Source organism: Mytilus trossulus, chromosome 5 (genome assembly GCF_036588685.1).
Source record: "Mytilus trossulus isolate FHL-02 chromosome 5, PNRI_Mtr1.1.1.hap1, whole genome shotgun sequence".
Lineage (NCBI taxonomy): Eukaryota > Metazoa > Mollusca > Bivalvia > Mytilida > Mytilidae > Mytilus > Mytilus trossulus.
Window position 1 is genome coordinate 22,318,978 of NC_086377.1, and position 70,032 is coordinate 22,389,009.

The 70,032-nt window shown below is 31.9% G+C and overlaps 4 protein-coding genes across 5 annotated transcripts in view; all 4 read right to left on the minus strand.

Annotated features, from left to right (window-relative positions):
• The window catches only part of LOC134717745 (L-sorbose 1-dehydrogenase-like), an 11,982-nt gene extending 7,656 nt beyond the window's left edge, over window positions 1–4,326 (minus strand). Inside the window, exons 1-3 of the mRNA XM_063580239.1 lie at window positions 4,305–4,326; window positions 2,068–2,273; window positions 1,378–1,567 (exon numbers count right to left, since the gene is read on the minus strand). Coding sequence (XP_063436309.1) covers window positions 1,378–1,567; window positions 2,068–2,273; window positions 4,305–4,326 — 418 coding nt within the window. The remainder of the gene's footprint in view (window positions 1–1,377; window positions 1,568–2,067; window positions 2,274–4,304) is intronic.
• Window positions 4,327–14,811: 10,485 nt separating this feature from the next.
• LOC134719515 (fibropellin-1-like) lies at window positions 14,812–36,272 on the minus strand. 2 transcript variants are annotated; one of them, XM_063582508.1, is made up of 21 exons: window positions 36,156–36,272; window positions 35,729–35,803; window positions 33,075–33,116; window positions 30,718–30,837; window positions 29,387–29,500; window positions 28,225–28,338; window positions 27,425–27,538; window positions 26,631–26,744; window positions 25,415–25,528; window positions 24,299–24,412; window positions 23,780–23,893; window positions 22,426–22,539; window positions 21,582–21,695; window positions 20,939–21,052; window positions 20,093–20,226; window positions 19,426–19,567; window positions 18,610–18,746; window positions 16,976–17,120; window positions 16,626–16,744; window positions 15,637–15,793; window positions 14,812–14,932 (listed from the first exon to the last, which is right to left on the minus strand). In XM_063582508.1, the coding sequence occupies exons 2-21, from the start codon at window positions 35,745–35,747 to the stop codon at window positions 14,913–14,915; spliced, it is 2,175 nt and encodes a 724-aa protein (XP_063438578.1). In that variant the 5' UTR covers window positions 35,748–35,803; window positions 36,156–36,272; the 3' UTR covers window positions 14,812–14,912. The 2 variants fall into 2 exon arrangements, with proteins under 2 accessions (XP_063438578.1, XP_063438579.1); XM_063582509.1 differs by lacking the exon at window positions 24,299–24,412.
• A 1,416-nt stretch (window positions 36,273–37,688) lies between these two features.
• LOC134718662 (acanthoscurrin-1-like) lies at window positions 37,689–44,068 on the minus strand. Its single transcript, XM_063581317.1, has 2 exons — window positions 44,032–44,068; window positions 37,689–38,123 (listed from the first exon to the last, which is right to left on the minus strand). Exon 2 carries the CDS (start codon window positions 38,114–38,116, stop codon window positions 37,772–37,774), a length of 345 nt encoding a protein of 114 aa, XP_063437387.1. The 5' UTR covers window positions 38,117–38,123; window positions 44,032–44,068; the 3' UTR covers window positions 37,689–37,771.
• Window positions 44,069–49,598: 5,530 nt separating this feature from the next.
• On the minus strand, window positions 49,599–56,474 carry LOC134717746 (L-proline trans-4-hydroxylase-like). Its single transcript, XM_063580240.1, has 8 exons — window positions 56,397–56,474; window positions 55,329–55,419; window positions 54,676–54,786; window positions 54,116–54,207; window positions 53,348–53,438; window positions 52,016–52,145; window positions 50,588–50,739; window positions 49,599–49,712 (listed from the first exon to the last, which is right to left on the minus strand). Exons 3-8 carry the CDS (start codon window positions 54,715–54,717, stop codon window positions 49,599–49,601), a joined length of 621 nt encoding a protein of 206 aa, XP_063436310.1. The 5' UTR covers window positions 54,718–54,786; window positions 55,329–55,419; window positions 56,397–56,474.
• Window positions 56,475–70,032: the final 13,558 nt, after the last annotated feature.

Consider the following 70,032-nt stretch of genomic DNA (forward strand, 5'->3'; position numbering starts at 1 on the left):
TTCTGTAGTTGTTTTTTTCTATCTATGGTCGGGTTGTTGTCTCTTTGACGCATTCCCTAATTTCTATTCTCAATTTTATACAATAGCATATATGTATTAAACCAATTGGTAGGCTCTATATATCGTACAACTTATGGGTGTTTGGATAAAATTTTGCAACTTTTGTATGTTTCATTATATGATTTTGGAAAACATATTCCAATATAAAGAAGATTTGGTATGGTTGCCAGTGAGACAACTCTCCACAAGAGACCAACAATGACACAGACATTTACAATTATAAGTCACCGTTCGGTTTTCAACAATGATCAAATTTCATACAACATAGTCATCTATAAAAGGACCCGAAATGACAATTTAAAACAATTAAACGAGATAACTAATGGCCTAATTTATATACAACAAAGAACGCAATACAAGTATGTAAGACATAAATAAACGACAACCAATGAATTACAGTCACATACACACAATGTACAATGAACTCGTTTATTTTTAAATTGTTTAAACATGTTTCTTTATTCTTTTCACATTTTCACATTATCCTTTATTCCTTATGTGTTCACCACATTATTCATTTCTTCTTTTTTTTCTTTTTTTTTCTATTCTTATTTTGGTCTATTTTTATGTTTTATTGATTAAAGGGATGTGGTATGATAAGAAAAGACACAAGTATCAACGTAAGATTAAATGAAGGGGAGGTGAGCAGTTATAGGCAACTGTACAGCATTCAACAATCGAAAAACTCATTCCGTATACAAGGCTGCTACAGGTGTCATACCACCAATTAAAAGTCCCTATCTGTTCAACCAAATTTTACAATTTTCACAGCTTTCTAAATATTTTACCTTAAGTTTAACTTCATAGAAACCAGGTATATCCTGAATTGTACATGTATCAGCTTTCTACATGCACATTTTCAGCAGGTGTTCAAAATCATATAAAAAAGAAAAGGTATTCCGAATAGAGGTACCACTAAAAATAACCCCTGGTTTTCTGGAAATCTTAAATTAGTATACTATGGAGTGCATTAATCCTCAATTTTTAATGCAAACTCATAAACAAGTAAATTTTAGCTCAAAATGATCTTAATATATTTCTCTTTCACCAAAAGTTTCATTTCTGCCAATTCGTTGGTTAGTTTAAGTAAACAATGACATCAAATGCACTATTTTTTGTCCGAGTAGGCATACTTTCACTTTTAAATTTGAGGGAGTAATTGGTGGTATGACACCTAAATGACATGTGTGAAACGATTCAACTAAAAAAGCACTATTTTACAACAAAACTAATCACGAAAAACAAATATGACAGTTAAGGTATTCAGTTATCTCTATGCTATGTAACTCATCTTAAAAAAAACCTTGTAATACGTACGTGACTGTGTTAATGCTGGGATTTGCATATCCTCTGATTTCAGGAAATATGGTAGAACATCTCTATAACTCCAGCCTGTTGCTCCTTCAGCCGCCCATTCATTATAATCTATAACAGATCCTCTGTGATGAGTGGAATACCCTGTACTACTACAACCACCAAGTATTTTACCACGTGGCCAATATTCTCGCTTTAATTGTAAAAAAGTCAATTATACATGTAACAAACATAGGTTTTTTTTATCTTAGTGTTTTGAGTTTTGTTTACAAAAAACACAAAAAAAATGTTTCAGCATATGTTTGAAATCAGGAATTATTTAAGCACCAAACTGAAACATATCAATACTAACGTGCAATATGCTGCTAAACAATACATTAAACGAAGGAAAAGAAATACAGAGTATGTCTTGTATGGCATGTCCATTGCTTGTTATGCTTGTTTCTTGTGTGCTGTTTATGTACTTTCCGACTATTTTATGTACTAGATATTTAAACTTGAATCAGTTCGATTCATATACAGATTAGGCAGAGCCTAATAAACAGTTCAGATCTCAATAAAAACACTACTAGTTGTTATAATTAGTGCAAAGATTAGTGTATTGGTGAAAAAAAGGGGGGGGGGTAATTTCATGTGCTCCAGGGGAGGTGCACTCATTGAACATTATTTATTGTTTGATATTTTAATTATTACCCTGTCGTTCATGGCAAGCCCAGTTCTCTGCTGAGGGACGGAGTAATAGTTCCAGTCGTCTTGTGTCAGTTGAATGTTTGCGGCATACGCCGGGACAGGAACATTCTCGTTTTCTAAATCAGATCTTCCGGCTTCAACCAACAAAACAGAATCAGGACCTTCTGACAAACGGGAAGCTAAAACAGCCCCGGATGTCCCACCGCCAACTATTTAATGCAAAGAAAATCAGTGCAATGATGGTTAATCTTTCTGATTTGCTGGTATTTTATATCGAGGTATTTCCGAAAACATCAAAACATAAAATTATCTATTATTGCTTACATCCATTTATTTCCACTTTGTTGCTTATGTTTTAGTTGTGACATTGGCACTAATTCTAAATCATCTCCTTATTTTTATAAAGCTTCATTGTTTAACAAATATGTAATAATGGAAAGACACCATTGTTCCATCCTATTTCAACTAATTGTATACATGTATCTTGTTTGTGAAGTAATACATGTAACGAGGAAAGTTCAAACTTTAGTTATATAACAAGAACAGTTTGATCGCTTTGGATTAAAAGTTATGTTTTTACTGACTATGGTATATACATATAGGATGAAACAATTAAGGGTGTGTGTATGGGGTTTACAAAATACAGAATAGAACAGAAACAAGAGGCTCTCAAGAGCCTGAATCACTCACCTTAATTTTTTTGGTTAAATCTCTCATCAATGATTGTTTTGGCTTTTCAATTTATTTAAATGTTCTTTGAATCGTCCTATTTTCTTCAAAAGCAAAAAAAAAATCGTTTTCTCCTATGTTCTATTTAGCCATAGGAGCTATGTTTCTTGACACACAAGGAAATGAAATATAAAATTTATACTAGATACTCTGAAACTCATTTAGCCTAAGTTTGGCTGAAATTGATACAGCAGTTTCAAAGGAGATTTTTTTTAAAGTATGTTAACATGATGAACAAATTGTGAAAAAAGTCTTTAAAGGGCAATAACTCCTTAAGGGGTCAAATGACAATTTTGGTCAAATTGACTTATTTGTAGATCTTACTTTGCTTAACATTTTTGCTATAACAGTTTATCTGTATCTATAATAATATTCAAGATAATAACCAAAAACTGCAAAATTTCTTTAAAATCATCAATTCAGGGGCATTATAACTGAAAAACCAGTTACCCAATTCGGCTGAAAATTTCGGACAGGTAGACCTTGACCTAATAAATACTTTAACTTCTTGTCTTATTTGCTCTAAATGCTGGAGTTTTTGAGATATAAGCGAAAAACCGCATTTTACCCTGTGTTCTATTTTTAGCCAGGACGGCCATGTTTTTGACGAAATAAAATATAAAGCACAGATTTTATTTTATACACCCTACTGATCATTCAGTTGAAGTTTGGTTGAATTTGGTTTAGTAGTTTTAGAGGAGAAGATTTTTTAAAGTTAGCAAATTTGATGAACAAATTGTGAAAAGTTGTCAGTAAAGGACAATAACCCCTTAAGGGGTCAATTGACAATTTTGGTCATTTAACTTTTTTGGAGATCTTATTTTGCTGATCATTTTTGCTGTTTAAAGTTTATCTTTATCTATAATAATATTCAAGATAATGACCAAAAACTGCAAAATTTCCTTAAAATTACCAATTAAGTGGCAGCAACCCAACAATGGGTTGTTTGATTCATCTAACAATTTCAGGGCTGATAGATCTTGACCTAATGAACATATTTATCCCATCTCAGATTTTCTCTAAATGCTTTCGTTTTTGAGATATAAGCCAAAAACTGCATTTGACCCCTGTGTTCTATTTTAAGAAACGGCGGCCATGTTTTTTGACGGATCAAAAATCGAAGCGCACACTTTGTGCATGATAATCTAAGGAACAATCATGCTAAATTCATCCAAATCCATTCAGTAGTTTCAGAGGAGAAGATGTTTGAAAAATTGTTAACGACGACGGGCGCCAAGTGATGAGAAAAGCTCACATGGCCTTTTAGACCAGGTGAGCTAAAAATGGGAACATGATGCCGCATAAATGAAAAACAACATAAACAACAAAGAAAATATCGAGGTACATCAATATAGAATTATATGCAAAAAATTAAGAATACCATCAAATTACTTACAAAAATAAAGAATACAAAAAATGAAGGACTCCCTTTTTTTCACCTGGGAAATTGTAATGCTGCCGTAAGATCTCAAACATGCCGAAACTCAAGACTGACCAAGGCACCCACTTACAATGGAGCTCAGTTTTTGACATAGTTCAATACATGTTTTGACTTAAGCACAGTGTCGGTTAAAAAAAAATCATTAAATGGGAGGACTGGCTGCTTAAGAGAGGACCCGCATCAGTCATGTCTCGGTTATTCCCTAACTAATCAAAAGGATAGGGCCTGGCCCCCAAGAAAACCCCTCTAAATTCTTCCCTAGCTGACAAGGCATTATCAAAAAAGACATTTGACACACACATATATCAACTATTTTAGCTAAATGAGGTTAGCTCACGTAATTCTGATCAGATGCATACATGTAAAGGTAGAACTACATGTATTAAGGAAGGTTTTACAAATGTTGCTTTAATGCAAAAACGTAGCCCAAAAAAATAGTAGGAATAAAGAATTTAAAAAACAAATCAATTGTGTTACTGATGTAAATGTCTTAATAAGAACGCCGGAAACAAATCTTTTTATTGATTAACATTTGTGTCTGATTATTCTAGATTCCGCGAGCAAGGCCACCATTAAGAGATTCTTTGTTTGACATTGCATATATAGATCTGTGCCTTGTAGGGTTGAGAAGGAAAATTATGATTTCCTTGAAAAGGGGGTGGGCAAGAAAGAGACGATAAAAACTGCAGAGTCAGGCATTTTATAAGAATTGAACTATTACGGTCATTGCACTTTTTTTTAGTATAGGCTGCTCTTTTAGATGAGTGGATTGGCATCACTAAACAACTTAAATTTTGTGTTGGTCCTAAACGACTTTGATACAGTTTTACAAATAGATAATGTGGTAGACCTAATTATTAATGATTTACCTATTATATAATCGTACGACGGACGAAGTTGTCGTTGTAATGGACGATCATTGCCAAGCTGTGTTACATAATTTGTTAATACGGCTTGTAACGCCATGAAGAACATAGGCGGAATTCGGATCATCTACAAAAGAAATAATTATAACTGTTCAACTTTCTATATATTTCTATCCGTTATCATGAAGTAAATAGGTTAGATAGAAAGTGTACTCTTTGTAATTTGAATATCACTGAAGATGAATTCCATTTTGTTTTACAATCATGTGAAAGCTATAGAGACTTAAGGAGACAGTTTATTAAACCTTATTATTATAGACGTCCATCGCCGTTCAAATTAGTGCAACTTCTCAGCACTGAAAATGTAAAAGATTTGAGTAATTTGTGTAAATTCTTGTTTAATGCATATAATCATAGGACCAAACTGTTATTGGTCAATACTTGATATTTATTTGCTTCTCTGATGTATTATGTTATGTTGTGTTATAGAAATGTATTTGTATTTATTGCACTGATAAGCATAATGTGCTTAAAGTAATAAAGAATTGAATTGATATACAAATGTATACACAAGTATTAACATGTCTTATTCCAGGTATCCTTTGTCTTATCGTGGAATTTTTTTTTTTTTTGATTTCTATAGCCTCTCATTATTCTTTATAGAATGACACTTTTATTTTAATTCATGTATTACAAGTAGTGAGACTCTAGTGAAAGATTGGCTTTGAATCTGTCTTTCCATCATTGGGGCTTCAAGCACTTTGATTATACCTGTATGTCATTAAAAGCTTGGTAATTGAAGGGTATTTTATTTCCTTTAACGGTATTTAGCGTAAATAATAATATTGCATTCATAATGTTTTAACAATTTTAAAATTATTTTATATACTATTGTTTGCTCTGAAACAAAGTAATAACACTAAATGGTTTATGACACTAATTTAGCTTTTCCGCGTGTATTATTTACATTTTATGATCACATGTTAAAAAGTTAATCTGACAAATATAACCATGATAAACGATTGACATATTATAATTTGCATAAATAGTAAACTGCAATGTTTTTTGTTCATATATCATGTTTTACAAAAAGGCAAATTAAAGAGTTGGGGTGTGTAGATGGACACAAAAGCGTGATATTTAAGCAATTTTAAAGACTTTTCGAATCAAATTCACCACAGTTCAACGACGTTTTTGCTGATACGGACATACGTCACCAATTTCCTCGAATGTTGTATAAACCAATGACTGCGACACAAAGCAATACAAAAAACAAGACAGATCATAGTTGTACGTACAAAATACTTTTCATTTGATACAAGACCGGTTGTTGATTTATTATAGAATATTATGTATAGACTACCATCAAACATACACAAACATGTATCATTTGAACAAGTGCTGCAAGGTTGTTAAACTAGTATAGAGTATTATATATAGACTTTAAATTAAATTAATGCCCCAAATTTAGAGAAAGTAATATAGTTTTGTACACTCTCGATTTTTTTTTCGTCACTGCATAACAAAATTTATAAAATAAAACACATTTTGCACATGGATTATACAGTTTCATTATTTGCAGATACAACATGTTTTACAGTTGAACTTCAGAGTTAAAATTACATTGAATAAGAATGAATGAGGCTTAATCGTCAGTTAGACAGCAACTCAACGACACAAACACACACAAAAAGAACGAATAGAAAGCTCGAGATCGAGTACTATGAAGTGTCAATGAAAGTCTTTGTGAGCTCTTCAATTAGATTTTAACCATCATGCCCTTTTTACACACAACGTGTCAAGACTAAGAACTTGTTTGTTTTATTTCAGTAAGATTAATAGGATCTTTAAACTAGAGGCTCTAAAGAGCCTGTGTCGCTCACCTTGGTCTATGTGCATATTAAACAAAGGACACAAATGGATTCATGACAAAATTGTATTTTGGTGATGGTGATGTGTTTGAAGTTCTTACTTTACCGAACGTTCTTGCTTCTTACAATTATATCTATAATGAACCTTGCCCATTAGTAACAGAGAAAAATATTTGGTAAAAATTTACATAAATTTACCGAATTAATGAAAATTGTTAAAAATTGACTATAAAGGGCAATAACTCCTTAAGGGGTCAATTGACCATTTAGGTCATTTGACTAATTTGTAGATCTTACTTTGCTGAACATTATTGCTGTTTACAGTTTATCTCTATCTATAATAGTATTCAAGATAATAACCAAAAACAGCAAAATTTCTTTAAAAATTAACAATTGGAGGGCAGCAAGCCAACAACCGATTGTCCAATTCATCTGAAAATTTCAGGGCAGATAGATATTGACCTGATAAACATTTTTATTCCATGTCAAATTTCCTCAAAATGCTTTGGTTTTTGAGTTATAAGCCAAAAACTGCATTTTACCCCTATGTTCTATTTTTAGCCGTGGCGGCCATCTTGGTTGGTTGACCGGGTCACGCCACACATTTTTTAAACTAGATACCCCAAAGATGATTGTGGCCAAGTTTGGATTAATTTGGCTCAGTAGTTTCAGAGGAGAAGATTTTTGTAAAAGATTACTTAGATTTATGAAAAATGGTTAAAAATTGACTATAAAGGGCAATAACTCCTTAAGGGGTCAATTGACCATTTAGGTCATTTGACTTATTTGTAAATCTAACTTTGCTGAACATTATTACTGTTTACAGTTTATCTCTATCTATAATAATATTCAAGATAATAACCAAAAACAGCAAAATTTCCTCAAAATTACCAATTCAGGGGCAGCAACCCAACAACAGGTTAACAGATTCATCTGAAAATTTCAGGGCAGATAGATCTTGACCTGATAAACATTTTTACCCCATGTCAGATTTCCTCTAAATGCTTTGGTTTTTGAGTTATAAGCCAAAAACTGCATTTTACCCCTATGTTCTATTTTTAGCCGTGGCGGCCATCTTGGTTGGATGACCGGGTCACGCCACACATTTTTTAAACTAGATACCCCAATGATGATTGTGGCCAAGTTTGGTTTGATTTGGCCCAGTAGTTTCAGAGGAGAAGATTTTTGTAAAAGCTAACGCCGGACGACGACGGACGACGGACGACGGACGACGGACGCCGGACGCCAAGTGATGAGAAAAGCTCACTTGGCCCTTTGGGCCAGGTGAGCTAAAAAACAAATAAGAGCAACGAGATCAAACCTACATACATGTATAAGCCTCCCTTGCTGATATCTGCAGTCGACTTGTTATTGCCCTTAAATGATCATTTATGACGTCTGTTTGTCATTTTTTGCAAATTATATATTAAAAAAAACCTAGAATAGACAAATAGAAACTGTTAAAAGGAAAATTATCAGCTGGATACGATCTACAAGTATGTCAATATGAATAAAATTGTCATTTACATGTATTTCTTTATAATAAACATTTCCCTGGGTGAATGATGATTTTCACAAAAGATGCTGTTGTTGGAGATGCAATCTTCAATATTGGCGAGGGTCTATTGTTTTATAAGCACATATAACTAGTTTAGCGACACATAGATATAAGAACATATCTTATGAGTGCCAATGAAACAACTCTCCATCCAAGTAACAATGTATACAAGTACTACAATTATAGGTCAATTTACGGCCTTTAACATTTTTTTTATCATTGATAATTCATGTTATCATTATGTCAGAAGAAATCAAATTCAACACCGTATTTCCACCCGATCGTGTAGACAAATCGAACGAACGCCACTCTTATGATGGCTTTTATTGGTTAAATTATGACCTTATCATCAATAAGAAAATAATAATATAAATGCAACTGATTGTTGGTCGATTGACAGCCAGTGGCAAATATATCATACATTTTCAGGACGATTTATATATAATTTCAGCAAAACAATCTTAATTTATTTGATAAGTTTAAATAGAAAATTAAATACAATGACTAATACACATTCGATTACATTTTGAATTTATATGTTAGGAATAGTTTAATTTGATATTTCTATTTAAAAGTATAACAAGTTGAAATAAAAAAAACCCACTTACCTTTACACACCGCTCTCCCTTTTCTGGCAGTGTTTTCAATTAAAATACTGATGGATAATGCATATCGTAATCAAAGAAAAAAATGTTTTACGCCATCTTATTATGACTGATGTAAAACTTAATTACCATTATTCACAATGAATAATGCAGTTAGAATAAATAAAGGGTCACCTTACAATAGGACAAAAAAATATATATAGATTTTGAAGCAACCGTTTTGTCATAAAAATTACACTGGTTATATATCAGTTTGACAAACACCAATTTTGATCTTTGAGAAGCTTGATGTTCCCTTTACAACACAACGTAATTAAAACGTTTAGCTGACCATACAGAGTTATCTCCCTGGAGTGTTAGGTACCACCTTATTATACAACTTACATCCACTTAAGGTGGTACCCAACACTTTCACTAAAATTAATTTGGCTCGTTTAATTTTCATAAAATTTTGACAAAGTATTAAATTTGACCCTTTGACAAAAATATAAAAATTTAAAAAATTTGGAACCAACCATTTAGTCAGAAAAATTACACTGGTTATATAGCAATTTGACAAACACCAATTTTGATCATTGAGAAGCTTAATATTCCTTTTACAACACAACGTAATTAAAACGTTAAGCTGAATTTACAGAGTTATCTCCCTGTAGTGTTAGGTACCACCTTAATTGAAACTGGTGGATAGTTTTGAAACATTGACAGTCATACACCATCTCCTTATTTTCATATCGACTATTGTCATCATGGGTATTTTACTAGGCAAAGATTAGATTTTAAAATGCGAGACAGGAGTTTTGAGTACAACAAAAGCAGGATGACAATTTACGAGTATGTAAAAAAAGACAGAATAACATAATAAAAAGGCAGGATCGAATAGAGTGAAACACAAGGAGACATGACAGCCATTACAACTGGACAACATATCAGGACATTTTTTTGTTTCGAAAATTATAATCTTTAAAAAAATTATCCTTTTGTCTTTTTATTTAACCATAACGAGACCATTCGCATTGAATATACAACTCCTGAGTGACAAATTTTGAAAGAAATTTATATATTTTGACAAAATTGATTTATTAATTGTGTTGGTGTTAAAACGCAACTTTTAAGCGCCACTTTTGGAATATTTCGTGGCGGTAGGTTTTTATGGGTGGAGGAAACCGGGGATGCCCTGAGAAAACCACCAACTTTCAATAGGAAAACAAATATTCTTAGTCAATTAAGATTGGACTCCAGTGTACTCGTACGAGCGGGGTTCGAAAACTCAGCGTTGACTGCAATGATAACAGTTAAATGTTCTTGGCCACCGAGGCCCCAAATCAAAAAAAAAAATAGTGCTCACAAAACTTGTGTTGCTTAAAACAAAAACGCATAAGAAAATTCTAAATTTTTCAATTACACAAATAACTTAACTTGTCAAACATAATTTTTTGATTTATTGAATTCTTAAGACTAATAAACATGATGAAGTATATATAGAAAAAAATAAAAAAGTGTGTCAACACTATGGAAAAAAAAAGATAGATGCATGTTAACTTTGAACTTGTCACACTCTTTATATATTGTTATCTAACGTGTATACTGATAATTCTATGACAAGAGAAAACAACAATAAATAATGAAAAGTAAACACAATACAAATATTTTACTGTCAGTTAGTAAAAATGTATATTGTGGATTTTAATGTAAAAATATGTTTATATGTACAGTATATAATATATCTTAAAAGACTCTCATGCATCTTTTTAAGATTGGTGCATGCAATGCAACTGTTTTAAGGTTTAAATCTATGTATGTGAATCTCATGTTATACTTGTATGTGGTGAGACTATATTAAAATATTGTAACTGAATCAAATTAATTGTTAACACTTTGTTATAATTGCATGTCACCAATTAAGAACTTTTACTTGTAAAGACATTTTCCTAATTTTTAGTAGATTTATGCAACTCCCACATTTTGGCTGTTTATAGATTCTCCCGCTGCAAATTTGAAAAACTCAACTGTCTTAAATGCGTAATTGTACCACACGTAATGCAGTTGTGGGATCCATGTAAACATTTACATATATGAAGGACTTGTAATGGCATTTAGAACCGCGGAGGTCAAGTTGATGCTCGAGGTTTTGGCGATGAAGTGGGGTTTGATCACGTTAAAGTTGTTTTTTGATATAGCTGCAATGGGTTTTTGAGCACGCTGAAGTGTGATCTTGCTCAAGTTGAAGTGGAATTGTGATCAAGCTGCAGTAGGTATTTGATCTCGGTGAAGTGGATTTTTGATCACTCTGAAGTGGTTTTTGGTCACGCTGAAGTAGATTTTTGACATAGCTGTAGTGTGTTTTTGTTCACACTGAAGTGTGTTTTTGATCAAGCTATAGTGGGTTTTTGATCACGCTGAAGTGGATTTTTGATCACTCTGAAGTTGTTTTTGGTCACGCTGAAGTAGATTTATGACATAGCTGTAGTGTGTTTTTGTTCCCGCTGAAGTTTTTTTTTTATCAAGCTGCAGTGGGTATTTTATCACGCTGAAGTGGGTTTTTAAATAAAACTAGTGGGTTTTTGATCATGCTGAAGTGTGTTTTTGATCAAGGTGCAGTGGGTATTTTATCACGCTGAAGTGGGTTTACGAATAAAGCTGCAGTGGGTTTTCATTCACGCTGAAGTGTGATTTTGATCAAGCTTCAAAGGATAATTCATCACGCTGGAGTGTGTACTGTATTTATTTGGAAATAACAAAATCCATCGTTTAGAAAAAATCCACTGGAAAAATATGCACATAAAATATCAGCGATACATTCGTTTTATCATATTCTTATAGAAAAAAAAATGATATAATTTAACCCAATGATAAAACTAGCTTTCTACATATATTTAGTCATTTATTTGAAGAATTGCTGTAGCCGTGTGATATGACTTTTCTTGTTAACTGCTTCCGGTTTATATCAACTGCTTGCGTCTCATATCAATTACTTCCGGTTATTATCGCATGCTTTTCTGTAACTTTATCGCATGACATTTCGATTTCAATTTTCAAATTCTGGGAAAAACACCTCATTGATACCTTTTTATTTGTGGGTAAAACATTACAAAATATGGATAAAAAAATTAAGAATCAGGAAAATACATTATTTATAAATGCAAAACAAGTATTACAACACATGCAATTTTCTAAAGTTTTAAAAATAGTTTTCTGTAAATATTCTGCTATGAAGTATACGATGAAACGCAGCAAAAAAAGTACAGAAGATCTTCAATTTCTTAGAAATCGCTGATTAAAAATAAGCGGTTGGGGGAATTACACCAAAAAGAAGTGACATGTCAGGTCATAATTGTTACCAAATGTAACCATAGGATGCAATAAAATAGTAATTTGTGAGAATTAGGATGACATTAAACAATTATTGTGTTTGTCTGTTTGTCTTTTTCATTTTTAGCCATTAAGTTGTCAGTTTGTTTTAGATTTAAGAGTTTGACTGTCTCTTTGGTATCTTTCGTCCCTCTTTTAAATAAGATCGTTAAAAATTACCTTGTAGACGTAATGCATGAACGTTCTTTTGAATTGATAAAATTTCCAATGTTCAATGTCTTGAACTGTGTGTGAACGTTGTTAGTTTTAAGTTTGATTTTTTTAAATCTTTTATGGATGCAAGATTTCAAAGTATTTATGCATATGAAATTGTCACTGTTATGTACTTTTACGAAATAACCAATTTATTATGATATTTTAGCGTTAATGTATTTATAAGACTTTTTAAGCCTTTTGCAAGTATCTAATACCATTTTTACTACAATCATGTAATATTGTTTGTAAATACTATGATGTGCATTTTGATGACGCAGGAGTCAGTACCCCGCTGGGGCTTGCCCCCGTTGTAAAGGGGTAGTTTCACAATAAAATATATATATTACATGATTTGTTATTTCCGCATTGATCACACTATTTTTTGTATCGTAGGGCTTTCCTATTCGTCAAAAATGGAGAAGGCCTGTTGATATCGTATTGCTTTAACATTTACTACATTAAAACATGGCTGTACCAAGTCAAGAGTATGACAGTTGCTGTCTTTTCTTTATCCTCCTCAACATGTGTACAGAAAAAATAAAGAATAATTTTTTTAGAAGGCTACTTTGGAAAATGTTCGAGTTGTTGACAAAACGTAATTAACAAATACAGAAATCTTCTAATGGCATACTTTTTACAACAAATGATTTGATGTGGCCTCTAAAATAAATGCAGATTTTGCAAATCTAATGTTCATTAAAACTAATAAATAAACTCATCACCAGTACTAAATTAAATATATACGCCAGATGCGCGTTTCGTCCACAAAGGCTCATCAGTGACACTCGAATCCCGAAAAGTAAAAAAGGCCAAATATAGTACGAAGTTGAAGAGCATTGAGACCCAAAATTCCTAAAAGTTTTGACAAATACAGCTAAGATAATCTATGCCTGAGGTAGAAAAGCCTTAGTATTTCGAAAAATTCATACAACATTATTAATTTGAGAGATAATTTCAATCAACTTAAAAAGAATATACATCTTCCATTATCTTAACAGCACTATTTGTCAAGGGTATTTCAAGGTTTTTATTCTTACTGATATAGATTACTTCTTCAAAAAATAAATTAGAATGCATTAAACTCTGTAAATGCATTAAGGTAATTCACACAGATGTATGTGCTCCTGGCTAAATTGGACTTCATATATTGTGTTAGCAACTGTTTTATTGTTTTGTCTTGTTGTAAATATTGTATATAATTGTCGTATATGGTGTATTTAAAATAAAGATACATATACAATATATTCAATAGTAAACACAGCGGAATGTAATTTTATGCAGAACGTATAAGTAATAATCTTAAAAACATTGTAATTTGCAAGTGATCCTGGCTGATGTTTCACTAATAAACGAGAGATAACCCAACGTGAAAATAATCTGTGTTTGAATGATGTTTCGTTTATATACTAGTAAACAATATAAAGTTTAATTGTTCCAATTACAGAAGATTTTGTATGCCAGGAAAAAATAACCTGGGCTGTTTTTTTGGAAAAAAAACTTTTGTGAATTTGGTCACTTAATGCTCTTCAACTACGTTCTTTATTTGAAAAATGTTTCTATACGCACATCACTGATGATTCTATTATAATGCTCGTCTGCTGTACAAAACTATAAACCTGGTATCGTAAATAAAGAAAACGGAAGTAATTGTGGTTTTTTTAAATCCTATAAGTGATACTAGAAGCCAAGTTTTGGGAAGTTCCAAACACAAAGGAACAGAATTAATTAGCTATACATAAGGGAGATAAATCTTTAAATTTTCTTTCACATTGGATCTGTATTTTAATTATATTCAGATCGTATTGGTTCAGGGCTTTATTGACTTTACATATTGTCTATTAAAATTAAAAACATTTTCCAAGAAGATGTTTCAACTACAAAAATGTACCTTCGGCAAAGTTGATCTTAGATGAATTGGGATGTACGTAGGTTGTTTGGTCTTTTTGGTCTTTGTTTGTTATCTAGCTCTAGACTTATACATGTTTTTTAATACTCGGCTTCGGGCGTCATGATCAAAGCAAAAACATTTAAATATATGTATTGAATGCTTCTTTTTGTAATTTCATCGGGTGTAAAAGTGGTAAAGGTACCTTACAAAAAAAGTTTCATTTCAATCAAAGTAACGAGTTTTTCTAAAAAAAACATTTTACTGTTATTCTTTTCATATTGTATTTTTTTTAAATCCTTGAATTTTCTGTTTCTACTCAATGATTATCACCCAACTACTGCCGAGCCTGTAAGTAAAAACAAAAATCATCGTCATGACAAGCAGCTATGATATTCTCCTTATCAATAAAAGCTCACACTTACTTGTTAATTGATAATATAGTATATAAATATAGATTCATTAACTGCAACAGGTATGTTACGATATTTTTCTACTCGAAACTGTTGAATTTTATTATTTAAAGTGCGAGGCATGCCGATCTTTTGAAATAATTAAAATGTAAATGTTGAGATTTGAGGGGTTCGTGTTGTTTATTCCTTGGTTTTCCATGTTGTGTCATGTGTACTATTGTTTGTCTGTTTGTCTTTTTCATTTTTAGCCATGGCGTTGTCAGTTTGTTTAGAAATATCGTAATAGACGTGTAATAGTGGTGAAATCTGATGATTTGTATCCTTCTTTTTCAAACATTTATATATGACGTCATCAGAAATGATCGCCTTTTTAGATGACGTCACAAACAAGATAACTTAATGTCATAATTAAATTTCGACCAATCATTTGTTAGGAACAGATGTATCACTTGTGATGAGAAATATTTTTCTTCATACCGCTCAGAAAATGTTAAAATAGCACACACATAGAGAAACATTTTGAAATCTGCATTGACTTACCAAAAACAGTAAGGAATGGCATTAGTGTTTGGAAAATTTTATAAAACACATTGACCACATATACCATACTTTATATTCTACAATGGCGTCTTTTACTTACTATGATGAACAATAACTGTTGCTTTTGCAGTATCCATTCCAAATTCATTGGTGGCTGTACACGTGAGGACTCCAGACTCTTGCATATCAACCAACTCTATTACATTACTATTACTGTGTATCTTGTGTGGAGGCAGTGTGTCAATGTGATGAGAAAACTATAGGCAAAGGTAACGTTAATATATTAAAACAAAAATGATTTAATGACACAATTTTTGTAAATAAATTGAAAGAAAATATTGTTTACCCTTTGAAAGCAGCTTTATATTTTTTGTAATTTTCATGCCTTTGTCTCTATTTTATAATGTGTTCAGACCTTATCTCTATTCATTAAATATTTTTGTGCTGACCAATTGGAAAATGCGAAACTGCATTGTATGCAAAGTGGCCACTTTGCTGTGCGTATTTGATTAAAAAGACGTTGATTTTTGTATGTACACTATGTCATAGATCAAATTTGTTTTGTTCAATTCATGTTCACTTGTGGTAATAAGTCTTTTTAGTTCAGCAATTTTAATGTATATTTTAAATCAAGGTGAAGGTTATATATCATAACGTTGCAATTCGCAGCATTGTTTTGCACCCGTCCTAATAAAGTTAGGAATATGATATTCAGAAGTGTTTTGTGTGTTTTTTCGTGTTTCTCGTGTTTTAAAAAAAAAAATGTTATTACAGATCAGACCCGTTAGTTAATACATTTGAATGATTTCACACTTGTCATGTTTGGTGCCTATCATAGCTTGCTGTTCGGTTTGATCCAAGACTCCTTGTGGAAGAACATACTTTGAGACTTATAATGGTATACTTTTACATATTGTTACTTGCATTGAATTTTGTCTCGATGACACTCATATATCATCTTCTTATATTCATTTGATGATAAATTATGGACGCAGTCTTGCTTTTTTATAATTTAAAATGACAATGAAGTGTTAAAAGTTTCAGTACTGAATTTACCAATGTAAATATCAATTAACAATAGTGTCTTACTGATGAGAAAGTCCATGTGATTATTGGAACAGGATGGCCTGCCGCAGAACAGGTAAAGTTATGAGATATACCTGCATTTCCCGAATAAACTAATGGAGATGTAAGGAGCTTGGGAGAATCTGTAAAAAGGCAAATACCAAAAAGAATACAAATATACATTGTACAATACATAGATGAATAAAGCATACAAAAATTCGGTTCAATGCTACAAATTATAGATTAATATATCTCGTTTGGGTTTTTAATACATTAACAAACAGTTATAAATTTCATGTGCTCGCGTATAAAGAAATATATTGATGATGTTGTTGGGCGGGAAAAACTGTTCGTTCATTTTGAGCAATACCTACCATAAGTAGCTTCCAGCATTATATTTGCTCGACTTGATCCTATATCATTTGTAGCTATACAGACGTAAAGACCAGTAGCTTCACTAGTAACATTTGAAATGAGCATGACACCGCCTGACATTTTAACACCAGGAATATTTCTACCCTAGAGAAAATATACAAATACAATACAGATTGAATGTTTACAAGTGGTAGAGTCTTAATTTGTGAAAATAATTTGTATTTTTTAGAAAACAGTGTATGTGTCAATGATTTCGTATTTCCTATCATTTATTACTAGCGAATATGAATATAAGAAAACCAGTTAAATCAATTAAATTTGAAGAAAAAACATAAATCGGACACACGAAATAAACTTGAGAATGGAAATGGGGAATGTGTCAAAGCGACAACAACCCGACCTCAGAGCAGAAATAAGCCGATGCAACCAAAGGGTCTAAAGTAGTGAGAAACTCCCGCACCCGGAGGCGTCCTTCAGCTGGTCCTTAAACATACAATGTACATGAATATTAGTTCAGTGATAACGGACGTCATAATAAACTCCGACTTATACACACGAAACTAAAATTAAAAAAATCATACTAGACTAACAAAGAACGAACGCTCCTGGCTTGAAACAGGCGCAAAATTGAGTCGGGTTTGAAAATGTTTTTGAGATCTCAACCCTCCCCCTATCATTTAGCCAATATATAAAATAAAATTTCTTTTCTCTGGAATTAGACAATAAAAAGCAATGTGTAGAACTACTTGGCAAACGAAACTTTTTATGAAACATCAATCTGGAAGATCTCATTTAAGTGCTACATTCTATAATAGGTAAATTAACAAAACCTTCTATTGTAAAATTACTTTAAAATTAATGAAAATTCTCCCCTATTCTCTGCGTAATATCCCCTGATGTAGCAAGTACGAAGAAAATAATTAGTGTGTTTTATAGAAAATACAGCCATATATATGCACAAATATATACCAAATTTTCTCTATTAACATGCAAAACACAGAGAACATGAATAACATACTAATCTCATATTTTGCACAAAATACAAAATGGACGAAACCACACCAGCCACATATGAATGTGACTTTTGAATAAGACTTATTGCCTTGTTTGTACTGACATTAACAATACAAAAAAAGTTAAATAAAAAAAATACTGAACTCTGAGCAAAATTCAATCCGAAAGTCCATAATCACATAGAATAATCAAATGACAAAACACACAAAAAACGAATGGAGAACTGTCATATTCTGGACTTAGTACAGGCATTTTCAAATGTAGAAAATGGTGGATTAATCCTGGTTCATAGCGTTAAACCTCTCACTGTGTATACTGTCTCATCAACAGATACAACAAGTGCAACATAATATTAGTTCTCGTTCTGTGTACCTTAAATCTTCATAATATGGTGTGGTTCGTCTAGATCAGTCTTTGGTTTTCTTTGTTTGTGTTTTGAAAATTGCTGTTTTTCTTATTAGTGTGTTCTGTATTACAAAGGCATTGCCAGTTATGTTCGAAAAACGAGTTTAAATATCATTCGGTTTGTTTCGCCTCACTTACATATAGTTTATATGATGATCGTAAAAATGACTAACGACATACTTAAATTAATGAGAGAAGAAAACACATGAGTAACCTGATTGTATTCCCATCTGACACTTGGTGTTGGGTATCCAGTTACATTGCATACCAGTCTAGCATCTGTGTAATATTTCACGATCACTGTGGATGGCGCAGAAATAACTGGTGCAACATATGGTCTTGTTGACTGTGCTGTTAAAATTTGAAACATCTTTTTTATTAACTGATTTGCATGTGCATGGAAACAGAAAATTAATTATTAAGCTTTCATTAATGTAAATACTAAATACTGATAAACTCGACTTCTGAATGTCCAATTAGCATTACATTTTATTAGTTGCATGAGGTATCGGTGGAAAGGCGGTCGCAGTTTTTCTACTACTGTAACCACTAGTCACAGTAACAATCAACGATCCTCCAACAATAAAAGCTGACCGCCACAAAATAACACACAAGTGACGCCTATAGGTGGCGTCAAAACACTAACCCTCACCCAATCATTACTTGATATGGTTGGTTTCTATGTAAGTGCACCGATCAGCCATAGCAATGTACAGATATTTTATATTTTTTACAGTTCAAACAACTTATTCAAAAATTCAAAGTTTGAAGCATTGCATACATTAGTTTGTTATCAATTAAATTCAGGTCGTTTGTTTTAAATGACAATTCATCCCTCGTCTTGTCATTTATTGGCTTTTAATAAATTAACTGTTCAACGTTCTTGTTTCCTTTCATATTACATACAGGTGGGTAGTTGTGAAGGAAATAAAATATGGTTAGGATCCATCCCAAACAAATAGAGTTTACAACAAACAATTTTTTGTTCTAATCGCAATTTTATGGCAGAGGTTAAATGTTTATAACTTACAAGCAACAATAAGGTTTACAGCTTTGATGTCGGTCCCGACACGGTTTTTAGCCGTACACGTATAATAACCCTTATCTGCCATTGTCACATTTTCGATTACCAGGAAATGTCCAACTTGTCGAACGTTTGGCTGAAACTTGGCCTACAATTAAAATCAATTCGTTTGGTACGAACAAACCAACTATAAAAAATATATATACTCATAACAGCTATGTCCAGTTGTTAGTTAATATATAAATAAGAAGATGTGGTATTATTGTCAATGATACAATTATTCAACAGATACGAATGGAATGTATATCAACTATATATGGTGTTATGTTTATTCGTGAAACTAAACTATAAACGGCCCCCCAAAAAAATTGTATAAAACCATTCTAACAGGAAAACCAATGGTCTAGTATCAACATTTATTAACCGCATCAACAAATGACATCAACGGAACATCAGGTTCCTGAATTAAAACAGGTGCAAGCAAATATAAAGTGTTGCAATGTTTTAATAGGTTACAACATTCACCCTTACATAAAACACAAGTGTAACTATGAATGCATTCAGAGAAAATATTTATATTGCATTTTAAAATAGAAACAAAATGAGGTCTAAAAGCATGAACTGCTTCTCAATTTCTAGAAATATACTAATCTTACTATAGTTGACGTCTTACATCAATTTCCTCCCAAGTGACTACAGGTGCAGGAATACCTTCAGCAAAACATGCAATCTTTACGACAGGGGTACCTTCAGTAACAGTCGTTTCCGATATCAAGTTTATTTTAGGAGTTTCGGGTACCGTTGTCCCTGAAAATATACAGTTGATTGGAACGATTGTAAATGTAATGAAATGAATCAAGTGAAATTGTGTGGTCATGTTTTTCTTTAATAAAACTAATCTTTAAAAGATCCTACTGATACTCTTAAATATTTGACTAAAATATCAGTTAACAGGTCTTGGGTAAATAAATCTTTATAAAACTAGGAATATGTGGTATGATAGCCATTGTAACAGTTATGCATCAAAGTTATAATGAAGTGTATTGAAGCATTCATACTCAACAAAACGTGTAACCTGTTGTCAACTGGTTATTCACTGTATCGGACTGTATTTAGTTGTTGATGTTTATAATTTGAGTTTTCTCATAATAATATAACAGACACCAACAAAAGGCAATCACTAAATATCCTTCAAGACCGTGAATATGATGACCACTCTCAGATGCCCGGCTTATGATTTTTTACGGCTCTTCTACATACAGTTTCAATTATAGCATCAACATATGTGTTCGATGCAATTAAAACGACAATGTATTTTGAGAATCGAAACTTTCAATTACTATCCCTATTTTGAGAATATATCTTAAAGTGTAATTTATATCGGATAAGTACAAATAGACGATATAAATTGATGTATGATTAAAATATTACAAATTACGAACTTACAAAATTGTTGAAAATCCATAGCATTTGAAGAGAAAGGACTGATCAATCTGAGTAATTATATTAAAACACAAACCTAGTTCACAGTTTTTGCCAGAATCACCTTCAAGACATTCACATTTGTATCCATTAAACTGATCGACACAGGTGGCACCATTCTGGCATGGCTGAGAAGCACATTCGTCAATTTCTAGTCAAGAAAAATAAACAAAGTGTCAGTAGTACCTTGTTGTATTTGCAAAATGTAAATAGTGAATGTTAGTTCAAGTAAGAAAACAATATCATTGCACCTTTTGATAACATACATGTATGAAATCTTATTTTCGTACATGTTAAGAGTAATACATTCTTAAGACTTAATATATACATACACTGTCATTATTAAATTCGTTCATTTCCTCACCATGGTTTTAACGATCAACCTAGTACGTCAGCAAACTTTGTGATAATGTCGATGCAACATGTGTAATTAACATAGATTGGAATAACAGTTGCGAAATTCGGTTAATCAGTTATTAGCACAGCTAAAATTCAGTACCAAATCTGACACAAGAAGTCGACGAGGAGCTTGTGTTCAGTTTAGAACATTCAAGAATTTTGTCATTCTTTAGATTATACACAACCCCACATTAATGTGCATTGATCACAAACACTTATTCGTTATTTTTGTACACTTGACCTTAATTATTAAGTATGCAAGTGTGTAGTATAAACAATACCTGTCTCACAGTGAACACCATGAAATCCAGCTATACAGGAACAGGTATACCTATTAACACCATCATGACACGTACCACCGTACTGACAAGGATTACTTGCACACTCGTTAATATCTGTAATGAAAATAATGATTTTTTGGAAGTAAATATTGGTTTTCAAGAGGTTTTTTTTTTAGATAGTGTATAAGTTTGTAACCATATCTAAAAAAAGAATATGGTCGTTGTGTAATTGCTCAAGGTTTGTTTTATTTGCACAAATTCCCAGTCTGAATTCCATAATGATAATCTAGAATGATTTTTTTTAGATTAGTGTAGAACGAACAAACAGTGTACAGAATACAGAAACGTAGGCATAAGCATACACATTGAAGAAAATAATACACTTGAAAGCTTACATATACATTTGTACCAAATACAAAATGGTGAACTATTTGCATTGACCAAACCAACTATTTAACTTTTAGCTTTTGCATGCCATCGGTTGATATTAAACAACGAATCAAACGCTTTCCGTTTCATACGATGTTACAGGTTACGAGAAAAAAAAGTGACAACCATTTAAAACAAGAACACAAGTTATTTTATTCAAAAACATTAAACGTAATATAGTAACCAACGGCATCCAATACAGTTCAACGTTTGGGCATCAACATAATATGGCAGTTTGTAGCAGATATGTCACCGTAACAGCACGAATAAAGCTTTGCTATAAAATTTCATACTTCGTCACCTGGGTTAAAAGATACACACCAAGAAAATTGGTTTTCGATCAATAACTAAAGTGTTTTGATAAGCTGCTAACATGGCTAACTAAAAAAAAATAATTTATATACAATATACGTACTCTTTTCACAATGCACACCGGTAAAACCAGCCTTGCAGCTACATGTGTATATATTTACACCATCATGACATACACCACTGTGTTGACATGGATTGCTACCACATTCATTTATGTCTGAATATAGAAAAAAAAACCAGATGAATAATTAATAATTCCTATTGTCAGGAAGACTGCACAACACAAAAAAAATATAAGTCCAAAAAACGGAAAGATTTTAATCAAAATGGCAAAATCAAAAGCTTAAACAAGTCAATCAAATGGTTAACTATGATATATCTGACTTGGTATGAGCAATTTCTGATGTAGAAAACCTTTTGAGCTCTGCTTATACAAATATTGTTTTTGTCTGATGATTATAATATATCAACGGCGTTATAAAGGAATGAGCAAGTGAAACTTGAATATTCTCTTTTAACATGATCAACATTGAATATAAGAAATTAAGGTCAAACACAAATGGTCATGTTTTGGGACTTTTTATGATGTTTTTATAGCAGGTGTGTTATATCTGTATTTATTGATACATTAGCCTGTAACTTTATGACTACTGCTTATAGATTGTTTGACACTTGGCTTTAAAAAAGAGCTGTTACAGCACTGTATTAAGTGTGTGCATGTCCAAAAGTCAGATGACTTTATTATTGTTACGCTAAGGTGAATTAATTTCGACTTCCTACAGGTACCCAGCGTTTGCGTATTGTCTTTTTTCTTCTTCATTTCATTAGGCAGATCCATAGAGCAGCTTTTTTGCGAAAACAACCGTATGGTTCCACTAGTGAACAATAAGTATCGCATTTATTTCACCTACGTTTATTTTTACGATACTACAAATGCTATTAAACCCGATTTTTGCATAGTTGTATGGTAACATTTGACAGACATGTACTAGATATTTGATCGTTGTAACTGTCATCGACTTACATTATGCATATGTGATTAGTGTTTTAAACTACAGTTATATAGTTATCAAAAGTACCAGGATTATAATTTTATACGCCAGACGCGCGTTTCGTCTACATAAGACTCATCAGTGACGCTCAGATCAAAATAGTTAAAAAGCCAAACAAATACAAAGTTGAAGAGCATTGAGGACCAAAAATTCCAAAAAGTTGTGCCAAATACGGCTAAGGTAATCTACTCCTGGGGTAAGAAAATCCTTAGTTTTTCGAATAATTCAAAGTTTTGTAAACAGAAAATTTATAAGTTGATGTTCTAAATTAAAGTAATGATATTGTCATATAACATTACAACTAAGTGTTACATTTAATCAATTGCTTTGCTAGGTTTTTTTAGTTTTTTTTTTATGTAAAACAAACACCAAATGGCGGTGTGATTTAAATGCAGTTATTGATACCTGTTTCGCAATTGACCCCAGTATATCCACTCGCACAGCTGCATGTGTATTTATTGACCCCGTCATGACAAACACCACCATGTTTACATGGCCGACTGGCACACTCATTAATATCTGCATGATGAAAAATAAACAAACTGTCACGGGCATTCCCAGTGTTTTGTTGATTCGTGGTATGGTCTAGCCATAATTTTATTATAAATAAAAGTTAAAAATGCGAATGTTAAAAGTATACAGATTTTTCTCGTGTTCCTTTATTATATATTTAGCATTTCTTATATAGTTTTATCTTTTATTCACCTTTATATTCTTCTTGGGAGCTTATTATTCGGAAGTGAAAATAAATAAATAACAGCATACATGTACGTTTTAAATTGTTACGAGAGACAAGCAAGAATGAGCGTATGCATTAAAAACTTGTCAGAAATATTCACAATATTTGAAGAAGTTGAGCACATTTGGTTGATAGCTACATGTATTTTCACATTAAAGCATAGTATATATAACAAAACAACGTACTTGTCTGACAACTTGAACCTGAATATCCTCGTACACATGTGCAGGTGTACTTATTTACACCGTCATGACAAGTGCCACCATGGAGACAGGGAGTTTTGGCACACTCATTTATGTCTTAAAAGTCAAAGTTGTGATACAGATTGGCAGTATAAATGTACAATGTATGCCAACCAAATTTATAATAAAACTTTCAGACTTGTTTGTGTGTTTTTGTTTTTTGTTTTTCATATTACATACATAACTCGCATCGTGTACCAGCCTTCCAATAATTAATGGATAAAAAAAGGCCGTTACTTTCTCGTTTATTTTTGTTTCATTATTGTAATTTCGGAGTTATTTATAACCGACTTTGCAGTTTGGGCTTAGTTTGTTGTAGAAAGTAGCACAGAGATATACAGTTTGGGCTTAGTTTGTTGAAGAAAGTAGCACAGTGATATACAGTTTGGGCTTAGTTTGTTATAGAAAGTAGCACAGTGATATACAGTTTGGGCTTAGTTTGTTGTAGAAAGTAGCACAAGGATATATAGTTTGGGCTTAGTTTGTTGTAGAAAGTAGCACAAGGATATATAGTTGTTAACTTTTAATCATTTGATCTCTCGTGGAAAGTTGTCTCATTGACAATCATATTCAGTGTAATATAGACCTGTTTAAATGCACATAGTGACCTGTTTATTTTTCTTCGGGTTTGGCTTCATTACTTGACAAAAACTAGACCCGAATTAAGAATAATATATAACAGTGATGACAGATATTCCAAAGTAAGTAGAATTTGATTTAAATCATTTGATAATTAAGGAAACATTAACTTTCTGAAGAAAAACATACCATAATTCTGCTAATATAACGAATGTTCATATCTTGAGAATATGCATTTACTATATTGTATTTATAATTTATTATTTGTCATGATTATAATTATAATTATTTGGAGTTTATTCTCTAAAAGAACAAGCAGTACAATATCAACATATGTTTTCAACTCGTAAGTGAGACAAACACGAATGAGTAATTGCATTTAGAACTTGTAAGAAATTTGGACAATGGTTTAACATATTTGCTTTAGCGTTTTTTTCACATAAAAGCATTAGGCGTAGTATATATAAAATAAAAACATACTTGTCTGACATGTTGAACCAGTATAACCTCGTAAACAGGTGCACGTGTACTTATTTACACCGTCATGACACGTACCACCGTGATGGCAAGGAGTAGTGGCACACTCATTAATGTCTACAAAGTTCAAGTTGTTAAACAGTTTGGGATACTCTTCAAAGTTACGAGAACAATTGTAGAAAATGTCCCAACAGTGGCATTACAGTTAAGTGTCCTTATTCCTTTGAATTTCATTGTTGACATTCACGACAGTGCATTCATGTATGCATATGTATTTCTGCTTAAAGACATCCTTAATCAGACATCTACTCATAATACAAGTTTGAATTTACATTAATGCGAACATTATGTGATAAACCCTTTGTAACCAGTCCAGTAGCCAGTACTTCGGTACTGGCATGAAAATACGGATTTTTCGTCTTATTAAAATTTGCTGCTACAAAATGTTTGAAAATATAATAAATTAAGGAATGTATCTCCCTCTTGCAAAGCTTTGATTCCTTTCACGAACTTGGCTATACGTTTTGGACTTTTTGGATTATAGCTCTTCATCTTTTATATAAGCTTTGGATTTCAAATATTTTGGCCACGATCATCACTAAAGAGACTTGTATTGTAGAAATGCGCATCTGGTGCAGGAACATTGGTACCGTTAATGTTATTGTAAAAGTCCTCAATTCTGTATGAATCATATTATATTGTCTATGTATATATCTATTTTACATGGTAAGGCAGATTTTTTATTCTATTTTATTTCTGTACAAATGAAATGTTACTGAACATTTAAAAACTTGTTTAAACAAGAACCCTGTAAAAGATTTTTTTTTTTAATTACTGTATATACAATTAGTTTTGTCAAAATACATTTTAATGGAGACTGAACACCATAATGTATAAAATCTAATACTGTGAATTCATTTATTTTCGTTGGTATAAATTTTCGTGGATTGACGAAAACCCGTATTTTCGTGGATTTTTGATTTCGTGGTTTTGCCAATATCTGCATACAACACCTATAGAAAATATGTTATTCGTTGAACATTTGAATTCGTGGTTCACCTGTACCCACGAAAACCACGAAAATTGGTATCCAACGAATAAAAATGAATTCACAGTACGCATGATGTTATAATAACACATAACTTTATTCACTCAACAATTCCAAAAAGTACAAACGATGATGACACACAAAACAATTTCTTATTTAGCAAGGACATACCTGTCTCGCATCGTTTACCAGTATACCCATGTGGACAGGTGCATGTGTATTTATTTACACCGTCAAGACAAGTACCACCATGTAAGCACGGATTGCTAGCGCACTCATTTATATCTACAAAACATACAGATGTTAAATTTTGGTTAGTTCAATTACCACACATGTATATGTTCACATGACCCGAAACACTAGTATATGGTTAGATGATTCTAGTAGTCGTCAATTATGGATGGAAATGGGGAATGTTGTCAAAAAGTCAACAACTGGACGAAAGAGCAGAACCAAGCCGAAGTCAACCGATGGGTCTGCAAAACTGCGAGAAAGTCCCGCAACCGGAGGCATCTATTTCGGGGTGTGAATCAATTCACATTTGATAACGTTAAACCTTTTTAAATATTTTTGACCAAGATATACAACACCTATTTTAAAGCTTTAATAAGTATATGAAGTCTTGTACGTTAGCGAACTATTTGCAGCACTTTGTCGATGCCACCGCTGGTGGACGTTTCGCCTAAGTCAGCACGTCGGTGTTGAAAATCAATGATATGGTCATTTTTATAAATCTACTGTTTACAAAATTGTGAATCATTGGAAATACATTACGTTTTAATTGTGTATGTGTTATTTTTGCCCCTAACATTCAAGGGATATTTGCTACTGGATATTAAACAGTGCACACTCATTCTCTTTTTAAGAATAGAAAGCAAAAAAACATATTTCTATCTTTCATACAGTTATGTGAGATGAAGTACAAAGGTGACACTATAATACATTGTAGTATATGAATAACTTACTTGTTTGACATCTTGTTCCACTATAGCCGTGTTGACAGGTACATGTGTACTTATTAACACCGTCATGGCATGTGCCACCATTGAGGCAAGGGCGTGTAACACATTCGTTTATATCTAAAAATAGATAATAGTTCAATTCCAAGAAAAATATCTTCCAAAGTTCACGTCGGAAAGATGGTCGAGAGTTTAAATTAAATTAGAGTACTTAAACAAAGTTGAACTTATTTGTTAGCCTGAATATTTTATAAAAAAAAATAATGAAATAAAATTTCTGTTTCTGATTCCAGTTTTTCCCATTCGAAGTACATTTTCTCTCACTCTATAAATCAAGAGTTTCAAAACACTGTGTGCTAAATATTACCAGCACATTAAAACAATTGCCGTATATAGATCTTTGTTTGTCAAAAACATCCGGAGTTATGCATTAACAATATTCTTTTTTTTTGTTATATTTCGAGCATCAGTCCTGAACCTTTTTTTTAAGAAATGTGCATCTAGCATAAACAAGTTTAAGTGTGTTATGTACGAAATACCAAATAGAAATATATCATCGTCCTTCTGGTCAGGAATTTAGAGCAGTATGTGTGTTACCATTACTTGTACATGTTATATCACTAAACAATTTATGTTTTCTCTTTCGATAAAGGCATAGAAAAAACCTTTATTTTTACCGCGGAGAAAGTGTTATGTAAGATTTGCCCGTATACTTTAAGATGAATATTATGAGGCAACTTCAATGACGTTGGTTTATGACTTTATATGAATTTGCATTGACAAAGACTTAATACTAATTAACTCACTTGTCTCGCAACGATGTCCAGCAAATCCAGTTCGACAGCTACATGTATATGCATTGATTCCATTATGACAATACCCATGGTTTAGACATGGATTACTCCCACATTCGTTTATATCTGGTGAATACAATCGTCTCATTTACTTAAACAAAAATGCATTCAAAACGGATGGTAATTAGGTTGCCATTTATTAAAAAGAACAAAGTATAAGTTTTAATAAATGTATTTTTACCTATGTAATATATTTCTATTTTAAGGTTGTACACTCAAAGCCCGAAACAGCTATCAAAATTGAGATGACGACATGCATAATCAGTAATGCAGTGGTTTAATAATTAGTAATTGTCGATGTTTCCTTCTTGTAAAAGAATTGATACAAACTTTACATTCACAACCAAGTTATTTAGCGACGAGAGGAATACACGTGTGTAAAATCATTTTCAACATTTATTAGGTCAATGATGTCATTTGTTAATTCACTCTTTCTGATTCTAAATTAAATTGGGTAATTTCATTGTTAACCAATAACATAATCCAATTAAAATATTGTTGTTTTCGAACATTTGATTAAATATAGATTATTACATTGATACAAGTGGATTATCGAATTTATCCAATCGATATTATTTAACTATCGATAATTGATAAATCCGATAATTTGTTTTTTATACAATGGGTTCGGAAAGGGATAGATTTCCATAGAATTAGAGAAAACATAGAATGTGTTCAAATAAGGTGCATTTAAATAAAATTTTAATATTTAGATAAATTATCACCAACACATGTACTTTACTTAAAGAAAAGTCAGCATGATCATTGTCAGACAGTACCAAGGTTTTGTATGTGTTTTCTGAACCAAATAATTTAACGTTTGTCCAATCTCTATCACTGAATCAAAACACAATAGCAAAGTGTGCTACACTTCGCCATATCCGTATAATAACAAATAATCCTTCGACTTATATCTATAATGTAGTATAGCTTATTCCCTCAGGCAAAGTTGACTTTTGCTATTTATTTTAGGTATGTTTGACATATAGCTCTTCGATACTTCTACATCCGTCGAATTTCAAATGTTTGGCATTGAGGGTTCCTAATGAAGTAAATCCAAATAAGCGCTCCAGACGCATGGCATCATTTAACATGTTGTTTTCAATTTATTTACCTGTCTGACATACTGTTCCACTATATCCACCTCTACATGTACACGTGTATCCATTAGATCTGTCATGACAGGCACCACCATGCTGACAAGGATTACTATGGCATTCATTTATATCTATAATCAATATATAAACAGTTTTAGGATAATACCCAATATGTGTAATAAGATTGTGAGACAAACACTTATAAATAAAAAAATATCAAATGAAAATACAAATTTCGAAAAGTCCATTCAAGCTGTCAAACCCTATCAAACAACCAAACTAGGGAAAACTATTACTACATGACTCGGTACAGACATTTAAATCGAAGCTCGTGTTAAAGCTTGTTAGACAACCAATTGTTATACATAATGTTGAAAGTTCCGTTACGTTGACGCAAAAGGTTAGTGCAACAATAATTTGGACCTAGCTGTTAAATGTGTGTAAGCATACATCACATAAATACAACACACATGACTTAAACTTTCAAGCATACATACATACATTAATGTATATGATAATCAAATAGATATATATGACATAAATCGAGATCCAGCAACAAAAACTTATTAAAGAACTCAAACACATACACAATATAATCTACCAAATTCACCAACGAAAGCGGTTGTAAATAGAGAATTGATATCGACACCAGTTAAAGGCAAACAAAAGAGGGGCGAAATATACCACAGGGACAGTTAAACTCATAGCTATATTTAAATAAGCCGACAACGCCATGACTAAAAAATAGAAGACTAACAAACAAATAATAGTACACAAGACATAACATGGAAAACTGATATAGAACAAGTAACACGAATGCCACCAAAATCTTGTAAAAGCATTAGCGTGATATAGCAGAAACAAATTTCAATATAATGTGCTCTCTGCACAACATTTTATTATGACTTTGCAATCCAGATCTCCAAATTAATTAATTTAGTTTGTTTGATCTACAAAATGCTACATAAACAATGGCATAGCTTTCTTCAGTAAGTACAATGATCATGCGAAGTAATTTACATTTTACGAGACAGAAAATTTAAATTTATTTTGAATTTTCGAAACAAAATAATTTTAAACTTCCAATTGTATGACTATAATGTCGTGTGTACGGATGGGAAAAGTCAGGGTACATTGTTTTATAGAAGATCGGCATTAGAACTTATGCAAGTTATTCTGCAAAACTAACAGGTAATGCTAATCAAAATGAGGAAAGATTAGATGTACATTATATATGAGTTTCTATTTTCAACTTTTAATTATGAGTAAATGGGTCTCTAATCAATCACAGAAACTTCAACTGTATGCAAATACTTCTTACCAAGATACTTGTGCTATACATACATACTTGTTTCGCAACATTTTCCAGAATAACCTCCATTACAAGTACAAACTCCAACACCATGGAATATTGTTATTACTTTGTATGTGCCATGTTTGATGCATGTAGCCTGCGCATTACAGATTTCTGAAAGTGATTCAAACATAAAAATTAACTTTCATATATCTTCAAAAAATGGGTCTATATTGCTGAAGCGCCAACATTTACTATAAACAGTTGGCAGATAGTGTGCACATATCGATTTCAAAAGTCACAGTATCAAATTGTTTTGAAAGTTGAAAGAAGACTTGTTAAGTATATTAAAAGCTAATATCATAATTAATAGTTACTTGGTATAGATAATTTGCAATAAATGTGAAATAACTTTCAGAGTGTGCATCAATACCGGAATAAAAAAATATCATTAACTGTCAAAATCAGGGCTCTAATTTGAAACTGACTATAATTTCTGAAAACGTTAATCGATACACACTAACAATAGTACATGGACTTCTAGTTTACAAGTATGGTTTTAGATATTTCTAACCTGGGGTTAAGATAAAATGGATAAATTAGAATGTAAAACTTTTGAATAAGGGAATGTTGTTGTAAATGTACCTATGGAATATCCTTCCACACACCAAGCAAGTTTGCAAACGCAAAATAAGTATGGACTAGTTTTGCAGAAAATGAACACCGAGAAATAGCAATGGAAATATAAATGAATAACATTGAGAATAAGAATTAGAAATGTGTCAAAGAAACAACAACTCGACCATACAACAGACAACAGCAGAAGTTGACTAATATGTCTTTAATGCATCTAGAAAAATCCCACAACCGGATGCGTCTTTCAGTTGACCCTAAATAAATATATATACTAGTTCAGTGAAAATGAACGCCATACTAAACTCCAAATTATTCACAAGAAACTTAAATCAAAAGACAATAACAATCAAACCCAAGGAGTAAACAAAGAACATTTTCATCAACAGTTATGAATAATAAATAAGAAACAACACGAATTCCTCTATAAACGAAGAGTGAAATAAGGTGCTCCAGGAAAGTAAGCATTTTCTGCACCGTATACGGCACTCGTCGCCTTAATTTTTTGTTCAGTTCGGTGATGATGGAAGGTTATTAATTATATCAGATATGAATTCTGACACACTTTTGTCATAATGGTCAAACGGCTCATGATGGCGACCTTAAAATGTCTTGTGTAATGACCTTAATTTGATTGATTCATATCTCTGTTTTAGCAACTTGTGAGAAAGCAGTATTCCTCGTTCAACAGAATCAATGTGCTTTGAGCTAGCCTTAGAGTGACGTATTCATTGATAAAACATATACTCCATATGCTGGTGACGCTGGGATATCGCTACACAGAAATTGAAAGTTGACTATAGGAAAATAAATAAAAACATCGTGTTTGTCATAAACTTTGGTATTCAACCTACCATCAGTAGTCATTTCGAGTAAAAATGTCAAAATATGAAGCAGATTTGTCTGTGTCGGTAGTATCTTTAATTTCAAGTTCACTTGGATATATTATTATTATTAGTAGACAGTACACCATCGATATACCGAAAGGAGGAATTAAAATATTGGGATCGTTTCTTTTCTCCTTTCTGTACAAGCCCTTGGATACATTCTGCTTTATTTTGTTTACGAATACAAAAACAAATATTGAAGTAGAGGAGCGCAATTTGTACTCATTGGGATTCAACAAGCCTTTTGGAAGACCAAACCTCCAAATTAATAAGTCATGTATGGCAGTGATATATTATTCTTTTTATTTTTTCCCTGACTCTGTATGATATTTCACAAAGAAAATTTCTGCCAAAAGCTAGATATATAAAACGTCTAGTGGAATCTACAACTTAGGAAAACTGAAAGTTTAGTTTGATAGGCGAAGCAATTTATAAAGAGCATATGAACAATTTACCCATGCAACGTATAATTCATGGATACAAACAAAAGCCATAAGCTTTGATAATTCAATAGATAATTTTCCTTAACAGCGTGTAATATTTGAATACGAAAAGTTCTTAAATTCAAATATTTCTAACGATCGTAATTCTATGTTATGCTTAATTATGATTGAATCAGCAGGGATAGGTAACACATTATCAAAACATTGTTAGTTTGGATTCATTAATGTTCCTGTGTACCCATTTTTGTGGATTAATGAACACTCACATATTCGTGGATATTTTATATCGTGGTTTTACTAAACTATGCTTACAAGACTATAAAAATGTTATCATTCGTTGAAAATATAATTTCGTGGTTCATCTGAACCCCCAAAATCCACGAAAATGGTATCCAACGAAATAGAAGGAATTCACAGTATATTTTAAATGCTTTAACAGCATACTTACGTGTACTTGCAGCATCTACATATGTAAGGAGTGAAATGCAACCTAAATATATTGAAATACTTTGATTACTTAAGAAAAAAAAATGACAATCGTAGATTTGTTTATAGACACGGATAACTTATTGATATAACAAACAACCAATTGTCAAATAAAACAAAATCTGTCATTTGTAATTTCGATCATCATGTGAGAAATACGGGATGTTGTCAAAAATGACGCTCACTTGATACGACACTGATTTGGTTGGTCCGCTTTAGCCCCATACAAAAGTATATTTAATAGTGAAGTATTCAATAATAAATTGAAAAACAATTATACTTTCCCCTAAGGCCACACTAATTTGATTGGTAGTTCTTCATACAAAAGCTATACAAAATACCGACGAGCGAGCAAACATTTTCATTCGATTTTTTCTTAAAAATGAGTTTTAATGATCTGAGTGCTCTACAAGAGAAGCGAACGGTTTATATATAATTTCGTTTTTAATTGTGCGATTTGCAATTGATTGAACTAGGGTAACTTTTTAGAAAAGGGTGGGAAACATGTTCTAATGCATATAATTGGATGTACTGGTACCTGTATCACATCCGACTTTCTTGTCATGGAGTTATCCTTTTTCGCCAAATAAGCGTTGTCTATATGTATTCTAATTTAAATCCATATATGCAAGTGTATATATAAAGGAAGCAAAGCAGATGCAGTTGAACAAGGCGAATTATGTTAGTTAGGTAAATGAAATATGTTGAATAAACAAGCATGCTGAGAGTATTGCACTGTAATGAACAGCCCCTGTCAGTTAATATTTTTGTGTTGTAACAAAATGCCAACTCTATATATCACTTGTCATGGTGTAAACTATATAACAAACATCTAGTAAATATCTTCAAGCATGACACATACACAAAATATCACTTGACAGACTTTTCTAAATCCAAGGACCATAACTCTTGAAAAAAACATCAAACCAGAACTAATCGAACTTGATCTGTATCTTTTCTCGGTTTTTTTTTCGTTTTTTTTATTAATGTAAAACAATTGCGAGTCTGGTTATACTAGTCATACTAGCATCATGTGATCAATGTTTTGTAATATAATAACAATAAAGTAGTTACAGTATTTATACGGAGTCTTCAAAATAAGATTGGTTACTATCTGAATTCGGATTGATGTTAGAATACGTGGATGTTAATTGTCATTTTTATTCAAAGATAAAACTATATACTAGTTGTTAAATTGACATCTTCACGCATGACGGAAAAACAAATGAAAAACTGATAATTTGAGTGAATATTCCAAGTCCAAGGACCTTAAATCTGACTGAAACATTATTCGACCGGATAATTGTTGATCTGCAACATAATTCTGCTTGTATACCGCTAGACCCTCAAGGGGACGTGGGGTTTCATGAAAAATAAATAATTCATAGAATTGAATATTTTTTTATCTAAGATAGATACTAAGATAGGTCTGTGATGAAAAAAACTGTTTGATCTGGGACAACGATGGTTCTTACAATCTACATCATGTACATGTTGGCACCCGATTTTTTATCTTTTATTTGCAGATCGATCGGATCAATATATGCACAAGAATAACGTCCGTGTGTAAAAAATGTCAAAGATAAACTAATTTTGGAGTGGCATGTCGCCTTAAAATATGCGGTAGGGGTTAAACAATTTTCTTATTGAAAATTCAACTGCCCCCACACTGGAGCGAGAAAAAAAAACAAAATTCAATTAATCAAACAGATGTGGTCTAAGAAAAGTTCTCTTCATCTATTTTTGATATTTTCTGCGGCGTACAAGAAGCCCAAAAACGCTAGGGGTTAACAATTGAAACCGGGATAATAAATTTAATGTCATTTTATTTAGCTGCAAAATAATGGCAACAGAAGTATTGATCAAAATTCAAAAATCGATAGAGAACAAACAAATCCCAGTTACAAACTGAAACTGAGAGAAATGTATCAAGTATAAGAGAACTACGACACAACAGAGACTCAACACCGAAATGTAAAACACACAGAAGCGAACTATAATGAAACATTGGCCATTTTTCTGACTTGGTATAGGGATTTTATAAAAAAAAAAAATGGTGAGTTGAATCTGGTTTTGTGGCATGCCTAACCTCCCGCTTTAATGGCAGTGTTCATAACAACATAAACCTTAAAAGACCTTAACATAGTTTCGCTTACGTTTAATGACATTTTACACCGACAGTCGCATGCATATGATGGGCGTAGCGAAGAACAGACGATGTTGTGTGTTGATGGCTTGTTTGTTCACTAAGATATACTGTGGATACGTTTATTTTGATGAATATAAAGTGAAACAAATAAAGTAAAAGATACATTATAACGAATTTGAGATGCCGTTTAATTGGCTTAAAAGCATTGCATGTATTATCTGTTGTTATTTGAAATACGTGGTTCAATTTCATCTAATAAAATCTCCATCATGTCTTCGCCATAAACAACATTTGAAATACATCTATGGATTTATACTCTGGTCCTTTTAATTTTGTGATCTATTATCGCGATACCTACAATACTTTTACAATTAAAGGTTTTAATGTATCTGAAAGATCATTTGAGTTACAGTATTATACAAATTATTGGTGTAAAATATGTGTTAGCAAATAGGACAAAAACTTACCCAATATAAATAGATGCATGTCAATAGTTTTATAATAATCCACAGGTTTACAATTATACTAGTATTGTTATGTACCTGTATGATATTGGTAAAGTAAGATAAGAGGTCATATACATGTCAGTAGAATATTCAAAATCACGAACAATTGTAATACACTGTTATTAGAAGTTTTGTCAATTGTCATGCATGTGTACAATACTTTGCACTTATAACATACATGAAATCTGATGTTTTTGACAGCAAAATGTTGCTACAAAGAGAAAAGAGCAAGTTTTGTCGGAGAAACATAACATGTTAAAAATGACGAAATTATCAATGTTACAAGACAGGTTTATGCAATTCAAATTGATGAGCAAAAATAAATTATACAATTCGTGTCAGTTTGGTATGTTTAAATTATTGTTTGCAAATAAAACGGACAACTTACCCACTGTAATATTCAGTTGGATTCTCTGTTTTACATGTATGCGATAAGGTTAATATTATAACGGTCAAGTATGGAAATCGTAAAGTCAGATAAGGTGCCACATTCTTCATATACATGTCATTATGATAGTCAGGCCACTTACACTATAGTAGACTATTATGAAATGTGTGATACAATCTTTCTATTTTGAAAACCAAATTTTCTTTTCATATAGGAAAATAATTTATTGTCAACAGGGTGAATTTTAAATACTTCGGTGGGAATCCACATGTTCGGTGACCGTTTTGGATTATCTGTTTCACAGATGACAACATCTATGTTTCAAATAGAGGAATCACAATTCCTTCGAATACAAATTCATATAAGATGGATTTTGTCTTAACTGTATCCCATTTTGTTACATCGCTTCTCAAGTTAAGTTTATTTTATCTCAATTGCCTTTTAAGATTGAAGTTTTAGTGTTAAGAACAGATTTGTGTTTCTTATTTTGTACGGTAATTGTGTCTTGTTTTCTTATTTCATTATTTTGTACGGTAATTGTGTTTTTGTTTTCAGAAATCAGTATCCCTATGAATGAAGTGACAATTAAAATCAAGTTATTAAATGGGGGACTTCATAACACACGGTATCTTGATTCTTTTACAGACTTATCTCATTTTTATAAACAAAAAGTGGACTTTTAAAAAATAGAGAATGGAATTGGAGAATGTATTAACGAAACTAAACACCGATTTAAATGCAGAAACAGTTGAAAGTTATTGGTAAAATTAGTACGAAGCAGTTTTGTTTCATTCTTGGCTTTGAAAAAGGTTATGATATATGTGAAACAGTATATTATATCTTTAAACTTAATCTGTTGGTCCGGTTTCATATATCAGCAAGTCTTGATTTTGGTATGTTTTGTAGAGATTTACAAAAAATGAAACTTGTTTTTATGATTTTGTTTTTAACTTCATGTAAATCCAATTTGTTTTTAATAAAACTGCAACATCTGTGTCTGTGCCAAGTAAAATGACTGCAATTTAGTGGTTGATTTTGGTTTGTGTCTGTTATGTTTGTGATATGTTTACTGCTGATTTGAAATAAAAATTACATCGGGTTTTTTTTTTCTGTTCGTATCTTATCATTTGACTTTGTTTAACATGACATTTTTGGATACGTTTTAGGTGTTTGCCTCGCTTTTTATAGTTTCAGTATAGTAACTATAGTTGATGAAATCCAAGAAATTTCGGTTATAATTGCCTCATATGCAATAAAAGAAGTTGAATTTTATATAAGACCGTTTTGTGGTCAGTAATTGTTGACCATTTTTTTTTTTTTTTATTAATTGCTTATAGAAAAACAGTTATACCATAAACAAAATATTATTTTATATAATACTTGTCGATCTCTAATTACATATCATACTCATTGCTCTAGTTTTTACATACATGTAATGGCTCCCAAAAAATAAGAAATTAACTTGTGCAAAATAATTACTATTTTCAACTTGTTTTGATATAACTATTACACCAGACAAGAACACAAGAAACATATTTTCAAGGTTGTGATTTACTATTGCAAGATATATAAATGTGCGCTATAATACATGGATTTGTGTTAACAAAATATTTAATTTAGAAGTATTTTTTGCCAACGACTAATCTTCGTCCTCCACCAAATCTCCCTCCTCGTCCACCGCCAAACCCTCCTATAAATCGGCCGCGAAATCCCCCTCCACGTCCACCTCCAAATCCTCCTAAAAATCTGCCACCGAATCCTCCGGGAAATACTCCTCCTTTACCAAATCCAATCCATGGAGCTCCTATACCCCATCGATATCCACCACCTACGCCCCAACTTATTCCTCCTGCTCCCCATCCGGGTCCTCCAAATCCGCCGCCCCATCCACTTATTCCTATAAAGGTGGCATTAGTGCACACTGCTGCCAGTAGTAATCCCACGGCAATTGAGAGCTTCATGTTATACCTAAATATATATATATATATATATATAAATGTCTAAGAATATAACTAAAACACACTAATTGATACATTAAAAAGTTCTATTAGATGTTAAATAGAAATACGCAATATTTCGCTAAACAAATTAGCTTCATCAGGCGTGTGCATCTCTCAAGGTGAAATCGGATGCATGACAGAAAAATATTTTTGTAGCTTAATCTATACAAGATTTGAGGGATGGGTGTAACATATTAATTCGGTCATAAAATATGTTTGTAGCTACAACTACATGAAGTTGGAATAAAAGTTTAACACATTTATAGATGTTCGATTAATTGTATAAATTTTTATAAATTAATTTGTATGATTTCAAGATAACTATGGTTTTGATTTGCTTTGAAATCTTTTTTCGTCTCTCTCATTGAGTCCATCAGTTTCAAGAGTTCGTAACTGGTGCATCCAAAATCTCTCTCTTTTTTGTCTTCCTTGTATAGATTAAGCTACAAAAATATTTTTCTGTCATGCATCCGATTTCACCTTGAGAGATGCACACGCCTGATGAAGCTAATTGGCGACTTTGCAGCACTTACAATTGCCCCTTCCGCATTGTGTATAACCTCCATATATATATAATGTCTATATATAATGTCTAAAAATAGCAACAATCAACATTCAATCTAATTAAGCGTGGATCAGTTTGTGAAAATAAACTGATACAGTTACTGAATTAAAATTATGTAAATGTCTAAGAATATAACTAAAACACACTAATTGATACATTAAAAAGTTCTATTAGATGTTAAATAGAAATACGCAATATTTCGCTAAACAAATTAGCTTCATCAGGCGTGTGCATCTCTCAAGGTGAAATCGGATGCATGACAGAAAAATATTTTTGTAGCTTAATCTATACAAGATTTGAGGGATCGGTGTAACATATTAATTCGGTCATAAAATATGTTTGTAGCTACAACTACATGAAGTTGGAATAAAAGTTTAACACATTTATAGATGTTCGATTAATTGTATGAATTTTTATAAATTAATTTGTATGATTTCAAGATAACTATGGTTTTGATTTGCTTTGAAATCTTTTTTCGTCTCTCTCATTGAGTCCATCAGGTTCAAGAGTTCGTAACTGGTGCATCCAAAATCTCTCTCTTTTTTGTCTTCCTTGTGTATCCCAATTTTGATTTTTCTCAATGATTTGAAATGTGATGTTTTCAAAATCATGTCCTGCTCTTAAAAGGTGTCTTGTAATTGGGCAGTTCCTTTCTTTTGTATAAAATGACCGATGGTTATTTAGTCGGATGTTAAATGGGGTTTCTGTTTCACCAACATATTGTAATTTGCAAGTTCCACACGTTAGAACATAAATGCAATTTTGCGTTTTGCAATTTGATGTTATGAATATGTTGTAATTTTTCTTTGTGACTGTGCTGATGAACTTGGTTTCTATATTGGCGACTTTGCAGCACTTACAATTGCCCCTTCCGCATTGTGTATAACCTCCAATTGTTGATATCTCCCGTTTAGATACTTTGGATGATACTAGAATATCTTTGAGGTTTTTTGGTCTGCGGTAAGCCATAACGGGAGGTGATGGCTTACCGCAGACCAAAAAACCTCAAAGATATTCTAGTATCATCCAAAGTATCTAAACGGGAGATATCAACAATTGGAGGTTATACACAATGCGGAAGGGGCAATTGTAAGTGCTGCAAAGTCGCCAATATAGAAACCAAGTTCATCAGCACAGTCACAAAGAAAAATTACAACATATTCATAACATCAAATTGCAAAACGCAAAATTGCATTTATGTTCTAACGTGTGGAACTTGCAAATTACAATATGTTGGTGAAACAGAAACCCCATTTAACATCCGACTAAATAACCATCGGTCATTTTATACAAAAGAAAGGAACTGCCCAATTACAAGACACCTTTTAAGAGCAGGACATGATTTTGAAAACATCACATTTCAAATCATTGAGAAAAATCAAAATTGGGATACACAAGGAAGACAAAAAAGAGAGAGATTTTGGATGCACCAGTTACGAACTCTTGAACCTGATGGACTCAATGAGAGAGACGAAAAAAGATTTCAAAGCAAATCAAAACCATAGTTATCTTGAAATCATACAAATTAATTTATAAAAATTCATACAATTAATCGAACATCTATAAATGTGTTAAACTTTTATTCCAACTTCATGTAGTTGTAGCTACAAACATATTTTATGACCGAATTAATATGTTACACCGATCCCTCAAATCTTGTATAGATTAAGCTACAAAAATATTTTTCTGTCATGCATCCGATTTCACCTTGAGAGATGCACACGCCTGATGAAGCTAATTTGTTTAGCGAAATATTGCGTATTTCTATTTAACATCTAATAGAACTTTTTAATGTATCAATTAGTGTGTTTTAGTTATATTCTTAGACATTTATATATATATATATATATATATATCATTTAATATGTAGTATGTGATACTATACATATTTTAATCATTTACAATTCATGATTTTAGGATGATAACGTTATCATGTTATGGTATTATGCAGGTGTTTTTAGTTTTTTTAGAGACATACTATATTAATTCAGTACAGTGTTTGTAAGTAGACATGATAAACTGTCATTCATGCACATTTTAGTATGCATAAGAATAATTTGTTCTAATTATGTTAGAATGTATATTTAAGATTGATTTTCTTGTTGGTTTGACTTAATGATCGGTTGTTGTTCGATGCCCGTATGAATGAGGAATACACTTCATCTAAGTATGAATCAAATATATTGAAACTGTGAATACATCAAATATGTTATCCTCTTTAAATAAAATATTGCGTTTCAGAAAAAGCAGCGTAGAATATACAGTGTTTTCCATCATTGACACAAATAACCACAAGCAACTATTAAGACCACATACCGAGTTATCCTATTGCTATATAAGATAGATGCAGATATAGTGTACATTAATTAAATGTATAAAGCAAAGGTACAACCACTATATGTGTTCTATGTTACAGGATTTTACCTTACATACAAACAATTGGTTTATATATGTGCAAAATTCTATGATCAGAATTGCCTGAGTACATTATAGATCTGTCTGATTTCGTAAAGATTTACCTGATTTTACGTTAAAAGCATATTATTTTTTTCTAGTTTTATTTTAATTTAGTTTTACAGTAGATATTCCTTGTTTTACAATCGATTTACACGATTGTAGCATATATTGACATGAGTTACTCATGGATCTACTGCAATTTACCATTTGTAACATGATTTTAGCATCAATTTGCCTGAATTTGTCTTACATTTTATTTCAACTTAATATGGATTTATTTTACACTACGCTAGATTAAGGTGGTACCTAACACTACAGGGAGATAACTCTGTAAAGTCAGCTAAACGTTTTAATGACGTTGTGTTGTAAAAGGAATATTAAGCTTCTCAATGATCAAAATTGGTGTTTGTCAAATTGCTATATAACCAGTGTAATTTTTCTGACAAAACGGTTGGTTCAAATTTTTTTATATTTTAATATTTTTGTTAAAGGGTCAAAGTAAATACTTTGGCAAAATTTTATGAAAATTAAACGAGCCAAATTAATTTTAGCGAAAGTGTTGGGTACCACCTTAATATAATTTGACCTGGCATATATCTGTTTATACCCTTAATCACTGATAGTTTTCGGATGGTCGTATCGTAATGTTACGACCACCCGAAAATGGGAGACATGTTTTGTAAATAACAAACAAGAGGCAATAACAATATACCTTTCTCAAAAAAATCTTTCGAGAAAGTAACACAGCTCCGGTTATGATAATTATTAGTTACGAATATAGAAAGTGCGTTTTTTTTAAGAAATTGGACATTACATGAAATAACAAAATCTTCAATGATGTCTTTCTTTATATTTTGCATCTATTATGTCTATTGAAAAGATGATTTAAAACAAACTATTATGCATCAACTAGGTGGAATTAAAAAAAATCTACCATTTGAATTTACACTTTAATTCGAAACGGAATAAAAAAAATCATTGTTGAAGGCCGTACGGTGACCTATAGTTGTTAATGTATGTGTCAGTTTGTTCTTGTATGGATAGTTGTCTCAATGGCAGTCATACCATATCTTCTTTTTTATAAGCATGATACGTAAGGAATCAAAATAAGCTAAACATATTTATATGTTATGGCGGTCGTTGTCGAGACTAACGTACCTGAATTGAAAGACATACATCTTGTTCCCATAGCCTAGATTTTGAGGAGTCGTATTGTAATTTGGTAAAGTAAAGCTGATTTTAAGAAGCAATGTCGAAGTTCAGGTATAATTATAACGCGTGGTTAATTGAAATTCTGAATACGCCTATTGGTACCATGCTTTCCGATATACACACTGAACTTAAAAAAGGAATCAAATATAGGTATGTGAAGCTTGTATCCAGGATAATATTTAGAAAATAGAACTGTATGCTTCAACTCAGCGTACTGGTTTTTTAAAGCTACATACATTCATACAAATAAACATATGATATAAATATTATTTTCAATCTGCATATGTATGTGATAGTTGCCGCAGTACATTTAGTTCTACCTTGTAATATTATCATGGCTCAAAAGCCTGGCCACAAACTACTTTATTTGTTTATCTTACTCTTAAATTCAACGAGTGTAGTAGTGTCAAATATATATCAACAATATTCATCCATTCGAGGTTATCAAAATGTTCATGGTTTCAGTTTTTATTCCGTACAAATACTTAGAAATAAAACCAATGATACACTGCAATATATGATCGTCATGTATTCGACACGTTAAATACACCAGGACTTCGAAGTGCATTTGTGGATGTACCTTCATCTTGAACGACCATAAGTCGAATGTTTGTAGGCCAATGTTTTATAAAAACTGCAATAGCTGATTAAAAATTAAAGATGATTCAATAATTTCATCTGCCGACATGATTACAATTAACAAAAAAATCGTAAATAAAACAAAATCTAAAAACGAATATGAGGGAATACATATATATTCAACAATGTGTTGCCTTGACGTACAGGAAAACATATATTAATACTAATATTAATTTGAAAGGATGTGAAACAATTTGTATATGATTGGTATGTCGCCCCCTTACAAATATTTCTACATGTGAAATAAATTGAAAAGTTATTTAAAAAAAAAAAAAATTTGCGGCTTCAAGATGACTGAGAAAGGTTTAAGAACTCAGACTAATCTGGGTAACACATAATATTGTTTATAGTAAACCATGTATGAACACAGAGTTTATCAACATAGTAATGTGGACAGTACTTTTAAAATACTTTGATAAAAATTTATCTAAATACTCGAGTTACGGTCATCTTTCAAAGTTACAACCATCTTGTCTTGGTTATGATTATCATCCAAACTACTATGGTTGACATCAAACATTTAAAGTAATGGCCATCATGCTTGACTATTTTAATGAATATTTGACGGAAATTTGAATGATTTTATGTATAAAATTTGGTTTCAATATCAACGCCCTTACGATAGGTGTACTAATATATATGAGACAAGCGAGTTGGCTTAAATGAACTTTGTACTGCACGAAAATCGGAAATGAAAATCTTATCCCTTGTTGGGTCCCATATTCAGAAGGTCGTAACTTTACTTTACGACTTTCTGCTTACCACTAGTGATTAATATATTAATCAACTTCGATTCAGTTTAGTTCATTCAATATAGTTTTACAATTTAGAACTGAAATTATATATACGTGTGTTTAATTTCAAATGAATGAATTCTACAGTTCACAAAAGTAATTATGGGATCAGATTTAGATTTCTTGATTATTTTCGTAACATATAGGTTCAACATCAGAATAAGAAGCTGATATTTATTACATTAACCTATATCAAAATCACACCTTACCTAGTATATGTTCTTAATCTTTTCACTGTGTTCCAAACATATTCTTAAAAAGTTTATATACTACATTATGCTATAAAAGATTGATGAGGAATAATTTTCAATTCATCAAAAAAAAAAGATGAAAGTCTTTATTATCTTGTTTAATCACCTAATTGATGTAAAAAAATCATAAATATTCACTTATTAAAATATCATTTATCATAAGTGATTAGTAAAATGTAAATAATAAAATGATTTTACATAACATGCATACGTACTTATTATAATTATTCTATAGATATAGGTAAAATGTGGCATGAGCGCCAATGAGACAACTCTCAATCTAAATAAGAAGCGGTTATAGGTCAAGGTACGACCTTCAATACGAATATTTGGCTCACACAAATCAGTAAGCGATAAAGTGCGCCAAAAAATTACAAGTGTCAAACCATTCTAACGGGTAAACCAACGCTCTATTCTAAAAACGAAAAACACCTATGAACAACATAAACAGACGACAACCACTGAACATCAGATTCCTAGCCTATTTTAAATATTTCAGTTGGACATGTTAAGCTTTATTAAAAAACTTACCATACTGCATTTTTTTTTAAATCAATGGACTGTGTAAGAAAAACAGTTTTATCTCTCACCTAAAAAAGTATCAGCCAATATTCAAGAGGAGACAACTCCTGTAAAATAGTATTGGTATGCTTGATCTACATGGACTACAAATATTGTTTATTCTAAGCTTTTTAGATATCAAAATGTTTTAAGTGGGTTCGCCAATTATGGAAAACGAATTATACATACTCTTTCCATAAAGTTTTGATAGGTTGAGATATATTTTGTACTTGCTTGATATGTCTCCCCCTTAAACACATTGCAAGATGTGAAATAAATCGACTAGTTATTTGAAAAAAATATGAACAAATAACTGAGGTTTAAACAATCAGACTAATCTTTAATTGTATCTTGATAATAAATATATTTGTTTAAAAATAATTGTATGTCTGATACAAAATAAGATGTGGTAGTATCGCAGATGAGACTCCTATCCACAAAAGACCAAAATGACCCAAACATTAACAACTATAGGTCACCGTACGGCCTTCAACAATGAACAAAACCCATACCGCATAGTCAGCTATAAAAGGCCCCGAAAAGACGATGAAAATAATTCAAACGAGAAAACTAACGGCCTTATTTATGTAAAGAAATGAACGAAAAACAAATACATAAAATTGAGAATGGGAATGGGGAATGTGTCAAAGAGACAACAACCCGACCAAATAAAAAACAACAGCAGAAGGTCACCAACAGGTCTTCAATGTAGCGCGAAATTCCCGCACCCGGAGGCGTCCTTCAGCTGGCCCCTAAACAAATATATACTAGTTCAGTGATAAGGAACGCCATATTAATTTCCAAATTGTACACAAGAAACTAATATAAAAATAATACAAGACTAACAAAGGCCAGAGGCTCCTGACTTGGGACAGGCGCAAAAATTCGGCGGGGTTAAACATGTTTGTGAGATCTCAACCCTCCCCCTATACCTCTAACCAATGTAGAAAAATAAACGCATAACAATACGCACATGTATGTAACACATAAACATACGACATCCACTGAATTACAGGCTCCTGACTTTGGACAGGCACATACATAAATAGTGTGGCGGGGTTGAACATGTTAGCGGGATCCCAACCCTCCCACTTACCTGGGACAGTGGTATAACAGTACAACATAGGAACGAACTATAAAAATTAGTTAAAAAAGTCTTGACTCATCAGATAGACAAAAAATACAAGTGGACGTGGCCGGGTAATTATTTGTAATTATTAGTATACAAAAAACAATGATCCCATGCCTTTTTCTTAGGATCTACGCACAAAAACACTGTAAAAAAGCCTTGCAGAATTAGATAATTTTTTTTCGGAAAATAAGTTTGGGAAAGTCTTCTTCTATCACTATGTTAAGTTTTGTTTGTTTTTAATAAATACAATAGGAAGTGTTTGTTTTTAAAGAAGTCTTTTTTCAAACAATACCTTTGCCACTATCTTCATGAGACTGCCGAGTTAATATAAATACTGATCGAACTGATTGATATGTGATAACATTGCATACCTTTTGCAAATCAGTATCGTGCACTTCAAATGTAATGGCATAATAACATTTCTTAAAACACAAAAATATATAATGTGATGTCGTTTTAATAATGATTCAACATAAATTAAGCTATTCTTCAACAATCAAATAGTAGCAACTTTATTTACGAGGTAAATTATTTGAATAAACAATTATGTGACTATCATAAGTACATTTAATTATATAACGATAAAATCAGAAATGTATACATAAACGTAGTTGTTATTCCATGCATTGCCGACATTATTAAGAGTGATTGATAAAAACTGTCTGTCATCAATGATGATTCACTTGGATAATACACATTACATGCATAACATTATAAAGAAAGTAAACTCCTTTCTACAGCTTATTATTAGTACAGTTAGTTTAAACATATTTATTTATAGTGGATAGGGAAACAAGTTTTGGAATTTGAATTGATCCCTTTCCACTTTGCGGCATTAGCCTACTCTTTTTCGAAATCTACAAGGGTGTCTTTAACGTGCAAGAGATATGGCTCTCTCTTAACACGGGTCAGCCATTTATCGTCCCCTTCCGACGGACTATCATCGTTTCCTTAAGACAGTACTCGCACATGGTGTCAAGGTAGAGCCGATAATTGAGTTCCTGAAATTTTCACCCCCAACGGGAATCGAACCAGGAACCTTTGTGTTAGTTGTCCGATGTTCTAACCACTACAGAACGGCTCTTAAGTACAGTTACATAATATATATATTAACGAGTGTTCAATGGTTATGAAAGTAGTGGTATAATCATCTACTGCAATACGTTTTACCCTTAGGACATACAATTTCTTTTGCAATGAAAAAAGTAACGGTGCGACAAAATATAACCACGTTCCAGGTGAATAACATCGGTTTCTGACAAATCTTATAGCTCACGTAACGGTACCCAAATTGCACCTATTTTGACAGTTTTTTCACCTACTTTTTTATAGTCAAGACCACATTTTTCATTCTGTATTGAATTTGTAGCCGTATCCTTCTTTATTATAGAAGTGCACCAATTTATTTTTGAATCCATTGTGAATCATAGGAAAGAAATGGGCTTGAAACAACCGCTAAATAAAGGCAACAGTAGTATACCGCTGTTCAAAACTCATAAATCCATGGACAAAAAACAAAATCGGGGTAACAAACTAAAACCGAGGGAAACGCATTAAATATAACAACGACACAACACCGAAACGCAACTCACACAGAAACAGACCACGCATCAGACAAAATACCACGAAAATAACAAATATAACATCAAAACCAAATACATGAATTTGGGATAGACAAGTACCGTCTTATCTTAATATCTCAAAAATAAGAGAAAACAAACGACACAACGTTAAAATGCAACACACACAGAAACGAACAATAATATAACAATGGCCATCTTCCTGACTTGGTACAGGACTTTTGTAAAGGGGAATAAAAATGGTGGGTTCAACCTGGTTTTATGGCATGCCAAACCTCGCACTTTAATGGCAAAGTTAAATATAGCATTGAAATGACAACATAATATTACAGGACTACAATACAAATTAATAGGAGAACATATTAGACAAAGAAACACATGATTAATAGATAACAAAAAGCATCAGGTTTAAAATTCAATACGCAAAAAACGCGCCTCGTCCACACAAGACTCACCAGTGACGCCCAGATATAAAAGATCGAAAGTGAAAAAAGTACAAAGTTGTACAGCACTGAAGATCAAAAGTTGAAAAAGGTTGTGCCAAATACGGCTTTGTTTTTATACTTGGGATTAGACCATCCTCATTATTTAGAACAATTCATGCTATTGCAAACAGTAAATTTTATCAAATGAATATGAAAGAGATCTACATAATGAAACTGAAGTATTAACTAATTACAGAAAACTAAACCCGAATACATAATGCTAAAACCAACACAGAATAGACACACCCGACTCAGTCCAGGCGTCCATAATTCATGATTCCGAAATGAGGAATACTCAAATTGCATCCATGCTTAAACTCACATCATTAAAAATCAAATGCAGAACAATTTGACCTTATTACATGCTCACTATTCATTTGTTTATAAAATGGATGCTTGAAATTTTAAAATATCAAAATCAATAGACATCACTTATGTGAGGTCAAACATGGTATACTAGAAGTACTGGATATCTCGGGAAAAAATATTATTGTCGCACGTCATTAACTATATCAGTTTCGATATGCCGCATTAATCCAAGTTGGTCGTCGCAGAATATCAAAATTAACAAATGTTCTTCAGATTGGGTTATTAAATGTGTAGTTTTGACGTTCCATCATTAAAACTAAGAGCCCTATGACACCAAGTCCATGACATATTGATCAATTGAGGAACAGGAAAGAAATATGACATGTAATGCGGATGATATCTATAGGTTGCATTTCTGTAAATATTGACAATGCCATTTCCCATAGGAACTCCTTTAACGGATAAAACTGTACCACTTTTGCTATGAAGTTTTGAAAAAAATCTTATTCTAGAATTGAAAGTTAATTTGCACCACATTTTTTTTCAAAGGTCAATATATAGGGCTGTGCGGCATATTTTCAACGTTTGTATGCCCTGAACTTCTCAAAGTTTAAACTTACACTAATGTTCTTAACTACCGCTACCTCGAATGAAAGGTTACCACAGATTTCAATATAAACAATATGCACGTGTTTATTTACTGGTAACATTCCCAAGTTCTGTCTCTGCGATATTGAACACAATGAGCATAACTGGGAACCAGTATGTAAAGAACATTATTTTTATATAAATATACGATTACTCCCCAAAAGAGGAGGGTTTTCAGAAACAGTTGTATTTACAAAGTGCAACCTATAGTCATATGTTACAGAGACATTACTTAACTGTCAAAAAGATCCTGAAAGCATCCTGATATTTTTTTAAATGTTTCCATTTTTCGAACACTTGGTTCAATTGTATTTGTATTTTAGCAGCAACCTTTTATCACTACAACACAATCAAAATAATATCGTATGAATTGCAATATTCACAATACATGAAATCAGTATTGTCTCAAACTTTCATGCTCTCAAACACCAACAAGTAAATGCAAACTAAATCAAAACCATGGCAAAACGTAGGCGACAAAACACAACACAACATAAGAAACATAAACTATACCAAGACCGGCATGTCCTACTTACTGACGGTAACGAAAATTTGATGCCACAATACGTGACAACGACTGATCAATGTGCAAGTTGAAAAATTCAATTTAAGACCTTACTTGTAATAATGTGTAACTTTCTTTTCGAACATAATACAATATCAAGTTATTACTTTCAGTACAGTTTTTAAGTGTTAATATTTTTAAATTAATTTATTTTCCTTCCAGTTTTATTCTTTCTATTCTATCTATTGTAATTAGTATATATAAAATGAAATAAAACACTATGTCCTTCCGTTATTGTATATATGCTATGTTGGTGTTTTGGGAATGACTTGTTTAGAATCAAGTGTTTTCGGAACCAGGATCCTTTTATCCGTAAAATCTGTAAATTTCTCACATGCCTTTATTGCAGTGTTTTGTACCTAAAAAAAGGCAAAGTATTTACATTAGCAATTCACCAAATTTCAAAATATTACGAGATTAAATCAGGAAAAGAAGAAATTGGAGAAAGACTATATCAAAGCAGATCATTGAGTCCATTGTTTCAGTCATAGTACTTTCAATTTGACGAAATAAATAAGACATTGAAAGAGGACCATGTCTGCATAGTTAGTTTTACGTATAAAACGTTAATTTATTACAAAATGATTAGCGATGTGTGAAAATGTGGAAAAATCCGTTCAGATATATACCAATTTTATACTGTTTAAAACACAAAACGTGGGGTTTTACCATACTCATTATTCCTATCAAAAATGTTTGTTGTAAAGTAATTATTTTCTAATTAAGGGAGTGACGAAAGATACCAAAGGGACAGTCAAACTCATAAATATAAGATAAACTGACAACGCCATGGCTAAACAAGAAAAAGACAAACAGACAAATAATAGTACACATGACACAACATAGAAAACTAAAGAATAAACAACACGAACCCTAAATAAAACTAGGGGTGACTCAGGTGCTCCGGAAGGGTAAGCAGATCCTGCTTACATATGTATGCGTATTATGTTTTATGGCCTTAGTATTAAGAGATACTCACCAGTTTTAATTTACCTTTCATTAAAACCCTAATCGAATCGTTTAAACATCAATGATGTAACATTGATTTTACCTCATTCAATTCAGTAATATTACCTTCAATGCAAGAGACTTTCATCGTCAATTGGACGAGTATAGGTAAAATAAATACAAACAACAAATCTTTGTTAGAAACTTGCTAAAATTAAAGCACAGAAAAGATACCCGATTAACCTAATAAGGGTCAAATTCGTACCGAAGAAAAAAGAAAACGTACTTTCTCCAAGCGTTGATATTGTGGATGATGATGTGGTTTACATGATTGGTTAGACACCGTGTTGTATGCTGTCAATAAAGCCCATCGTCTGTTTGCACTGCTATTCTGTCCACTACAGTGCAATAAATTGCAATGAAAAAATAGAGCGTCTCCTTAAAATAAACATGGCAAAAAAAATACAATCATGATAACTAAAATTTTAAATATCACTGATATATTTTCATGCTTTCACACTTAATGTAAGACTTCAATGAAGGTCCATTTCTATGTTCCTATTTACTTAAAACAAAACATATAAAAGCGTCTCAAAAACACAGCTTACTTTTCTAGCTGCTATCGATGATTAGCTTCTACTGCATTGTTTTTGTATAATTTTATATGCGTTATGTAGAGGGAAGAAATAATTTTTCTTATGGAGACTCAAGGGTACAAAAAAATCAGCAAAAAAAAACAAAAACATTTCATTACAAACTTAATTCATAACACTATTCGTTGTTACTTTATGATATTGTACAAAAATCGGCTAAACAAAAAGAAATTCGTTTTGGCCCAAGGTGACTTTTAGAATATAAAATTGAGAATGGAAATGGGGAATGTGTCAAAGAGACAATAACCCGACCAAATAAAAAACAAACAACAGCAGAAGTTCACAAACAGGTCTTTAATGTAGCGAGAAATTCCCGCACCCGGAGGCGTCCTTCAGGTTTATCAATGAAAAAGTTCAAAATTATCTGCCATAAATGCCATTTTTTCCCCATTAAAATTGAAATAACTTTCTTAACTCATTATTTTTTTTCAATTAAGCTGTGCTTAAACTGAACTAAAAAATAATTTTTAGTTTACAATAGTCAATATGGTCAACAATGATACATCACTCAAAATTTATAATTATTATTCCTAATGTATCAAATATTTTCTACAGTAAAAAGAAATAACAACAAATTGTCCAATTTAAGACAAAATCGTTAAAAAGGTAAATCTTTTCTACTTTAAATTCCTCTGAAAGTCGCAAACGTTCATTCATTTTGTACAACACTCGTCAACAGCAACACGCAATATCTGTACATGTATACAAATACGAAAACATGCTTGCGACATTTGTTGGGCTATTAATGAATAAATAATAATGCTGGTTTTTTTTCTTCGGTCGGGCTGTTGTCTCTTTGACACATTTCCCATTTCCATTTTCAATTTTAATCAAATAAAAATAAACCCCGATATGCTGTATAAATGTTAAGTTGTCAGTTGTGTGGAATTATTTCTTTCTATTTCAGATGTTAGTCTTAACAAACCCGACAGGTCAATGTTTTCGTCGCATACCAAAGCAACTGCATTCTTGCGTATTGGTTTTGCAAGTGTTTACATATTTGTTCTAGTTAAGATACTAAGCATAGTTATTCTATATTAAATAATAAGATGATATTTCACCTGGATTGAGTAAGCAGTATTTCATCGGAAAACGGGCCATTATTTTATCAAGTCTTGACGAGTCAGTGACAGTCAATTGCCCTTCTAATTTGTGATCTAGACGTCCGCATTTGTGGGAGCCTTCTATTATCTGTCACACAAAAAAGGGGCTACGTTATTAAAAAACAAAAGACAACATGATAGTTATATTATAATGTTTTATTATGACATATGCTTATCCTTTTATTGTGGAAAAAACATTTTTTTCTGTTGAACTGATATTTTTTGTTTCATCTGCCGTCTGTCAGTTCATGTTTTTATGTTTACTGACATAATGGAAGACATGTTTGCCATTCAATTCTTAGAGATGTTGAGTGTCTCGTTCATTCCCTGTAACCGGACTCTTGTTCTAAATAGAAGTTATCTCCCCATGTCCCATTTTCTTGGTATAATTTTCAGTTCTCTAAAACCGTTATATTATAAATAAACGTTCTTAACAAATTGTTCGTATATTCAAACAAAAGGATATTGAATGACATTGTATGGGAGTTATTCCCCTTCAAATATGTGATATAAAGTGAGAAAAGTCAAAGTAATGTTCTTTGTTTTAAACTTAACCTGTTATTTATTCCAAAATATAATTTAATACAATGTTTTCAATGCCAATATTGCAAACTTTCGTTTCTTGTAACAGTATAATCAACAATCACAACTGATATTGATAATATCAACAAATAGAAAACAATATATATCAAATTTTAACTAAAATATGAGAAAGTTATCAGCTAATTCGACAAGTGAGTTTATTAATCCAAATTTCAGTGGTTAGTCCCTATTTGAAGGATTAATATGGCAATACAGTTTAAAGCGTGTATCGTAGTTACTTGTGCATGTGCATTGCCAGAAAAACGAATACCATCTAAAAGATTTTGTAACATCATTTTACTTTTTGAACCTTTTGGATTATAGCTCTTCATATATTATATAAGCTTTGGATCACTGAAGAGACATGTTTTGTCGAAATGCGAATCTGGTGCAAGAATATTGCTACCGTTATTTGTATTACTGTCATTCCGTTAAAAATGGCAAAATCATTCTAAATTTGTCATTGAAAATAAAAATATCAAAAATGGGCCGCCTTCAAACTCAGATAAAAATCTACAAGTACTATGCTCAGTCATTCGAAGACGAAACAAGAAGTGTGTATTGTCATAGACATGTCAAGCTGTATTCTGTTATTAAATTTAGCTTTAATGACGACTATGGGGGTTGTTGCATTGACTCATTATGTTGCTAAATTTAACGAACTGCTACGAGTAATATAAAAAAGCACTTTTGTTTAAATGTGATTACCTGTAAACATCCGTTTGTTTTCTCACATTTATCTAAGGCTATAAATACTGTCATCATATTTGGCTCCAAAAACTCATTTTGATACCAATATCTGTAAAGTTTGTTGAATGTAAAAAAAACACCTATTACTTGTTTGAGTAATGTAATTTACTCTTTTTTTAAGTATTAATAAACAAATTTTCTGCACATATGTCAGAAAAAGTCTTTTAAAACAATGCCGGCATAATCCAGAATTAATAAAAGAACGAAGAGATATAGTATGATGAACAGTGCGACAAATATTAACTTGAACGTGATCAAATGAATGTATATGATGAGCAACCGTTTGGATTTCAGCCATGAGAAAAATGTTGTATAAAAAAAGAACCAACTTAGCAACATTGAAATAAAGGAATTATTTCGGTAAACATATATAATTATCATAGAAATGATCTCTTTAACATATCACTATGCGTTGCTGTACAAAAGGGTGATACAAAAAGTTTATCACATATTTGTTATGAATACCTTAGGTTTTGCATATCCAATAACCTCAAAATTGTCCGGGGCAAAAAAGAGGTATTGATATTGTGCCCTGTTCCTACTGACGTGACGTCATTGTATCCTTAACGACACGTTCGTGATAAATTGTTTAAGATTTTACCTTTTATGTATCATTAAAATGTTATAATTGACTTTTTTTCTCTCTTCTGCAGAACTTAAATATGTGCTAAAGCCTCGAGGTCGATATGGAAAAGGGCATTGTTCTAATCTATACATATTGCATACCCATAATCTTGATGCCACAAATGAGCTCCTCCTGTAAAAGGCTCTTTGGTAACCAACTTTCCATGATAGTGGTACACTTCGTCTCCAAGTAACTAAATAAAATGTTTAAATAAGGAAATTGTTTTGTATCAAAAATAGAATATTACAATATTTTGCAAATTTAAGCTATCACTGGCATCAGTTTAGTAGGTTTTTCAAATTGGAACAAGCATTTTCCAAGCCGATATGCCGATACCATATATATTCTGTTAAAGTGTGTTTGCGTCTATCTTTGATTAAGAGAAAGTATAGTTTTGTTTACAAATCTTTAACACAAACTATAAATTGTTACAATCTGATCTGTTTTATTTGATTTCTCAAACAATTTTTAGAATTGCATGAGGTTTCTTTCACAATTACAAATTTTGAATCAACATGATGAATTATTCGAGTTCGGTCTATCTTAGAGTTTGCAATTGAGGAGAACTGTAATTAAAATATATTTATATTAGTGCATTATACATGTTATATACGGTGTTAATCTATTGGTTTTAGCATTGTACCAAGATATAGACGCATACCTGTTCGCATGTCCCGGCTACTTTTTCCGATCTACTGACCATTCCAATGACGTCGTTACCCGGATGTCCCCATATGGTCAATTTTGCTTCACGACCTTGACAATCAGAAACCTTCAAAATACATGGAGGGAGCTTTTTATTAATAGCACTTAATATCTGGAAGCCAAATATAAGAATATATCTGATTGATATACAAATCGACTCGGTATCTAACATGCAGGTGTTTTGCACTATGTTCTATTATTCAATTGTCCAATTTCAAGTGCACTTATATCCTAAATTGTTGCATCAATTTATATACAAATAACAAAATTCTGAATAAATACAGCTTTCGTTTGAGTACCATTTGTAGCGAGAGGCTTGTACCTTATCGTCGAGAGAGCCAAACATATGCAGTACTATTAAAAATACATGTTGACATTTTCTAATCAAATTAAGTAATTTGAATTTCGTTGTAAGTCTTAATATCGGATGTGTCGTTGATAACAGATAAAGATTACATAGTATGTTCTTTACTAAACATGGTTGAATTGAGAAATTAAACAAACTACTTGATTAAGCAATACAATTAAGTGTCATGCAGGTACAATTTTTTGTTGGATTGAAATTTATGTTTCGTTGTTAAAACTGTTTAATTATTATGACAACTTTACCTGCACTTTATTATTATTTAAAAGCTCTGCAGTAGATGGATCTTCAAACTCATTTATAACTTTCTCTACTTCTGTTGCATCTAAGACATTTCTGATTATTAAAATGAAAATCAAACATGTTCAAACGTGCAAAATAATAAACACAGCTTTTTGAGTTAATTGCTAAATGTATCTGTAATTTAGATAGAATATCGCCTAAAGCGTAGTAATATAAAAAAAACGGATCGTTTTACCTGAGGAATAGATAACCTAAGCTATATCTTGTAAAATAATATTAAGAATAACGAATGTCCAAGGCTCTTCTACTTCGTTTTTAATTTAGCTTTTTTAAGTTTTACTTTTGTCTAAGAACGTTACCAAAGGGTGGTTCATCGAAAAAAAAATGTGCGTCTTGCGCATTAAATTTTAATCCGGGTAAAAAAAAATGTGTATTTAGTTTGATGAGTTATTCACTGCGTGTGCATGTTTTTTTTTTCAACTCATGAACATATTTGTTAAATAAACATTGGAAATTCACTTCTGTAAAACTACACACCAATAGTACGCTGGTTATTTTTGATGTGTCAACTGTTTCCATCATGAATCGTTTTCATACCATTTATAACGCTGAGCAAAGTAAAATGGTATGAAAAAATGGTTTTAATTGCTTTTTTGTAAATTGAACCGAAATTAGGACATTCCTTTGGTAATCTTTAGTGTCCATTTAAAGACAACAACATTGAAAAAATACCGAACTCATGTAACGCGTATAGTCTTTTTTGCAAAGGACGCAATCCAAAGATCCAACACAACAAACGATATGACCACAAAAGAGGGACGAAAGATACCAAAGGGACAGTCAAACTCATAAAGCTCAAATAAATTGGCAACGCCATCTGTCATACTGTGGACATGGTACAGACATTTCTTTATGTAGAAAATGGCTTATTACAACTGGTTTTCTAGCTATCTCACATCACGTCTGGTGTTGCATGTCATGTGTGATTTCAAGTGATATCCCAAAGTTTCCTCCTTATGACACCTTGTACTATAACGACATATAATTTGTATGGTAAAACGTCGACATACCTGATTACGATATATCCATACTTTTCAAAGTCTGTTTTTACTTTTGGTGTCACTTGAAATTGATCTCCATTAAACTGATAGACTTAAATAACAGAAAAATATTAGACATGATTCATGAAGAAAAGGAAAAGATTTCACTAATTTCAAAATAGAAGCAGTAGAAAGGAACTATTTAACGTATAATAAAAAACAGTCAACAAAATACATCATACAAAAAAAATAAATACAGAGAACACAACATCAACTTAAATACGTGACCATATGTGTCCAGAATTGGCAGTATTTGCCCGAACACCTATAACTCGTTGTGTTGCCTTATTCAATTAATATCCAGGAATTTCGTAAGTATTACATAAGTTGTTTACTTGAAGATTATTTTTATATTGATTGCTTTGCTCATAAATCTATTATAAATGATAAGAACTATTCGTATGTGTTCGTTGACAATTGTTTTGCTTATTCAAATACGTGTTGTGCTGTAGAATAATATTTTTACAAAGTTTTTATACGATAAGGAGACGTGGTATGATTTCCAATGAAAATACTATTCGCTAATCTTTAATTAAAGTGGATGTAAGGCAATTGTATGGTCTTCAAGAATGAGAAGGTCTCATTCATACCGTATAGTCGGCTATAAAAGGCGAAAACATGAAGAAAAAAAACCAGTTCACTTAATGTAAAAAAGCAACAATTTACAAAAAACAAATGTGACAGACATCAACCAACGTAAACCACTGACTTGCAGTAGCTCTTTTTAAAAAAAACCGTACCACTAAAATTGGTCTTAAGTCAAGAACAAATCAGTTAATTTACGATCAATCATAGTCTGTTTTTTTTTTTGCGAAATCGACTTCAGGCTCGTAACTTGGGAAAGCATACACATTATTTGAATATGACGGTTTTAAACATGTTTGTTATCGCTTAACTCTATTCCCAAACTTAGTACATTTGTAAAACACCACAAAATAAGACAAAAGGGTAAAAATCAGTTAAAAAAACTCATCAGATCGATGCAATCAGATAAAGCACCCAACATAAACTCGACAGAAGAAGAGATATCAGTTACTATGGTACTTAACTATAACATGTATAAGGGTTATATTTGGGAAATGGCACTTACCTCCATTTAAGTCGCACTCCCCCGACATTGTGTAGCTTTTTTTCCTTTTGAAAAATATTACAACATTTTTATTCTGATTGGTGTACAATTTTATGAATAATTTCGTTTTGTAGAAAATATACTCAACTGTTTTGTCTACACATTGATTGAATTTTCTAACATAGTGGATACTCAATTGCGTTGTTGTTTTTAACGGAAATGTAAGTTTTTAACTAATCTTTTTGTATATGTTTCTGATTAACATTTAAATTGAATTGAATGATATCCGTTGACAGTGTTTAATTCATGTGGCACTTTCTCAAGATAATTATATTCGGATAGGTCTACATTTTTATGGATTATTATTCTATATAACCTAAACAACACAGTTTTAGAAGGCTTATATTTTTCTTATATGGTGCGTGGATTGTGGACGACAATGTGTGTTTTTCAAATATTGTTGTTTACAAATTACTTTACTATACAACTTAAATTGAATGGAGTTCTTAGAAAGTGTTTAATTTTTCAATAAATCTACCGCATTGTTTATACAATTAAAATAATAGTATAACTAAACAGTGATACATTTATCTAGTGCAAGAATATAGACAACAGTGTTGGTTTTAAATCAAATCAAACCAAACTTTCTTGACATTGGTTTATAATGCCATTTATAGTAAAATTCAAGAGTTGTAAAGAGGGACGAAAGATACCAGATAAACTCATAGATTGAAAATAATCTGACAACGGCATGGCAAAAAAAAAGACCAAGAGCAAATACTATCACATAAGACACAACATAGATGCATGATAATATAGCAAGTTGATGTAGTTGGGTAATGGATGTTGATGTTCATTTCATTTATACAAAATAGTGATCAATAGCGATTAAGTTAAAGTATGTCTGACAAGCATTATTATCCATACATCACGACGATAACTGTAGACAACATATACACATCGTAAATAATATTACACTATCCAGAAACTGTTATAATTTATCAATTGTATTATGCGCAATGGTATACGTTCAATAACCAGTCGAAAATAACTGTGAATCTTACCTAAATTATATATATGGTGTCCTTTTGTTACATTATTATCTTTCGTATATGCATAAAGGTAAAGGTTATCTCTGATTATAAGGTAAATGTAAAATCTAGTCCAAAGGTTACCCTATATTTTATTGTTTTAAGTAATATAAAATAGGTACATTCCCTTCTAGAATTAAAAAGTAAACCTTGACTTTAATTTAACATGTTGTGTTATTTTTCCACATAACAGCTCCTATTAAAAAAAATAACAAATGTGAAATACCTGAACGGTACAAATTTAAAGTATGATAACAATTAGTAATTATATTTACCAATTACATGAATTATGCCCTTGTAAGAATGATTAAAGTTGCGATAAAGAAACCCATGGTGTAATAACTTCGATGTAATACAAAGATTGTTTTCGTTAAAATCAAAATCGTAGATACATACACGAGCGAATGGAACAAATTGAGATTTATAAACACCATAAGATTGTTAGAAAGAAACATCTTCGTCTACGTGTAACAATATATAATTAACAATAACAATTGAAAAAATAATCTATTCTATCAGTATTAAATCACGTAAGGTATTACAATTCTCTGCATGGTCATGTTTTTAACAGAGAGGCATATGTGGATGATAATAAAAGTATCTCACTGTGTTATCCTTCACCTTCACTAAAATAGATTTGGCTCGTTTAATTTTCAGAAAACTTTGACAAGGTATTTACATTGACCCTTTGACAAAAATACAGAAATATTACACTAGTTATATAATAGTTTGACGAACACTTATTTAGATCAGCAAGAGGCTTAATATTAACAACAAGTCCTGCAATCAAGCTATTGAATTGTACAAATATAACATTTTTTTAAATTTCTTAAATCATAAGTATGTCGTTTATCAGTATTACCAATGTTATTTAAACTGATCGGGCGGAGCTTAAGTTTTAATTAGCATAAGGACAGTCTATTTGAAGATGTGTGTGGCAAGGATGATTACCGTTATAATTATAACTGATTTCTAATCACCTATCAGTGTTATCAAAGTAATTTACTAAAGAATAACTGGACACTTCATTAATGAGTTTATCCTAAAACACCTATTCATAGATGGAATGGTTTGTGATGAGCGAACTGGTGAAGCTCCGCCCAGTCAAGTGAAATAAATAGAGTAATATCAATAATCAGTAAACATGTGAATTTCAATAGTGTCCACACGGGTATGCTGATATGAACTGCTTGCTTCCTGTTTCTGTATGAATATGACATTATTTTTTGTTTCAAAGCCCTTATCAAGTTTCCTTGTGTACATTGATTTATAATGATGTGTGTTTTTATTATAAATAGGTAATAACAGCGTTATGACCATAACTCAACCCGTTCAGTTACAGTAACACACATTAATCATGACAGGTGAGTTTGTATATATTTATTAATTGAAACGTTAAATGTGTTAACATCACATGTAAAGGCAAAATAGGACTAACTTTATAAACAAAAAGCTTCTTATATCTTTACTTGATATATAAGGGAAACAAACAGAAAATATTCACTACCAAATATACATACTTCTTCAGAAAAACTAAATGGTTTTCAACAATAGCATATCCAATTAATCCGGTCTTTAATACGGAAATGATGAATGTTTATCATGTTTATTGTTTGAAGGTAACATATAATCACAATTTTCCAAGGGAATCCATTTCAATTATATTTTCCCCGAGTTTGTTCGCATTTCCTCCCTGATCAATTGTATTTATGACAACCATATTGTGAAAGTTCGCTATCCTCCCCCCGTATATTCAAAAGAACCTTCAAGTACACATATCAAATTATAACACTAAAGGTTTTTCTCATTGAGTAAGACTCCTCAATACATCAACATAATTTAAAGACTTCACATGTAAATATAATCAAAACAATACTAGTGTACGAGGGTATCACCAGCCAAGTAGCCAGTACTTCGGTACTGGCATGAAAATACGGATTTGTTTGTGTTATTAAAATTTGCTGTTACAAAATATTAGAAATTATTATAAATTAAGGAATGTATCTCCCTCATGCAAAGCTCTGATTCCTTTCATGAATTTGACTATACTTTTTGGACCTTTTGGATTGTAGCTCTTCATCTTTTATTTAAGCTTTGCATTTCAAATATTTTGGCCACGAGCATCACTGAAGAGACATTTTTTGTCGAAATGCGCATCTGGTGCAACAAAATTGGTACCGTTGATTTTATTACTACCACTGGGTCGATGCCTCTGCTGGTGGACTATTAGTCCCCGAGGGTATCACCAGCCCAGTAGCCAGTACTTCGGTACTGGCATGAAAATACAGATTTGTTTGTGTTATTAAAATTTGCTGTTACAAAATATTAGAAATTATTATAAATTAAGGAATGTATCTCCCTCATGCAAAGCTCTGATTCCTTTCACGAATTTGACTTTACTTTTTGGACCTTTTGGATTGTAGCTCTTCATCTTTTATAGAAGCTTTGGATTTCAAATATTTTGGCCACGAGCATCACTGAAGAGATATTTTTTGTCGAAATGCGCATCTGGTGCAACAGAATTGGTACCGTTGATTTTATTACTACCACTGGGTCGATGCCTCTGCTGGTGGAACATTAGTCCCCGAGGGTATCACCAGCCCATTAGCCAGTACCGAAAAATACGGATTTGTTTGTGTTATTAAAATTTGCTGTTACAAAATATTAGAAATTATTATAAATTAAGGAATGTATCTCCCTCATGCAAAGCTCTGATTCCTTTTACGAATTTGACTATACTTTTTGGACCTTTTGGATTGTAGCTCTTCATCTTTTATATAAGCTTTGGATTTCAAATATTTTGGCCACGAGCATCACTGAAGAGACATTTTTTGTCGAAATGGCATATGGTGCAACAAAATTGGTACCGTTGATTTTATTACGGGTTTAAAATCTTCTGAACATTGACGAAGAAAAGAAATCAATGTAACTTAGTACACACTATTGGAATCTCATTCACTTCGAAGGAAGTGAAATCGGGTTCGTCGTCAGAGTAAGAGGGTTCTCCTCTGAATGGTTTTCCCGCTTTGTAAATCCAAAGTCAGTCAAAATGTTACATTCGGACAAATACGGATCTTACGACTTTTCTGATAGCAAAAGATCCAATACATGAACTATATGCCGATAGTAAGACGATACACTGACATATCGTGCTTGTCTACTGATTCGTGTTGTTGATCGTTAAATTTAGGTAGTGTCATCTTCAATCGTTATTCTTTATCATTTTGTGATGGCGTACGTAGCATTCACCGTTTGTAGCCCTTTGTTTATAGCTTCCTTGTGAAAAGAACTCTATCTCAAGAAAATTTCAATAGGAATTACAGGTTCTGTATAAAATTTGAGATATATGTTAGACTCAGATCGACGTCCGGCCTCTAATCGACGTCCGTTCCTCAAATCGACGTCCGTTTCTCAAATCGACGTCCGAATCTGACGTCACATTCTCAAATCGACGTCTAATATTTTGATACTCTTATTTACGTCTAATCAGTCGGCATTACTTGCCAAAACTACGCCCGATTGATTGTTGTCGTCTTAAATCAATGTCCAGTATCAATAAATAATAAATTATTGATCGCAGATATTAAGGCTTTTGTTTTTTCGTTTGACTTGTTTTATACTGTCATTTTGGGGCCTTTTATAGTTTACTATGCGATATGGGCTTTGCGCATTGTTGAAGGCCGTATGATGACCTATAGTTGTGGAGAGTTGTCTCATTGGCAATCAGACCACATCATCTTTTTTATATCAATTGTTTACACTTATGCATGTACACAATTTATTTTTCAATCCGAAATAGGTATCATGTATATTAAAGATTATCTTGATAAAAAGTAAATCCAATATATTTATCACACCAAGGAGCGTGTGTCATTCCTATTCATAATAATAAATTACGTGCATGTAAATGTAGGCAATTAGTAATGCAAACAGCGACAAAGAAAACCAAACGGCATCTAGGAGCTTTATTCAGTCTTCATCAATAGACAAAATAAAGAAGCACAGCCAAGTGTTTTGAGAGTATTATAATTCGGGGTTTTATTTTAACAAATTTCTGTGTTTTACACCAGGAGTGAAACGTAAACGCAAGATGATTGGAATTATGTTTTAATGTTATGCTTTTACCTTTACCTTTTCTAGGTTGACTGCTCACACATATGTGTAACCCCGACATATTCTGTATGGGCCTGCATTACATAGGTTTTCGATGGTTTATATCTGTCATATTTGTTTTTCGGAATTGTTTTTAATAAATAGAACCGTTAATTTTCTTATTTGAATTTTTTACATTATTCATGTCGTGGCCTTTTATAGCCTTTGCGGTATGGGTTTTTATCATTGTTGAAAGCCGTATGGTTTATAATTGCTCACATCCATTTTATTTGATCTCTGGTGTATAGTTGTCCCTTTGAAAATCATACCAATTTTTTGAAAAATTGAAATTACAACCTGTTTACATACTTAGTCTAGTAACTGTATAATAATTTAAAAAAAAACACACATTTCTTATTTCTTCCGTATTTTTCTTATAACTGGACTTTTTGTTTTGCTAGATCTTATTTGTCTCGCTCTCACATAATATGATATGTTTAAAGGTCTAAATGTTTCAGCTGCGTTCGGTTCAGTTTAGTTTTGTATTCTGTGTCCAAAACGGACGTCGATTAGAGAAGTCCAAAATCGGATGTCGATTAGAAGATTCCAAAAAAAAATGGACGTCGATTAGACAGGCATGGAATTTGCCGTCGATTTGGAATGCTATTTTATTGTGATGTCACATTTGGACGTCGATTTGATGAACGGACATCGATTAGAGACTGGACGTCGATCTGAGTCTTACATATATACTCCGTATGCTAGAGTGTATTCCACTAAAGTTATAAGAAATCTCAAATCAAAAAAAATAATGCATATGTTTTTAATAACTCAATAGACATATACTTTTTTCTGAAGAAAATTCTTTGATTTATTCATATTAAGAAGAAGTTTACTTTATTTTGATTACTTTCTTCCAGGTAGCAATTCCCCCGACATATTTTCCGTATGCAAAGTGACCTCAGTGTGACCCATCTCGTAAAAATGCGGTGATCACAATACGCATGGATGTCCTTAAGATAAACTATTATCTGAATTTACATGTTATACACGTGCTATATTTCCATGCTTTTTTGTTGATTGTTTGTCGGTTGTTGACGAACAGGTGACAATCGTTAAACTTCGGCTTCAAAACACGAACTTTATTTACCTGCTATATTTTCACAGCAACACTGACCAAATGAAAAAAAATTGACGATTATACGAAATTTACACGAAAAAAAATGACAAATTCGCGCACAGAAGACTAAGTTAATGATGTGTGTATGCATTGGTTCAAGAATTGGAAGAACATTATTTTTCAACGGTCAATCGTTTCTTATGACTGTAAGTTAGATGCTTATACGACAATACGAGTCAGTGTGTGTTTGCAATTGCTTTGAAATTGGAAGTTGACAATTAAAAGGAAGAGTTCATCATGCTTGTCATATTTGCTAAATTGACAATTTTCTTCAACCAAATATGAAGATTCAAGGCAGAACTAGTTTCGGTCATATCCTTATTCTCAAATCAACTAAATCAGAATAAAACAAAACGTGTTTTTCTTTTTGCTTAATTATCGTGAAATCTGATCTCTCACTCAAAAACAATATATCAGTTCTCGTAGTTCCAAATGTGTAGTCAAAAGACCTAATCTAAAATGAAGACACGCTCAATTCTGAGAATGGTAATCGAATTTCCTTTTTTTTAAACGAAATCCACTGATTTTTTGAAGACGAAACACGCGTCTGTCGTAAATATTAGATTGTATTCCTGGTATCTATGATGAGTTTATTTGTAACCACTGGATCGATGCCATTGCTGGTGAAGATTTATTTCCCCGAGGGTATCACCAGCCTAGTAGTCAGCACTTCTGTGTTGACTTGAGTTATCATTGATATGATTATAATTAAAAATTAACTGATAACAAAATGTTGTAGTTTTGAAAAACCAACTTAAAGGACTTTCTTCCTCTGGAATAGATTGTATTTGGCAAACCTTTTAGTAATTTTTGGTCCTCAATGCTCTTTAATTTCGTACTGTATTTGGCCTTTATAACATTTTTGATTCGAGTGTCACTGATGAGTCTTTTGAAGACCAAACGCGTGTCTGGTGTAAATATTAAATTTCATTCCTGATATCTTTGATGAGTTTATTTGATAGGCAACTGGTTGATTATAACCTATCAAAATATTAAAAAAAAACATCTTCGACAGTAAAAAAAAAGTAATGGTTGGAATTTTAAAAAGATGTTTGCCTGACGATCTGGACGACCCGACACGGCTGATTGTGTTTTAGTCAAGGTATTTAATACAAAGAATACGGATTTTCAGTGTCTTTTTTATTGTTCACCTGAATATGTTATATTATCAAATCATACTACGTCACATCCAGTTTCATTAAAAAGAGGATCGGAAAAAGATATTCAATTAGATTTGAAAGTAGAAGGAAATAATCCTGATTTTAATAGCAGAAAACAAAAAAGTCATTTGGTATTTAAAAGCACCATTCTTTTTTTATTTGACGTTTCAATTTTGGACACCGCATTGGGTGACAGGTTTACTTAATCTTATTACAAGGTGAAAAGGTGGACATTTGGTTGATTTACTTCTGGTGATGTATTATATCTTTAAAGCAATGAAATATAATATTTGATTTACACTGTAGTACTGGACAAATCTAACTGTAATCATACCAAGTATTTTTTCGATTGAAACAGAAATAAAATTCGTCACATTTTTCTAAAGTTCCAATTCAACAAAGACTAAATGGAAGATACCAATGGTGGTAATACTCCAAAATATGACACTCCATGTGTACCTTTGACCTAATAAGTACTTATTTAAATTCAATAGTTGATAATCGTAAAATGTCTTCAATTAATAGGCATTCCGTGAGATAACAATACGAATTCCATTTTGCTGAACACTTTAAGAACAAACCCAATTGTATGACCAACTTGTGTAGAAATATCAAAACGACAATGCACAAAACCTGCTTGCTAAAAAATGTATTTTTTTTATATTATAAAGATGTATTTCTTTTTCGTTTTATAACTAACATTTCTGTCGTGTGATCTCTTTGTGCAAGTTCTTGTTTAACATTAATATATATATAACTTTTACAATATCTTTATTTTTTTAATAAAAGAAAGATGTTCTCTTCTGAACATTCAGCGAAAGCGGTATTTTCATTTATTGTGACGTTATCACAGCGTGTTTATTTAAAAAGATTATGTGAAATGAGTCCAAAATATACAAATCTCCATCCAAGTCACCATGCATAATAATTAACAATTTTTAGGCCAAGTGTGGCCTTAAACACGAATCCCATGCTCGCACCGAACATGAACACAGTACATTTTTTTAAACAATTCAAACTGGAACATCAATGTTCAAATCTATACGAAAAACGAGATAAAAACACGTATGAAGCACACCAACAAAGGACAACCACTGAACGACAGGCTTCAGGCAGCTACATTTGCAACTAGTTGTATGGCGTGTGAAGTATTGCAGGAAATCTTATCCTTTTCTACATAACAGATCTTGCTTTTTTTGAGGTTCGTACGATTTTTCAAATTTCTGAATTTTATACTTAAGTTGATTTTGATATTATTCTAAAATGCATGCAAACATGTTGTTTGTCTCTGAAGGTCAGTTACAGCTAGTAAAACATCATATATACCAAACTTGAATACTAAACTTTGCGTTGCTAATCTAGAATTACCGACAAGATGTATGATAATATTTATTCATAACTGAGATACAATACAAATAATGTTATTCATTACATATTCATTTAGAAGTTTGATTAAAATATGTGATTTTCAAAAGCAAAAACTAATAGAGATATTATCCAAAGAGTGGCATCAGTGTTAACTGGTGTCACTATACGGAATACATGACTTAATAAAGAAGCTATACATTGAAATTGAAATTGATTGATTGATTGGTTATTGCTTTACGCGGCATCATCACAAGAATGCTATATCGCGGCGTTGAAATTTAAAACGTCCTTGTATGTGAATAAATATAAAAAAGCATGCGGATATATTTATATTAATCAGTGTCACGTTGACACTTTTGAAATTGGGAAAACCAATATTTAGAAATTTCCGTCAATCAAGCTTCTAAATTCTACCAAAAATAACATTTTTCAAATATTCTCAAATCATAAGTATGCTTGTTATTAGTATCAGTAATCAGTTAACTTGTGCATTCACATTTTTGCCACTTGGGTTTGCTGATATGAACTCCTTGCTTCCTGCTCCTGTATCAATATGATATTAGGTTGGTTTTTTTTAAATGACCCTTATCGGGTTTCCCCGTATACATGGATTTGTTATTACGTGTTTTTTTTCTATTATAAATAGGTAAACAGCAGCTCGATGACCATAATTCAAATATTTTAGTAACAGTTACAAACATTGATAATGACAGGTGAGTTTCTATGTATTTACTAATGTTTACGTCAAACATCTAGTAGTCTGTTGTTATTTATGTATTATGTCATTTTGTTTCTTGTCTTTGGTTACATCTTCTGACATCAGACTCGGACTTCTCATGAACTGAATTTAAATGTGCGTATTGTTATGCGTTTACTTTTCTACATTTGCTAGAGGTATTGGGGGAGAGTTGAGATCTCACAAACATGTTTAACCCCGCCGCATTTTTGCGCCTGTCCAAAGTCAGGAGCCTCTGGCCTTTGTTAGTCTTGTGTTATTTTAATTTTAGTTTATTGTGTACAATTTGGAAATTAGTATGGCGTTCATCATCACTGAACTATTATATATTTGTTGAGGGGCCAGCTGAAGGACGCCTCCGGGTGCGGGAATTTCTCGCTACATAGAAGACCTGTTGGTGACCTTCTGCAGTATTTTCTTTCTATGGTCGGGTTGTTGTATCTTTGACACATTCTCAATTTCCATTCTCAATTTTATCTACATACATCTACATCCATAAAGTTATATGCTTACACGCCATTGATACAGTCAGTGTGGGTGTTATTGCTTGAAAATTGGAAGTTGACAATTAAAAAGATGAGATCATCATGCTTGTCATATTTCCTAGATGGAAAATTTCACCTTTCAGTATCAATGAAACTACATGTATGAAAATATTTAAAACCAGAACTACTTTCCATCATATCCTTATTCTCAATTTAACTAAATCAAAATAAAACAAAAAGTTTTCTTTCTTTTCTTTTGCATTATTATCGTAATATCTGATCTCTCACTTATTAAAAAAAATTCAGTTTCCGGAATACTAAATGTTTACTCAAAAGATCTAATCCATTTTTTAGACTCACTGAATGTACTCTGAGTACGATTATCGAACTCATGTTTTAACGACAAAAAATATAAAGTCATTAAGAAATATCTAGTGTATTTAAAAGCACCATTCTGTTTTAATTTGCAGTTTCACTAAACTATTTGGGACATTTAAATCGCAGGGTTACTAAGCTTCTTGGCATGAACACTAGAGATTGAAATTTGATTGATTTACTACCGGGGATGGTTATTATCCTTAATGCAATGTAATGCCATATGTTTTTTACTAGACAGAATAAAACTGTAAGCATACCAAGTATTTATCTAATTGAAACAAAAATAAAATTCCTTGTCAATTTAAAAAAAAAACTATTGAGGGAAATCAATACTGTTATAACTCCATAAAGGGAAACAAATGGGGAAATGTGCACATTTGACCTTATAAGTAGTTTCATTTTTTGAAAAGTGGAAAGGACTGTTAAATAAAGTAAATATGTTCCGGACCATATGAGTATCTGGACCATACGCGTATGGTCATGACCATATGGGTATATACTTATATGGTCCGACCATACGCGTATGGTCGGACCGTACGCGTATGGTCGGGTAATCAACACGAATACTTTTAAACTCTTCATTAGATGTGACCCTTCCGGTTGTTACGTCACTAAAATGTCATTTTATTATATATCAAAAAATTTATAAAAAAACAGTTTCACACAGTTAATATTACTTACTATTTGTAAGTAAAATTATAAGAAGATGTCAAAATTAAATGAACATATTGTAAAAGGAATTTTATTGTTTAAAGTAGGTGACATCACCGGGAAGGATCATGGTAATTTTTTTTTTTAAAGATAATGATATTTTTTAAGACATGTTTATAAAATATTAAAAGTGTATGTTTCTTTATTTTTTCTATTCTTTATTTCTATACTTCTATTTTAATCTTTATTATAAGACAGGTAAAATATCATTTAAGAGCCATGAAATAGCTACTGCCTTTATTTAATTTGATCTGTGATATTCATTTTACGATATTGGAGAAGTAGAGTTTCTTAAAAACACCGTAGGCACATCGGAATTGTTCGAGTCTATATCACTGCACGCAGCTAAAACAAACAAACACAGAAAAGCTACATGTATGGTACCGTGTGAATGTCATTCTAAGTATACAAAAGCATACACGGATACTCATGATACAATTAGCGATGTAAACTAAGATCAAATGACTGTGGCATCAATATTTAATGTTTATGTAGCTTTTGAAATGTAAAACTAATACGTATAATTTCTATTGTATATTTGAAAAAAATACATATATGGTCCAAATACTCATATGGTCCGGCCCGTTAATAACCATACGAGTATAATACTCATATGGTCTGACCATATGAGTATACGCATATGGTCATGACCATACGCGTATAGTCTTAATACTCATATGGTCCGGAAAAAATATAAAAATCGAAATGACATAAAAAAAAAACAATGTAGTAGATAACGGGTACTATTATGATATAATGTGCATTGCTAATTGTTTACATTCACAGACAGTACACGTGATCATGCCAAAACTGTTCAAGTTATCAAAACGTAAAATCACATAAATACTGAACTCCAAGAGGAAAATACAAAACTGCAAATTCCTAAACAAATGGCAAAATGAAATGATAAATCGCATCAAACGAATAGACAATAACTGTTATATTCCTGACTTGGTGCAGGCAATTTCAAATGTTATAAATGGAAGACATAACCTAGGGTTACAGCACATAACATCTTATTTGTACAAATAGTCGCATCAAACTCTAGTATATTGACAATGATGCGTGAACAAAATGTTACAAATAGGAGCACAACAACAACACGAACCCCATCATAAACTGAAGGTGAGTTCATATGCTCCGAAAGGGTAAGCACATTCTGTTTCAGATTTAACAACTTTCGTGTTGCTTGTATTATTTCAAAGCCGTTAAATTGTCTAATTCAGTATGTTACTTTCATCAAAGACGAACGGAATAGTAGTTACGACATAGAAAACATATCCGAAACCATGTGTTTAACGGATATTCGGGATAGCGTCCGTAAAATGTTCTATGA

Coding starts and splice junctions, on each gene's coding strand:
- LOC134719515 (XM_063582508.1), bottom strand. Junction 30,838..33,074: donor TGTAGATGCTGCAAGTACAC/GTAAGTATGCTG, acceptor AATCACTTTCAG/AAATCTGTAATGCGCAGGCT. Junction 19,568..20,092: donor TCACTTGGGAGGAAATTGAT/GTAAGACGTCAA, acceptor TTTTAATTGTAG/GCCAAGTTTCAGCCAAACGT.
- LOC134717746 (XM_063580240.1), bottom strand. CDS start 54,717: ATGGTCAGTAGATCGGAAAAAGTAGCCGGGACATGCGAACAG. Junction 53,439..54,115: donor TTGTGGCATCAAGATTATGG/GTATGCAATATG, acceptor CAAACTTTACAG/ATATTGGTATCAAAATGAGT. Junction 49,713..50,587: donor AATATCAACGCTTGGAGAAA/GTACGTTTTCTT, acceptor GCCTTTTTTTAG/GTACAAAACACTGCAATAAA.
- LOC134718662 (XM_063581317.1), bottom strand. CDS start 38,116: ATGAAGCTCTCAATTGCCGTGGGATTACTACTGGCAGCAGTGTGCACT.